At 35.0% G+C, this 72,089-nt stretch overlaps 3 protein-coding genes across 3 annotated transcripts in view; 2 read left to right on the forward strand and 1 right to left on the reverse strand.

Moving 5' to 3' along the window:
• LOC149840093 (uncharacterized) overlaps positions 1 to 768 on the forward strand; it is a 5,826-nt gene extending 5,058 nt beyond the window's left edge. The window contains exons 5-6 of the mRNA XM_090004992.1: positions 440 to 559; positions 706 to 768. Coding sequence (XP_089861118.1) covers positions 440 to 559; positions 706 to 768 — 183 coding nt within the window. The remainder of the gene's footprint in view (positions 1 to 439; positions 560 to 705) is intronic.
• Positions 769 to 16,423: 15,655 nt separating this feature from the next.
• Positions 16,424 to 31,182, reverse strand: LOC149840094 (disease resistance protein ADR1-like). The gene is made up of 2 exons (XM_090004993.1): positions 31,155 to 31,182; positions 16,424 to 16,944 (listed from the first exon to the last, which is right to left on the reverse strand). Exons 1-2 carry the CDS (start codon positions 31,180 to 31,182, stop codon positions 16,424 to 16,426), a joined length of 549 nt encoding a protein of 182 aa, XP_089861119.1.
• An 81-nt stretch (positions 31,183 to 31,263) lies between these two features.
• Positions 31,264 to 44,397, forward strand: LOC149840095 (beta-1,6-galactosyltransferase GALT31A-like). Its single transcript, XM_090004994.1, has 14 exons — positions 31,264 to 31,270; positions 32,661 to 32,737; positions 32,811 to 32,864; positions 39,581 to 39,633; positions 40,263 to 40,365; positions 40,486 to 40,550; positions 40,756 to 40,967; positions 41,065 to 41,128; positions 41,280 to 41,352; positions 41,461 to 41,581; positions 41,669 to 41,756; positions 41,864 to 41,989; positions 42,068 to 42,177; positions 44,246 to 44,397. Exons 1-14 carry the CDS (start codon positions 31,264 to 31,266, stop codon positions 44,395 to 44,397), a joined length of 1,305 nt encoding a protein of 434 aa, XP_089861120.1.
• Positions 44,398 to 72,089: the final 27,692 nt, after the last annotated feature.

Raw genomic sequence — 72,089 nt, forward strand, 5'->3', positions numbered from 1 at the left:
TGCCAAAAGCAACCAAGAGGCGTTCAATCTTCGTCCGCTCAAAGGATTTCAAATGCTTATGGATGAATCCGATCAGGAAGCCGAATTCAAGTGCTGGAAGAATCTCCGGTTGTTGGAATAAAATCGATAAGGATAACATGCAGTTATCTTTATCCTTATCGATTGATTGTAGATTAGTTTTCATCTCTATTAGAGATTAGTTTCCATCTTTATTAGTTTCTGTAATATACAACCCTAAAGTTGTGGGATCCTATCGCAAATCATGTATCAACCGTGTATATATATACCCTCTTGTATTGGATATGAAATACATACAGGAATTTTCAGTGTTTTCCTCCATTATCGCTTTTCATTCGATATTCATTTTAACATGGTATCAAAGCAGGGATTTGCGCTTGATATCGAGGTGTTGTGCCTTTGATTTTGCTGTTCTTCTCAGGGAGATTCCCTTGTTCCTTCCTCAGGCAGATTGCCCTGCTCCTGCCTTATCACGGTGACCCATGACTGCTCCTCTCCCGCTGCTGTGTTCCTTCTCTCGTCTAACCTGCTCATGCTCAAGGTGCATAAACATCCTACCCTCCTAACAGCAGGTCGTGCTCTCATCCAAAGTGGACGAGCCTCGTGTTTTCCATCAACAACGACACGTCTTGCTCAAGCATATCTAACATCAGGGTGTTTTATATCCCTGTGTGCTCTTATCTGCAGATCACCCTGATCCGTGTTCCTGAGGCAGGCTTTCTGTTTGCTCCCATCTGCAGATATTCGTGAAGGTCGATTTGATTGCTGATATTTGGGAGAAAGAGCTCTACAGAACATTTTTTTTTTCACGCTGTCAACATATCAGGAGACGTCCCTGCGGCATTGTGATCGTATTACATTCTTTGATCACCTTATTGCCGACGACATTTAGCTTACATGGCCTCTGAAATCCCGAAGGCATCAGGTCTAGGGGAAGACTCATCAACCGTCGATCCGTATTTCCTGCATCACTCGGATAACCCAGGTACAATATTGGTTTCTCCACTCTTAACTGGTGAGAATTACAAGGAAACGAACAATGTGCATGGGAGTGCCAAAATTCGAAGCCACTGTCTCCTTCATTCATTACTTGTTAATGGTTCAATGACAGTTTTTTAATGAATCTTAAATTCATCCACAAAGACCTCTCATCCAGTGTCATTCATTCAGATATTGCGTTCGACGTCCGGACTGAACATCATGATCATTTTTTGTATTTATCAGTTTGATATTATCAATCATAAACAGATTCAGTCATCTATAATTGTTTATTTCACAAAGCTTAAAGGCATGTCAGATGAACTTTCTTGCACTTGTGAAGCCATGAAAATAGTTCAAGGAATGCAGCAACGGGATAGGCCTCAATGACAACTGCAGTTCTATTCAAAGTCAAATTCTTCTTTTTGGATCCAATTCTTTCAGTTTCAAGGGCATACATTCTTGTCATTCAAGAAGAAAGACAGAGACGCATGTGCTCCCTTCATCGCCAAAGGAACATACCCTGACGGCTGCCAACAATTGAGTCAAAGAGCAGCAAAATCATGGCTCAACATGTGAACACGAGAGAATCTCCAATGAGGACACACTAAAAATATAAGAGGGCGAAGTATGATCACTGTAAAAAATTAGGTCATATTAAAGCCCGTTGTTACGGGCTGCACGGATATCCCAAATACATCAGAAAAAGCAAAGGCGGCCATTAGTTATACCGCATGCTGCCATGCATCAGATTATGCCTCAATGTAGATTTTCTTGACTCAAAATGTTGGACGAAGGAATATCTTGGGACCTGTGATAATTCATATGCCAATGTTGCCCACAATGACTTTATAATAAAATAATATATAAAAAAAGGTAGATATGCTTTTGACGGAAATGTCTTCCCGTAAAATAGATATGCGTTGGACGAAAATATCCGCTCACTCTCTGTATATAGATTTGCACGTTTTGCCTTTGTTTTTAGCTTGTGCTACAACACATGACCGCCTTCTCGTTCCTGCCTTGTGTTAGATAAAAAACTTTTCCTGGTTCATTCCTACCTCATGGAGATAACTATAAATTGAACAATTGGTTCGATCATTGGTGAGCGTCAAAGGGGGATTTGTCAGCTATCGCTTTTTACAATCTTCTCTTCTTCTTCATTTTCATTAGGCAGTATGGAAAAAAGCAATGAAGCACAAACATTCCAACAAGTGCCATTAAAGTGTCGTAAGTACCCTTCCATGTCATCGTGCTATTGTTGAAGAACGTATATAGTCGTGAGTGCCATTAAGGCATTGTTTTGTTATTTCAAGTAGATTTTATCGTTTCAACGGTTGGAAACTTGAAGACATTTGTAAGATGCTGGGACCTGTTGACAAGAATGCTTGGTTACATATGCAAGCAAGGGCCTCTACCCCATCCGGTATCGTCCATTCACTCAGTATATGCAATGTAACATAAATTATGGTTGTAGTAACATGTATATCGATTTGTGAGATATTATTTCATTTATAATATATTATACTGAATTGTCGTATATCGATTTGTAAGATATTATGTGTTTTCTAATGTCGATTTATGAAATATTATTTTGTTTGTTGATATCGATTTGTAATATTATGTTGAATTGTCGTATATCGATTTGTAAGCTATTATGTGTTTTATAGTGACGATTTGTGAGATATTGTTTTGTTTGTTAATATTGATCTGTAATATATTATGTTGAATTGTTGTATATCAATTTGTAAGATATTATGTATTTTTTATTATCGATTTGTGAGCTATTGTTTTGTTTGTTAATACCGATTTATAATATATTATGCTGAATTGTCGTATATCGATTTGTAAGATATTATGTATTTTCTATTATTGATTTATGAGATATTATTTTGTTTGTTAATATTGATTTGTAATATATTATGTTGAATTACCGTATATCGATTTATAAGATATTATATATTTTCTACTGTCGATTTGTGAGATATTGTTTTGTTTGTTACTATCAATTTGTAATATATTATGCTAAATTGTCGTATATCGATTTATAAGATATTATGTGTTTTCGAGTATCGATTTGTTAGATATGGTGTTGTTTGTTAATATCGATTTGTAAGCTATTATGCTTAACTAATCAATAGTCGTTATATGCATCTTGAATAAATCATAGTAAATGTATGCGCTGGCTAACGCAAATTGATATTTTGCACATGACAGTGTTGAGCATATCAGCTAGTTGCAGGAAAGATGATGTATCTCAATCATTGGAAAATCATGGAGCAACGAACATCTGTACTATCGACACACCTAAAGAATTGAATATGTGCATTAATGATGCATATGATAAGAAGGGTGCAGGCATTGGATTCACTCTTGACTTGAATATTCCAGCAAATGAAATGCAAGTCGATAATGAGGTAGACGATCATGACAGTGCACTTGACAAAGGTGCAGGCACCCCAAGTCTACATGATAGTACACTTGACTCTGTTCTCGTAGAAGGAATGCAGTTTAATAATGAGGAAGATGCATACAAATTTTACAATGATTATTCCTTAAAACTTAGCTTCAGTGTTAGAAGGTATTCTTGGGCAAAAAATGCACATGGTGTCGTGGTGAGAAAGACATATGTTTGTTCTAAGCAAGGTTGGAAGAAGTCAAGTGGAATTCTAACAAGGAGTAAGCCAGATTCAAGATGCAGTTGTCCAACGAGAATAGTGTTAAGAAGACTTCTGAATGGGAAATATGTAGTTCGTACTTTAATTAATGATTATAACAATGAATTAGCCGCTTCATTTGTGACTCCTATGTTAAGGTCACATCGTAAAGTAACTGAAGCATATGTTGCAATTGATGAAATAGTTGATATCATCGACATTGTACTAAGGAAGACATACAATTTTTGCACGCACGTAGATGGTGGTCGTGAGAATATACCATTCACACCTATGGATCTAAAAAACCACTTGAGAAGGAAGAGGTCAGAAAACATGAAGAATGAAGAAATATGTTCTTTGGTTGATTACCTACAGAAAAAATCAAACATTGACCTTAGTTTCTTTAGTGCAATGCAACTGGAAGAAGATGGGTATGTTGTGAATATGTTTTGGGCAGATTCATAGTTAAGAGTGAATTATGAATGCTTCAATAATGTACTTATTTTTTATATGAAAGTGAAGATTAATACAGAACAGTGGCCATTTGCGCAGTTTGTCAGAGTGAACCATCACTCACGAAGTTGCATATTAGGCAGTGTTTTTTTGTATAACCAAATCAAGAAAACCTTTGAGTGGTTGTTCAGAGTATTTACATAGGCAATGAATGGGAAGCACCCTGGAGCTATACTTACAGATGGTGATCATGCAATTGCACCTGCAGTGTCTCATGTATGGCCATATGCACATCATCGCCTATGTTTGTGGCATATCTTTCAAAATGTAGCAAAGAACATAGGACACATTTTTAATTAGAAGACAGGGTTTGATAAAAAGTTTAGACATTGTGTACTTGAGAGCATAGACGAAGTTACCTTTATGTCTAATTGGGAGAAAATGATTCAAATGTACGACCTTGAAGACTATGTGTGGCTACAACATTTATATGCGGACAAAGAGAAGTTGGCATTGACATATGAAAGACAATACTTTTGTGCATGTATGACAAATACACAAAGAGATGAATCTATGCTTGTCATACTAAAAAAACATTGTATTCATATTTAACAATATTTTGTTTCATGGAACAATATGAATTATTTGTAGATGATCTTAGACAGAATGAGCTTGAACAAGATGTGAAATGCTTCAACACCTGCCCTATAACTTTGGGCATGAAAACATTGACGCGACTTGCAGATCTGTATACACTAGCTGTATTTGAATGGACTAAGAAAGAGGTTATACAGGTCATGAATTGCAACATAGAAGGACATATGCAATATGGGAATATGCACAAATACCATGTTGTATGAGATGGTAAAGAGTATCCAAAAAAGCAAGAAGCACATGTTACGTATAATGGTGACAACATAATAGTTGAATGTACATGCAAAATGTTTGAATTCAAAGGTATTTTATGTCGTCATGCATTAAAGGCACTTAATGAAGAGAAGATACAAGAAATATCTGAGTCATATATAATGCGAAGATGGACGAGACAAGCAAAGATTGAACTGCTAGAGACAAATAAAGTGAGTCCATCTAGTGTTGATGAGAAGTGCCAGATAGCCTCCCATTACCAACAACTATGTAGGTCACTTATGCATATTGCAGATTTGGCATTGAAAAGCGAAGAAGCCTATGTATGTATGAGAAACATGTCAAGAGAATTACATAAAAAGTACAGTTAATTTATCATGAGTCTGTTGCAACTCGTGAAGACCAATCTAAGAAAATGGGATCGAACAACATAGGTGAAGATCATGCTTCCCCGGACCCTTGTGAGAAGTTGCACCAAAGCATAAACATCATCTTCAACAAGTTAGGAGTAAACATTGTAGATTATGATAGAAATATTCACCTAGCAAAGGGTATCAAAAGGAAACTTGCCTCTGATCGCAGCCGTCAAAGGACAAAGGGTGCACTGAAATTGGTTGGCAAGAAAATATCTAAAAAACAAACAACCCCTAAGCAACCAAGCCCTTCGCATAAACAGGTATGTAATACAATATATTATTTCCCATGCAAATTGTATTACCTGCAACCTATCAATATCTTACTTGTGTAATTTCTAACATGCAGCAATACCATATAGACGTGCACTACAATGTTGGAATCTGCAATCCACCCGACCTATTTGAGTGGAACAATGACATAAGTATGACAAGTCTTTTGGTATGTAACAATTTTGGGAGGATGTTAACATTTCTTGTTGAACTTAATGTAGTGTCTGATATTTTCCTGTTTCATGACAGACTCTATTCAATTCAAAAGCGAGCAACGCAAGACAGGATGCGTGTGTAGATTCTTCAGCTTTAAAATAGTTGTAGCATTTAACTTTCATATCTTACAAATCATTGTAATGTTAATCATTCTATAATTTTTTGTTGTAGTTCTATAATTCTTTGTTGTAAATTGATAATTCTTTGTTGTAATTCTATAAAGTTTTGTTGTAAATAGATAATTCTGTGTTGTAATGTTATAATTCTTTGTTGTAATTCTATAATAGAAATCATACTACAAATATAATAAAAATCGATAATAGAAAACACATAATATCTTACACATCGATATACAATAATTGAGCATAATATATTACAAATCGATATACAGAAATTCAACATAATAGCTTATAAATCGATATTAACAAACAAAACCATATCTCACAAATCGATACTCAAAAACACATAATATCTTACAAATCGCAAAAGGAATTAGCGATGTATGCAATGTACAAAGGCTTGTAATGTTCATCCTTCGTCAATGAAAATCTAATAAGCGATTAGAGACGTGTACTATTCATAAATCGTTGTGATGCACACCTACGTGAATGAAAATCGCAAAAGGGATTAGCGATGTATGCGGTGAACAAATGCTTGTAATGTTCGCCTTTCGTTGACATAGACATAGCCCATAAAAGCAATTAGAAAATATTGTTGCCATAGACATAGCCCGTAAAAGCAAATCGAGATAGCACGTAGCCTTCGTACGTCATTGTGTAAATTGCGATGGTATGAGTCATTCAATTAGACAAAGCTCATTATCTAAAAGACAGACGTCATTGTGTAAATCACAATGGTATAATGATTTACACAATGACATCTATGTCAACTATATCTGAATAAAAATTACACTGTGCATGAGTACAAATCATGGTAAAATTGCATGGTCAATGTTTGTGCAAATCGTTTTAGACTTTTATCAATCATTATGTAAATCGTGATAGGAACACAACTCGTAAAAGTAAACCAGTGGCATTTTCATGCTCTAAAATGCTAAACGCTTATTTGATTTTTTTTTTGAACGCCTATCATTACAAGGATTTGTTTAGTGGCATTTGTGTGCTACACTTATACATAAATCGATGTTAACAAAAATATCATATCTCATAAATTGACACTAGAAAACACATAATCTTACAAATCGATATACGACAATTCAGCATAATATATTATAAATCGGTATACTGCATTTCAGCATAATTTCTTACAAATCTATATACGACAATTCAACATAATATATTACAAATCGATATTAACAAAACAATATCTCACAAAAATCAATATAATATCTTAAATTGTTGCGAAATTTACATTATTGCGATTTGGGCACTTGAAGTGGTGATTTGCGTATTCAACACATGTTTGCCAGGTTCGTAATTTTGATTTATGGATCAATGTGAATTTTGTACATAGTCTTACAAAATTTGTTACAAATGTCTGTACACAAAAAAATTGGAAATTGAAAGTTGAACCAAAAATTGTTATCTCTCTCTCTCAGCAGTAGAACATAACCCTCTTCACGTTATCCTTGAGAATAGGTAGACGTTTAAAATGACTTCCTCTTACTTCTGGGGGCCTCGCAACCTTCGTAGCTTTCAAGGTAATCTTGCAGTCTGGATTTTTGTATCTTTCTCAACTAAAAAATCCTTCAATTCTTTGCATAGTTCTTTGCGGAATCCAGATATATCATCCTAAAAAAAAAAAAAAAATGAGAAGAATATAAAAATGTAGTCATCAATAATATAGGTTAATAAAACATGTTTAAGTGTACATCATACAACGATGAATTTTGGTGCTTATTCATAGTATATTACTTCATTACAAAGATGCCACAATTGGTGATATTATTTTGTAAAGGAGCATCATCTGTGACGTGAAGCCTCCACGGGCCAATGTCGACACCCAACATGTCTTTAAAAAATCCAACCTGTGGTTTATGCAAAAGCAAGTAAATTTCAGGCTACAGTACAAGATACGGTAATCTTAAAGATAGAAACTTACCAAATGCACAATGTCACAGTCTACACCAATGTCATAATCCAAGGAGTTGTATAACCATATTTTTTGTTCTCGTACACCCAACATGTATAAGACCCAATGATTTTCCGATTGCCACAATATAGGAATCAATATCTGCAAATCGATTATAAAATAACTTAAAAAATAGATATGAAAATGCATACTGATACCATAAAAAATGATGTTAAGAATCAGCATATAAATCAATATTAAGAATCAAACCAATATCTTAAATTGATATTAGGAATCAGCATAGAATCAAAACATCTTAAATCGCTATGGAAATTCCTATTGATAGCTTAAAAATAGACATTAAGAATCAACATAAAAATCAATATTAAGAATCAAAACAATATCTTAAATTGATATTAAGAATCAACATAGAAATCGATATTAAGATTCAGAGCAATATCTTAAATCGATTTAGAAATTTGTATTGATATCTTGAAAATTGATATTGAGAATCAAAACAATATCCTAAATCGATATTAAGAATCAACATAGAAATCGTTATTAAGAATGAGAACAATATCTTAAATCGATATTTAGAATCTGCATAAAAAACAATATTAAGAACCAAAACAATATCTTAAATCGATATTAATAATCTAAACAATATCTTAAAAATCGATGAGAAATAATCAGCATAGAAATCGATATTAAGAATCAAAACAATATCTTAAATCGATATGCAAATTCCTATTGATAGCTTAAAAATCAATATTAAGAATCAAAACAAGATCTTAAATAGATTTAATATCTTACAAATCGATATGGTCACAAACCTTTTCACTTGACAAAAAGTCTGTCATTTGGTCATCGTCACCCCAATATTGTATTTCGTCTAGAAATCCAGCCATGTATGGCATTCGGTGGACAATACTCTGTTGAACGAAACAGTAATAATAGTAAGTTTAAAACATGAAGGTATATTAGTAAATAAAATGACAAAATAAACATATAAGATAACTGATATACCATAAAATAAGGGGTGACGACGCGGACCGACATGGTTCTTCCCTTGCTTTGAATATACATGACAAAATCGTGTATAGTCTGTTTAAAACAAATGTGCATTTATTAATATACATACCCATGGCATACGTTAATGTATAACTGATAGTGGTTTTATACATACAAAATTACTGATAGTGTGTCCTGGAAATTCATCTCGCAGCCGGTCGATGTTCTCTTCGATCTCTTTGCTGAGTTTTCTAGCACCTTGTTTTGTAGATACTGCACTAAAATTAGCTAAATATTCATTAAACAAACTGTAAACGACGTAAAAAAGATGAAGCAGGTTATAGAAATAAAAGGTACCCTTTTTTGTGGACATTCGACTGAATCATAGCATCCTTTTTCGACATAGATACAACTTGCGCTTAGAAAGAGGTTAGAGGAAACATCAATTTTTCTGTTCGTTGCTCATGAAGCAGGTTATAAGAAAGACTCTTTTTCTTCTTTAAATAAAATGTCGCATGTTCCATGCTATTAAAGGAAACATCTTGTGTGCTTTCATGTCGTTTCACATCCTGCCAGTTTTCAAAAATCACGCAAAAAGAATATTAACAAATAAATAAATTATACTGCACATTAATTAAAAGACGTCATTTCATTTGCTAGTATCATCGACACGATGTTAGTATGTGTAAATGAATGACACATAGCATAACATCAGTAGCGTGTCAGATCCTAAACCATATACTAATGTTATGCGATGTTTCTTGCAACTAAAGGAATCACTATACATAAAAAACTCAAAACTAGTAATCGTTATACAATTTAGCAAACGTAAGTACAAATCGTGGTAATTGCATAATCACTATATCTATTAATCACTAAACTAAGTAATCGCTATCACAAGAAATGTTATAAATAATAAATCCTAAACCAGTAATCGCCATACAATTTAGCAAACGTAAGTACAAATAATGGTATCTTCAAAATCGCTATACTAAGTAATCGACATATTAAGTAATCGCTATCACAAGAAACGCTTAAAGTAATAAACCCTAAGCTAGTAATCACTATACGATTTAGCAAACGTAAGTATAAATTATGTTAACTTCCTAAACACTATACATATTAAGCGCTATACAGAGTAATCGCTATCAAAAGAATCGCGATACATAATAAACTCTAAGCCAGTAATCGCTATACGTAAGTACAAATAATGAAAGAGTTATCTAATTACAAACCTAAGTTTATGTAGTCTTGTCGATTTTTCAGTGGCACTTCTGTGTTACACTTATTAAGGAAAGAATTATATAATTACAAAAAAGAATGTTAGAATTACAACATAGAATTATTGGGATACACAAATTACATATGTTTATTCACTTGCGCTTGACGACTCAGATGGACATAGAACTTGCCTCTTTCTTGGACTTGGTCAAGTCTCTTTATTCGGTGGCCTCTTCATTCCCTTGATCTTATAAAACCCACTGGTAATCATCTCAACCAGTGACCTAATTTGTTTACTCAAATTTTGCACGTCCTTCTATAACTCTTTATTCTCACTCTCCAGCATCGCTAACCTTTGGTCGAACGATACCTTCTCCTTTGAGAGTTGTGTTTGCTCCTTATCGTGTACTGCAACAAATAGAATTGTAGTATCCGCCAAATGGACACGATGAACGTTACGTCTATGTTGGAGGACGACACGCTTGGGGACAAGAGTGACCTCACTTTCAGGTTGCTTCTCCTCAATCTATCGATTTTCATACATGGGTTGCCAATATTGTTTGAAACAGTTGGGGTCATATTGTCGTTCTTTATAATAATATGGTATGACACGAACACCTCCTTTGTTCCAGCTATCCAATTGTTTTCTGAAGCGTTCGTGCCAATTCATGTTTGTGGCCCCACCACTATTCATCTTTCTTTTCAATGCCATAGGCAATTTTGGTATCGACAGTCCCCAAGCCAGCTTGTAGGAATACTCGACTACCATGTTGTATCTCGGCTTCATATTTGCTAAAAAGCCAAATAACGCATACAGACAGTCTCGCAGCCTCGACAACAACCTCATCATCCTTGTCCTCCTCATCCCCATAAGGTCTCCACACAATATGTATAATCGAGATTGTGGTTTAGATATAGACATAATTATTTATGCAAAATATTGAATGCGATAATGATTTGTACAAAAGAAGACAAAATGTTGAATGCGATTATTAGTTAAGAATGCTAAACATTATAATGATTTACTGTAATGAAAGTTAGATGCAAATGCGATAACAATTTATACTAAAGAAAACAAAATACAGAATACGATGATTACTTGAGAATGCTAAACATTACAATAATTTACGATAATGAAAGTTAGATACAAATGTGATAACGATTTGTACTAAGAAAAATGAAATACTGAATGCAATGATTACTTGAGAATGCTAAATATTACAACGATTTACGGTAATGAAAGTTAGATGCAAATGTGATAATGATTTGTACTAAAAAAAATGAAATGCTGAATGCGATGATTACTTGAGAATGCTAAACATTACAACGATTTACAGTAATAACAGTTAGATGCAAATACGATAACGATTTGTACTAAGGAAAATAAAATGTTGAATGTGTGATTATTGAGAATGCTAAACATTACAACGATTTACGGTAATAAAAATTAGATGCAAAGACGATGGCGATTTGTACTAAGGAAGACAAAATCCTAAAGCGATGATTACTTAAGAATGCTAAACATTACAACAATTTACGACAATGAAAGTTAGATGCAAATGCGATAACGATTTGTACTAAAGAAAATGAAATGTCGAATGCGATGATTACTTGAGAATGCTAAACATTACAACGATTTATGGTAATGAAAGTTAGATGCAAATGCAATAACGATTTGTACTAAGGAAAATGAAATGCTGAATGCGATGATTACTTGAGAGTGCTAAACATTACAACGATTTACGGTAATGAAAATTAGATGCAAAGGCGATTACAATTTGTACTAAGGAAGACAAAATCCTAAAGCGATGATTACTTAAGAATGCTAAACATTACAAACAATTTACGCTAATGAAAGTTAGATGCAAATGCGATAATAATTTTTAATAAGGAAGACAAAATCCTAAAGCGTTAATTACTTAAGAATGCTAAATCATATAACATTTTACGCTAGTGAAAGTTAGATGCAAAGGAGATAACGATTTATACTAAGGAAGAAAAAATCATAAAGCGATGATTACTTAAGAATGCTAAACATTACAACAATTTTAAACCATTTACCTCATTTAATTGCAGTCCATCTAAAATAAATTGAGCATTTTCGCACTTAACATTTATTGAAGCCCACTCGCCGATCATGGAAAAACCACAAACCGCAGGGCTACATTGAGGATGCAAGGCGACAATATGCTCCCAAGCCCAGGCCTAAAAAAATAATATATTAGTATGACTACAACCTTCAACGAGCTTAGTCCACAAGCACTAAATATGTAATAAACAAATACCTGAACAAATGGCCAAAACCCCCTAACGGTTTTCGTACCCCTACTCGCACGGTAAAGTTGACTGTACAAGTGTGTGAGCATAGCAGCACCCCATGCCCAGTTGTCGACTTCATCTACGTTTTCCAAGAACTGCAGCCACAAGTAACTTATTCTCGAACCAGAACAATCAAAAAATAAAGTGAGTCCAAAAAAATAAAGAAGGAAGCTGCGCAACTCTTGGTCAACTGCTTCAGATGCACATGCAGCGGACCAACCTTCCCATTTATTATGAAAAAATTGAACTTTCATCGATGAGGAATTGTCTCCACCAGAAATACACTCACATCATTCCTTCATCGACATTCCTAGAAGGGTCGTGCAATTGTCCCTTGGGTTATAATTTGAATCTTGTGTTAGGAAAACACTTCCATGGCACTTCAGACTCGTAATTCGTGACATATCTTCTAGGGTCATGGTCATCTCAAAACCCCCAAACTGGAACGTTCATCTTATAGTTCCACTTATTGACCAGGTGGGTCATGGCGTTCCAGCAATTTTCAAAATAATGTTGGTCCAGAAGGTCGCCGAAGTGCATCTTTCATAATCGGTCCTAGTATTCACTCAACTTTCTAAACCATGACATAACTATAGGCCACTTACACCGCCCTCTCAGCTTTTCCCCTGCTGCTTTGCTTCTCTTCTGATTTGCCTATAATACAAAATATCAAATCACAGTTAATCGCTATACATAGTAATCGCTATCACAGTAATCGTTATATAAAGTAATCGCTATCGTATTAATCGTTATCGCAGTAATCGCTATACAGAGTAATCGTTATACATAATAATCGCTATACAGAATAATCACTATACAGAGTAATCACTATATATAATAATACCTACAATAGTACACCATGACATACAGTAGCGATTAACATACCTTGGTCACACTTTTCTTCTCTTCATCCCCTTCCTTCCTCTGCTTTTATACTTCTTCCTTCCTTCTGGACTTCACGACCATCATATGCTTTTTCCTTTCTTTTTTCTTCTCTTCTTCGTCCTCCTTCTCCTTTCTTTGTCTTTCCTTCTCTTTCTTGTCCTCCTTCTCCTTCCTTTGCCTTTCCCTCTCTTCATCGTCTTTATTCTCTTTCCTTTGTTTTTCCTTCTCTTTCTCGCCCGCCTTCTCCTTCCTTTGCCTTTCCTTCTCTTTCTCATCCTGATGCTTTTTCATTTGCCTTTTCTCTTTCATCTTCATCATTTGGCTTTCCTTCTCTTCTTCCTACTTCTTCTTCTTCAATTGTCATTCCCTCTCCTCCTTATTCTTTTTTTGCCTTTTGATGATGCATTAATTACTCATAAATATAATATATTATTATTGCATAAATGCATCATTTATAGGTTTAGAACCCTCATTTAGATGCATTTACATGTCATTGAGCTATGGTTCGAATTTTGTTTGAATCAAACTTAAAACGAGAGAGATATCACATTTATAGTGTAGCGGGTCAGATCTCGGGGCGAAATGGGTCAAATTAGATCCAAACAGCCCATTTGGGCCTTGGATTTGGGCAAAAACTCTAGGATCCAACCCACTCCAGCCCCAAATTCAAATTTGAAAAATATTTACAAAAGAGGTGCCTAGCCAATAAAAATATTTTAATCCGCTTTTTGGAAATACCAAAAAGAGGGCTTTTGGCTTTAAAATCATGAAAAAACCCTAATGTTTGGGCTCTTGCTTTGGGAAATGCGCCACCCAGCTGCTTCCTCTCCCTACCATCATCTTCCCCAACCCTCCACCATCTTCTCCATTGCTTTGCCTTGGAATTTCTACCTACTTCTTCATCATCGCCCCCTCCTTTACTCAATTTCCTCTTACTTTCTTTTCCATTTCCAATCCTTCCTCAATGCTGCTAACGTGTAATGAATGTTTGTTGTGTTGTGCAGAGTAGTAGTCGGCTGGAGTGCTTTGCCCAAGGTTGGTGTTGTCTGCTACACTTGGGTGGCCGGTTTCTTCTAACCGGTTTCCCCCTTTTCCCGTTTCGGCGTTTCTAGCGTGGATACCTCCCAACCAGCAGCAGCAACAGTTTGACCATGGCAGCAGACTCACCAGCAGTGTGGATGGTGCCACCACCATAGCTTGAGCCACCTCTTTTATGCCATTCCACTCCTTGGACTACCGGAATAGGCCACGATATGCCTCTCATCCCATCTCTTGTAGCGTAAAACCTAAATGCATGTGGTTTTTCTGTTTTTTTTATTGTCTACATTTTTATTTTGTTTTAGCCTTAGCAAAAGCTTGTTGGTGCATGAACCAGCACCTAAGTTGAGTTTAGATTGTAGGTTTTGCTTCAGTTTTTGCATTTTTGATATTTTTGTTGTCGCATGAATCAGATTCCCCTCCATCACTAAAACTGGCTAGATTTAATCTAGCTGGCTGAAGCATTTTTGTGTTAAAAAGTAGATGAGCTATTTACTGTTAACAGCAGATTTAAATACTTTAAATTTTGTAGAATAGTTGTGTTTCTTTAACTGCTGTTTTGATTTTTTGTAGATGTATGCAAATAAAACAAATCAAGAAGACTTTCTCTACCCGATTTGGGTGTTTTGATGCATATAGGTGTTATGCTTAATAACCTTGCATTTTCTGTTTAAGTAGTAGTTTATTTTCAGTTGTAGCAATAGATTATTATTGTTTTAGATGTTAATTTATGGGATTAATTCATAATAGGGTGGTTATTTGTTAGTTTTTGTTTAGATGCTAGATTAGTTTTAGTATGTGTGTGGTATTTGAAGTACGCTTACTGCACTCAGTTTAGGTAATTAGCAATAGTTTACATGTTGTTAATGTGTATTAGAATTCTGTGTTAGCAGTAGTTTTACAGTAGTTTATTTATTAATTAGTGCAGTAAGTAGTTTAAAAGTAATATTAACTTTGTTGAGTTCTGATGGAACTTGTTCTACTCTAGTATCGGCTTCACATAGATTTAGTTTCTTTTTAGCCGATGAAAGCATGATGATTTGATTAGATAGATGAGAGTAGTTATTAACTTTGGTTTCAGTTGTAGCTTTGTTAATGCAATTGCTAATTCATGAATGACTTTAGTCTTAGCTTAGGTTCCATTGCTGAATGATGTTCAGGCATGAGTTTTAATTGTTATGTTAGCATTGCTTAGGGTTGTTTTCTTAATTATTCGATGTTGGTGTTGTGTAAGTAGATTAGTTGTTGTTAGTACTTTACGTTTCCAGCATGTTTTAGATGATCATGAGTTGGATCATCATATGTTAGCACTACAAGAAAATTGTTAATTAGCGATGGAAATTTGCGACGGATTTTTTCCGTCGCTAATTAGCGACAGATTAGCTAGAGATACAATCTGTCGCTAATTCGCGACGGATTAGCGAGGAAACAACTTTTATCGATAATCTGTCGCTACTTAGCGACTGCAATTTTTTGTCGCTAATTCTTATTACAAGAACACCATTTTAGCGATGGATTTAGAGAGGGAACTCTGTCGTCGCTAATCCGTCACTAATTCGCGACGGCGTAGCGACAGAATATATTCCGTCGCTTTTTTGGTATTTTGATTTACGACGGCTTAGCGACGGAATTATTCCGTCGCTAAGCCGTCGCTAAATGTCGCGTAAATCCCTAATCCCATCCCTCTTTCTCTTTTTCCTGTTTCGCTGTCTTGCTCCCGCCCGCCGCCCGTCGGCTCTCGCCACCGCCCGGTCGCCGCCGCTTCCCGTCCACCGCTCGCCAGCCATCCACCGCTCGCCAGCTGCCGCTCCCCGTCAGCCTCCCGCCACCACCCGGCGACGCGCAGGTAATCTTCATTCTTCTTCTTCTTCTTCTTCCTGCGATTCCTCTTGTGATTTGCCTTTGAGCTGAGGTCCAACACCAGCAGAACGATCTACTTCATCATGAGCAAAGTTGTTCAGAGAGAAGTGAGGCTTTTGCTGTCTTGATATAGCCTCTGTTCCTCTGCCCCTTTTGCTTGGTCTATTCAGAACTGCTGCACCGTCATTTCCACCAGATGAGCCGAGCCCTTGTGGGCTTTTCTCTAATGCTAATTGCTAAACTAGATGGGATACGTACCTTCTCCACCAGCTCATCATCCAAGCCTAGATCTTTTGCTTTTGATAGAAGCTCGTCATTCAAGTCTTCAGGGTCTTCATGTTGGGAAAGGGCATGGCCAAGCAAGAGCAGCCTGGCGTCCTCCATCTTCAGTTCTTGCACTTGATAAATCCATTGGAACTTACGAAACTTTTTTCTAGAGGTGACCAGGGTTTTAATTAAGCCCCCTCTTTCGATGACGAGATTGGCGAGATCGGATTCGGACCAAACATCATCAAGAACTACCAGAACGCGTTTCTGGTTTGGTGTGCTGTCTTGTACAGCCTTTCTTAGCTGCTCAATTGCATCTTTCTCGCCAACAAAATTAGGCACGTCTTTTGCATGCACCAACTTCCGCCATAGTTTCCGAACCACTTCAACCAAATTGGGCGACTTGGAAATAGTCAAAACAACAATATCAAACTCTACTGCAAAAATGTAAGACGAAGAAGGTGGTCACTGGTCAGCAGTATATTCCGATGGCAAAAAACAAATATTTTGCTTTATGGATCATCTTTTATATGGATAGTAAGCAAAAATTTTTTAATCATGTGATTGCAAACTGTAATTATGTTTTCCAACAGCTGCAAAAGTCAATATTCTAAAATACACTAAAATTTCTCATATGACTTGATGCTGCTTAATAATGATTGACTGCTCATGCATTTTCACAAAACATATATGCACTTATTATTAACATGTTAATCTCAAATTTATGTGTCTAATAAACCTACAAATAACTTAGCAATTTATTTTTTAAATATAAACCTACAAATATCTTAGCAATTTTTTTTTTTTAAATAAATATTTTTGCAGTATGACTAATAAATATGTCATTTATTGTTTCCATAATTACAAGTAATTAAAGCTCATATATAGTCATGGGCTGTTCACCATGGTCATTTAGAGAGGAAGACTTGGCTGCAAGCATCGATGGTTTTGCTTATTTTCATTTATGGTTTTGCTTATTTTCTCCTGTATGGGTGATTGATTATTCTGCTAATTTTTGTTAATCTTTTAGTTTTTCATTCTTGTAAAAGTTTTGTTTAGTCTTTTTGCTTCCTTTGCATAAGTGTTTGTGTTTCCCTAATTAGCTTCAATATTCATTGCAGTACATTACTTGCACACTTTATTTCATCGCATTTCATCATTAGATATATCATCATCAGTTTAGTTGTTTTTTGCATTGCATAAGTGTTTGTGTTTCCCTAATTAGCTTCAATATTCATTTTAACACAGTGTTTTTTGCAGATTTCTCAACGGAACTCGCTTGTGCCCCGCCACCCGTGGTAAGTAAGTGACAAAAACAATGCAAATCGGGTAAATACCCGTGGTGAGTAAGTGATGCAAGCGCATCACATGTTATTTAATTTATTGAATGTAACACTTTATTGTTCACACACTCACTTAGTTGTTGATATCTAGGACTGCTTTGTTGGAGTTCGGAGATCATGCTGAGCATGATTTTAATGTATGAATATGGAAGTGTTCTTATTTTTGGAGTACGGAGTCCATGCTATGCATGGTAGTAGTTAGTGGGATATTGAAGTGTGTTTGCTGCAGGTACATATTTGACATTTGTTTGATATGAATTATTTCGATGTATTGCAATGTTTGATGTGATTGTATCCATGCTTATATGTAGTTACTTTCAATTTGATTATGTCTTCCATGTGAAATTGTATACTGAAAGCATGCTTCAAATGAATGTATCGTGTCATGAATAGTTTGCACATGAAAATATTAAGTTATCAATGCATGCATCATAATTCTTGTGATTGTATGACATCATATATTGCATGATAAATTTGATATTTTCTTCATCATAGCATTCTGATGGTTCTCTTTTAACTGGTTAGGATACTATTCGTAACATCATACGACAGAATGACTGCAAACCGTGAATGGATATACCGTAGGATAGTGGACAATGAGTTATCGCATGAATATATAGATGGTGTTGACAGTTTTATTGAATTTGCAAACCGTGAATGTAATACTTGATGTGAATGATTTCAATTATCTGAATGTATTATAATTTATGCAATTAACGAATGATTTGAATTAGTGCAATACTTGATGTCAATGATTTGAATTATTTGAATGCATTGCAATGCTTGATGTGAATGACTTGAATGCATTGTAATACTTGATGTGAATTATTTAAATGTATTGTATGACATATGTTATTTGTTAGAATATGGTTCGTGGAGGTTATAGTGGTTGCTCATCCAGTAGTAGCCAGGCTCAGCCTTCATCTTCACGGGCTCCTGTGATAGGTATATCATATAACTAATTAGATGCTTGATTAGTTCAAATGCACATTCTGAGAATTTCTAATGTATTTTTTTACAGATGATGTTGCGCCTGTACACGACCCACCTACACCAGTTGATCACACAAGTCAACAGCCAACACAGGAAACAAGGTCTTCTCAAGCTGGCATAAGAAGACTCATTCGAATAGTGTATATCGTTAATCGACCGTAAGTATTTTGTTTTCAATTATTGCATATCTTTTAAATATTTTATATTGATATTTACTGTGTAACAATTCATGTGCAGCACGAGGTTTGAGCCACAAGAAGTAGTACGGGAGATTAGGAATTCACTTCTTCAACATCTACCAGGACCAGTTGCTCAATGGAAAGAGTACCCAAAGGAGGTGTTAGACAGATTGTGGTCCCCATTCATGGTATACAGTTGTTCCTCATAGTTAATGTGTTTCATATTTAATTTATTTAAGCAATGTCTACTAACTTTCTGAAAATATTTGTAGGCTTCGAATCGCTTCGCAACTACGGTGGAAGAAAATGATGCAAGGAAGGTGTGGCAGAAGGTGGCTGCCAATCGATTTGCAGACATGCTGCACACTATGAAGACTGCAACAAAAAAAACATCTGGTGTAGTAAATGATCCATTACTGTGGAAGGGCCATGGTCCTATTACTATCAGAAGAGATTACTGGGATGAAATGTGCGATAAGTGGGCGGGAGATGCATTTAAAAATCGCTCTGCGAAGGCTTCACAAAATCGATCGAAGATGCTCGAAGCCCATCTACACACAGGTGGATCTAAGACATTTGGGAGCCACCTAAAGAAAATGGTAACTCATCAATATATAATATTAATTTTATAAGTATTGTTGCAAACTTGTGTACTAAATCTTTTGTCATTTAACTTCGCAGGAAGCAGAAAAAGGAGGCAGTGTACCATATAAGGATGTGTTTGTAGAAACACATAAACGGAAGACCACGGGAGTCTTCGTATCAGAGAAGGCGAGAACGACAACGATATGTATTAATTCTATTAATAATCATTGTAATATATATGTAAGTTATCATAATGTTATCATTAATTATTAATGAATACTTTAAACATTATTTTGTAGGAGGCATATGAGCAACAGATGGTAGAGCGATATGGCGATGACGCTACTCAGCATCCATCATTTGATCCTACAGCATGGGTGACTGCAGCAGGTGAACCCAAAAAAGGTCGCGTGTTCGGGTTTGGGAGTAATATGAATACTTCACCAGTTATTGGTTCTTCCAGTTACTGCTCACCGACTTCTTGCGCCGACATAAGCTCCAAGCAGCCGACTATTCTTTTTGGTGATGATGTACGCCAGATCATTAATGAATCACTGAATAACTACTTTCAATACACCGTCGCCCCCTTTCTTCGAAATGAGATCAAGGCCGCTGTTCAGGATAGGGGATCTTCGATTCCAGGTCCCTCTCAGGTATAATCACATATTCAGTTTTTTGACTGCCTTAGAGCACATATGAGCATGCTATAATAACATATAGAGTTTTTTTATTGTATTAGAGCACATATGAGCATGCTATAATCACATATAAAGTTTTTTTGTCTGCCTTAGAGTATATATGAGCATGATAGAATCACATATAAAGTTTTTTTGACTGCATTAGAGCACATATGAGCATGATGGAATCACATATAAAGTTTTTTTGACTGCATTAGAACACATATGAGCATGCTATAATCACATATTCAGTTTTTTGACTGCCTAAGAACACATATGAGCATATTATAATCACATATTCAGTTTTTTGACTGCCTTAGCACACATATGAGCATGCTATAATAACATATAGAGTTTTTTTACTGCCTTAGAACACATATGAACATGCTATATATCATTTATGATAGAATCACATATAAATTTTTTTGCTTTGCCTGCCTTAGAGCACATATGAGCATGCTATATTCACATATTCAATTTTTTGACTGCCTTAGCACACATACGAGCATGATCGAATCACATATATAGTTTTTTGCCTGCCTTAAAGCACATCTGAGCATGGTAGAATCACATATAGAGTTTTTTTAGATGCCTTAGAACACATATGAACATGCTATAATCACATATTCAATTTTTTGACTGCCTTAGCACACATATGAGCATGATAGAATCACATATATATATAACTTTTTGTCTGCCTTAGAGCACATATGAGCATGATAGAATCACATATAAAGTTTTTTTGACTGCATTAGAACACATATGAGCATGCTATAATCACATATTCAGTTTTTTGACTGCCTAAGAACACATATGAGCATATTATAATCACATATTCAGTTTTTTGACTGCCTTAGCACATATATGAGCATGCTATAATAACATATAGAGTTTTTTTACTGCCTTAGAACACATATGAACATGTTATATATCATTTATGATAGAATCACATATAAAATTTTTTGCTTTGCCTGCCTTAGAGCACATATGAGCATGCTATATTCACATATTCAATTTTTTGACTGCCTTAGCACACATACGAGCATGATCGAATCACATATATAGTTTTTTGCTTGCCTTAAAGCACATCTGAGCATGGTAGAATCACATATAGAGTTTTTCTAGATGCCTTAGAACACATATGAACATGCTATAATCACATATTCAATTTTTTGACTGCCTTAGCACACATATGAGCATGATAGAATCACATATATATATATATATATATATATATATATATATATATATATATATATATATATATATATATATATATATATATATATATAACTTTTTGTCTGCCTTAGAGCACATATGAGCATGATAGAATCACATATAGAGTTTTTTTATTGCCTTAGATCACACATGAGAACATGATAGAATCACATATAGTGTGTAATTTATTTCATTATATTTTGTTTATCAATACTGACTGTTCTTTTCTTGTGTAGGCTGCTAGCGATAATCAGGGTAGTGGAGCTGAAGGGACAGATAAAGACAATGAATAAGAAGACGCACAAAATCTTGGCGATGATTAGAGGACTGTGTTGAAGAAGTTCTATTTTTTTTATTTTTCTTAATTGTAATTGTTGAATTGTAAATAATTAAACTTCTTAATTTTAAGGTGGAACGATTAATTGTTGTAGATTCTTGTTATATGAATTTTTTTGTGTGGTTTGTTTTTTATTTACAGGAAATATAAATTGTACAGGAAATAGAAATTGTACAGTTCTCGGTATTTAATTTTCAAATAAATTTTTTTAAATTTGTTTTCGTGTTTGCGACGGATTAGCGACGGAACCATCCGTCGCTATTCATATTAATCTAGCGACGGAAGTAAATCCGTCGCCAAGCCGTGGTCGTCGTTTAGTACCGGCGGATTGGCGACGAAATATAGCGCTCGTTATTCCGTCGCAATTAGCGACGGACCTGGCGACAGAATAATTCCGTCGCCAGTTAGCGTCGAAATATTCACGACGTAAGCATACTGTCGCCTCGTTGTCGCTAATCCGTCGCTAACCATGCTAGCGACGGATTAGCGACGGAATGTGGTCGTCGCTAATCTACTGCTTTGTTGTAGTGTGGGGTGTTATTCACTAATTAGAATAATTTGGGTGCTAGCCTTTCTTCGGTGCATGTCACTTTTAGTTACATAGCGGGTTAACTTGCTTAGAGACTGTGGTTTCTTGGTGTCCAGAATGTTTCCTTAATGTAAGTAATCAGTAGATAGGGTGTCAATTAGCTTGAACAAATTAGATTAGTGGCTCTTAGTTTTAATTATTGTTCTTAAGTGTGAGTTTGTCCAAACACCATGAATCGACTAGATTCGCTCTAGTCGAGTAAGGGTTTCCTAAGTTTTGAAGTATAGTGTTAGATTTATGTTTTTAGTTAGTTTCAATTTCAGTTAATTAATATTCAGTGTAATACATGGTATAGTTCAGTTAGATTAGGATTTATTTTTGCGTATTGTTGCCCTTTGCATCTTTGGATTTTTTCGATAGGCTTATAGCGTATTCCTATCTGTTTTTGTGACGCTTATATCCAGAGTTCCCAGAGTGATATTAGAAATCCAAAACTTCAACTGAATTCCTGACTCTGTATCAGGAATTCAATGCAATAAAAATCACTCAAATTGGACTTTGATTGAGCCGTCTACGAAGCATTTTTCGATCGCCTATCATAAATTAGGGTTTCACGTAGCGCAGGGCAAAATAGTCATTTGCGATTTTACATAGTTTTTCTAATTATGATTTTTTGTATTTTATTAGGTTTCTAACATTAGTCCAGAGTTAATTGTAGTGGTAGGATAATTAGTTTAGGAAATTAGCTCTGGTAGTTTCTCGTTTTACATAGAATTAGATTAACGATTAATTTTAGAATTAATTTAGAAATAGTTATTTTGATTTCTTTAAATAGTTTTACTAACTTCATTTTTGTCATGCAGGTGACATTGAGTTGCAAGTTAAGAGCATCTTGTCCTAGTGATCGAGCATCACATCAAGTGAAATGATGAAAATGCCCTTGCATTTGCGGGCTTAAGTCACTGTGTGGCTTCTCATTGTTCTTGTTCAATTTTTGTTTCATTGTAATATTATGTATAATTGAACAAGTTCACCATCAATAAAGTGCAAATTTTTAGTTTTAATTGGAGTATATCATGTTCCCTGTGGATCGATCCGACTCACCACTTACGTGGGAAATCTGTATTATTACTTGGTTGGCGATTTTCTAAACGCTTTCAACGATAAAATAATGTTTTAAAAATACCCATTGCTAAAAGCACCACCACCTTTCCCTCTCCTTATTCTTTTTTTGCCTTTTCCACTCCTCCGCCTCCTTCTTCATTTGTCTTATCCTCCTTTGCTTTTCAAAAAATTTATGCTTCATCAGTTCTATTCCCTCCTCCTTCTTCTTCAATTGCCTTTCCCTCTCCTTCTCCTCCTGCTTCTTCCTTTGTCTTTCCTTCTCTTCCTCGTCCTCCTTCTCCTTCCTTTGTTTTTCCCTCTCCTCCTCCTCCTCCTTCTTTTGCATTCACTTCTCCTCCTTCTCTTTATTCTTCCTTTGTTTTTCCCTCTCCTCCTCCTCCTCCTTTTGCCTTCACTTCTCCTCCTTCTCCTTATTCTTCCTTTACTTTTCCCTCTCCTCCTCCTCCTCCTTTTGCCTTCGCTTCTCTTCCTCCTTCTCCTTATTATTCCTTTGCTTTTCCCTATCCTCCACCTCCTCCTTTCTTTGCCTTGGTTTCCTTTGCTTTTTTTCATTATCCTCCTCCTTCCTTTCATTTTGCTTGTCTTCATCATCCTTCTTCTTTTTCATCGTTGGATTATCATCTTCAATATCTGAGGGATTAGGCTCTGATCTATACTTTACCAACAATTGCTTCCTTTCTTTATCATTCTCAATCTTCATTATTCTGTAGTACGCTTCTATTTGCTCATGCAAAGCATACTCTTGGATGATTACGTCAAGAGTTTTCCCCGCTGACGACGAAGTGTTTCTTCTCTTAAGAATGTAAGCCATTGGAAACCTGCACAACACAAAAACTTACCGAGACGGCAAAGGATGCTCCGATGAAAAAAGATGAAGCGCTAATTTTTGTGAAACATTTAGGGGAAAATATTGCAAAGAACTCTTTTTATAGCCGAGGAGTTTAATGCTTATGGGACCCACCAAAGATTTTTTGTTGGTTCACATTTTTGGTAGTTCACGTCTTATAATAAAAGATTTTATAATGACATCATTGTCGACCACAAAGATCTGCCTTTGTTGCAAAAATATTGTCATAGTATAATGTAATCGGATATTCAAATATCATACAAATCGACATGAAAATTATTGTTGATAGCTTATAAATCGATATTAAGAATAAAACAATATCTTCAATCCATATTAAGAATCAGATAGAAATCGATATTAAGATTCAGAACAATATCTTAAATCGATTTGAAAATTCGTATTGATATCTTAAATATCGATATTTAGAATCAAAACAATATCTTAAATCAATATTAATAATCAAAATAATATCTTAAATTGATATACAAAATCACGATAGAAATCGATATTACAAATCAAAACAATATCTTAAATCGATATTAAAAATATTATGTTGAATTGTCGTATCGATGATTAATATATTATGCAATATGTATATCGATGTGTAAGATATTAAGTATTTCTAGTATCGATTTTTAAGATGTTATACCATGTATTGTCATATCGCGACCTACACAATGACGTCTATGTCTGCCACAACTGGATGGAAATCGCTATTGGCATGAGTACAAATCGCAATACAATTGCACAGACAAATCGTTGTCTCATCTAGCCTTCAAATTTACACCTCATTTAGGGTTTAGGTATAATGTTTAGGATTTAGGTTTAGGGTTTAGGGCTTAGTGTTAGGATTTAGTAAGATATGACACAATTTGTAAATCCCTTTCTTTATCATTCTCAATCCTCATTATATAAATCATAAACCATTGCTGCTTTAAATGTATAAATCATAAATCATTAAATATATAAATTGTTGTTGCTTTAAATGTATAAACGATTTGTACATATAGAGACTATGAACTATCGTGATTTGCCTTTAAGAGCTTTGTCTAAGCGAACGATATGTTCCATCGCGATTTACAAACTGACTGATTCATAAATGACAGAAAGAAAACTAAACAAAATGCGATTTGCTTTTACGAGCAATGTCTATGTGAACAATATGTCCTACCGCGATTTACACACTAACTGGCTCATAAAAGAAGGAAAAAAATAATAAACAAATCAATACGATGTTTATACTTAGTAAACTACAAATCCTGAGTTAGTAGCAAATCGATATCACTGTACGATAATTGATATAGCGATTTGCTTGATACTGATTGTCCTTTCGTGAATTAATTTTATGAGCTTTGTATATGTGAACATGTCCTACCACGATTTATACAATGACTGATTCATAAAAAGCGGAAATGAAAATACAATAAACAAATCAACATGATGTTTAGGCATAGTAAAGTATAAATCGAGTTAACTTCAACAATACATTACAACCACATTTATTACAAAATATATGAGTGTTGCACATTCTTTGTTTCTCATGCAAATATTCTCAGCTGAACATTATTTGCTTTCAGAGTGTTGCACATTCTTTGTTTTTAGAGATCCTCCAATGTTATCACTCCTAGCATAGAGTTCATATTCCAGCTAACAAGAGCTCTAGAGAGATATATATTCGATCGGCACATAGAATCACTTTGCAGAAGAAAATGAGCACACTCTTGAGAATATGCTTCATAAACTTCAGCTCAGGCACTCACCGCTAGAAGGAACCAATTCTATGTGCATATTTGTCATGAAGTATATCAAAGGTAGGCAGATATTTTTTCAACTACAAATTATGGTTTGTGAACAATGGAGGGTCCGACAGTAGGAATAGATCAAATAGATGAACATCAACATCACTCCTTGTCTATCATGCAAAATATATGTGCTTGCTTCGGTATGGCGGCAATGATTGAAGATGATTATGGTCGTTATATTCTGCGTAAGCTTCGATATACTTCACAACAAATACGCCATAGTCGTATGTGTCATGAATATATCGATGTATACACAAAAGATAACAACCATAATCATCATCGAAGATTATACAGATCTTTCCTCACGGCGTGAAACAACTACGTTATCAGCATCAAAACCCATCTATCAAGCACAGGTAGAAGGAACACAAAAGAACAAAGAAGAAAGAAAAATACAAGGGAGAAGAAGAAGAAGAAGGCGAAGGAGAAAAAAGAAGAAGAAGAAGCTGCGTTGCCACAGAAAAGAGGATAAATAGATTAGGGTTTTAGACATGGACAATGGGTCGGGTCGGGTAGGGTTTTACATAGATTAGGGTTTTACACAGATCTATATTAGGGTTTTACATAGAATAGGGTTTTACGCACGTGTACACAAATCGACACGACGTTTAGACTTAGTAAAGTACAAATCGATTTACAACTTGATAACTATTAAAAAGTTGCAAATCACTATCACTATTATATAGAAGAAGTATTCTATCACGATCTGTACAACAACAAACATTAAGTTAAAGTTGCAAATCGTTATCACTGTTTTATAGAAGAAGTGTTCTATCAAGATCTGTACAACAATAGACCTAAATTGGAAATTATTTATCCTATCGCGATTTGCGTTTACGAGCTTTGTCTATGTGAACGATATCCTATAATGATTTGATTTTATGAGCATTTTCTACGTGAACGATATGGCGTATCACGATGTACCTAATGACTGATTCATAAAAGGCGGAAAGGAAATAGCTGTAAACAAATCAACACAATGTTTAGACTTACTAAAGAACAAATCGACACGATGTTTAGGGTTTAGGATTTAGGGTTTGGGGGTTCAGAGTTATGGTCTAGATTTTAGGGTTTAGAGTTTAGTAATTTATTAAGGGTTTAGGGTTTAACATTAGGGTTTAATTAGATATTAAAGGTTTAGGGTTTAGGGTTTAGGTTTTAGGGTTTAGGTTAAGTATAGTAACAAATCGACACGACGTTTAGACTTAGTAAAGTACAAATCAATTTACAACTTTATAACTATCATGATTTACTTTTACGAGCATTTTCTACGTGAACAATATGTCGTATAGCGATTTACTTGATACTGATTCATAAAAGACGGAAAGGAAAAACAATAAACAAATCAACACGATGTTTAAACTTACTAAAGAACAAATCGACACGATGTTTAGGGTTTGGGGTTTAGGATCTAGGGTTTAGGGTTCATGGTTTAGGGTTTAGGAGTTATAGTTTAGGGTTAGTGTTTAGGGTTTAGGTTTTAGGGTTTAAGGCTTAGGGTTTAGTAATATATTAAGGGTTTAGTGTTTGTTATTAGGGTTTAGTAAGAGATTTAGAGTTTAGGGTTTAGGTTTAGGTTTAGGGTTTAGGGTTTAGGTTAGGGTTTACAGTGAGGGTATATGGTTTAGGTTTAGGGTTAGATATTTGTAGTATGTAATCAAAACCTTTGCGTGAGGAATAACAATTATAGCGATATGAGGTGGCCATTTGCATGTTTAAATCATTGCTCATTTAGGGTTAGTATAAATCACTATTACATCAAACGTATAAATCAATCCTACTTTAAACGTACAAATCGCTGCTTCAAACTTACAAATCAATGTAGAAATCACACCCTTCATAAGTACATATCATTGTAACGTTTGGGCTTCAACAGTAAACCTCGTTGTACAATTTAGCAAACTTACAAATCTTGATAACTTTATATATCATAAATCGCTACTGCGTTAAATGTATAAATCGTTGCTGCTTTAAGTGTATAAATCATAAATCATAAATCATAAACCATAAACCATAAATCATAAATCATAAATCATAAATCATAAATCATAAATCATAAATCATAAATCATAAATCATAAATCATAAATCATAAATCATAAATCATAAATCATAAATCATAAATCATAAATCATAAATCATAAATTGTTTCGATTTGGCTTTGTTACCAAAATATGTGTCATTCACTTATAAAAGAAACATCGTTTCACATCCCGCTCGTTGTCAAAAATCGATATGCCTTGTGAGACCTGTATTCCGGTTGACGATTTATGAGATTTACGCAGAGATGTCTATGTCGGCCATAACAATTTGCCTTTGTATAGAAAATATTGGAATAGTATAACGCAAATCGCGGTTGTAGTAATATACTATCGATTTGAGAGATATTGTTTTGTTTGTTAATATTGATTTGTAAGCTATTATGCTTACGTTTATCGTATCAATTTGTAATATGAATAAGCGATTATGCTGAATTGTCGTATCGATTTGTAGTATATTATGCGATATGTACATTGATTTGTGTGTTCAAATCGTTGCTCATTTAGCAATTTCTATTAAAATCACTACACATTATTTGAAGTATGAATCATTGTAAATAGATATTATGTGTTTGCTAGTGTCAATTATTACGATATTTGTCGTATGAATCACGTCAAAACATGCTAATACTATAAATCGTTAGTTTTATTGGCATGGTAAATAATAACTCGAAGATCATTACCAATAACTAAATGACATTGAATGTTGAACAAAGTTTACAAAGTTTGTATACTAAGTTAATAAACTTCAATTTATTACACTCCCCATGAGTGATACCTTATCATGCTTCCAACCACCTTATCATGCTTTGTCATGCTTCCAACCACCTTTCCTTTGGCAGGGTCAACCCATTCTTTGTAAAGATCTTCAATTATTTCTCTTCGATGAGTATGTACAACCATTACAAACAAGCTTGTTTGCTTGCAAAGGATATGTGGGATCTGACCCCTGATACAGAGTTGTCAAAACTTCTATAAAAGAACATGAAGCTACCAGCTGCAGAGTATACTTTTGAATTTTCTCTTGTTGATTTAATATCTGATAGATCCTTAGTTGCACGACAAAGGGTGGTCCGACAATAGACAACGGTAAAAGGTGGTCCGGCAGTACACGACGGTAAAAGGTGCTCCCATGGCAGCAGACGACGGCAAAGGGTGCTCCCATGGCAGCAGACGACAACAAAGGGTGCTCCTTCAGAGGTGTAAAGGTGATTCGGAATGGAAAGGGCGACATATTTCGAGGTTGAGACTCTTTAAGCAGAGGTGTTTATTGCTTAGGGAAAAAACAAAGGGTTATCCTCCATTTTTTGGCTGAAGAACATTTTGGTACATTACTCGAAACGTCATTTCATGGCGCTAATGGTGGGAAAGGATACTTAGGTCTTTGCAAACACATCGAACTTCGATGCTAAGTGATGCCGACACACACGGGGAAATGAGCTCCACATGCTTACATATGTGGCGCTCATTCAAACCCAAGAACATGCACCTGCGTGTTCTGGGGGGGGAACATATAAACTGCTTCGTATGTTTCATGTCCACCAGTAGGTCTACCCACTAGATTATCTGCACCAGACACCCACATTGGTAGTGTTAACTTAAATACAAAGTTGTGTCTATCCAATGTCTTGTGTGTGCTCAGTTTTAAATATATTTTGATTTCAATTAGTAATGTTACCTTCACCAATGATTATTGTATTTTTTAGGACCGACACTTGAAATAGGCGATTAGAGTGGATAAATTGCAAAATGGATTGTACATCTTTGAGATTGTGGGTGAAGTCGCTCTTTCTACTTTTATTTCTGCTCATATTTGGCATTGTCGCCTTGGTCATATTTTTCATTATTGTTTTCAAACTCTTGTCAAGTCTAATAAAATAAATTCTAGTAAATTTGATGGTGTATTCTCAGTCTGTCCTCTTGCTAAGCAAGCACATCTTTCATTTTTAAATAGTATCATTAGTTCCATGATACCTTTTCAACTCATACATATTGATTTGTGGGGTGGATATCGAACATTATCATTATCTAGTGCACATTATTTTTTGGATATTGTGGATGACTACACTCATTTTACTTGGGTTTACTTAATGCACTATAAATTCGAAACCTTTTCCTTAATTCAAGACTTCTTTGCCATGGTCAAAACCCAATTCTATCTCAAATTTAAAAAGTCAGAAGTGACAATGAGAGTGAATTCTTTTCCGATGATATGCAATCATACTTTCGTAAACAGGGAGTATTCCATCAATATAGTTACATTTCAACACCTCTAACATAATTGGGTAGTTAAACACAAACAACGAGTGCTCTTAAATATGGCCTACGCCTTGTGGCTGCCTACCTTATTAACCATGTCCCTATCAAGGCTCTAGCCAGGAAAACACCACATAAACTTTTGTTCTGCAAGAGCCCTAACTACAAACATCTCAAAGATTTTGGATGTTTATGTTATGCTCACAACATAAACCACTCTCATAAGTTAGATAGTAGAACCAAAAGATGCATTTTCATTGGTTATCCCTATGCTCAAGCTACTTATCGTTTGTAAGACCTTAAAACCTATACTACATTCACTGGTCAAGATATAGTTTTTTTATCAATACATTATTCCATTTTAGTCTACCATGTGCACCAAATAACAATAATATTGTTGTCTTACCTATACCCATCTTAGAGTCCACACCAACCGATTTCTTTCAAAAACCAATGGTAAACATTCATCTTACCATGACTCTACACCGGGTTCTGTTGTTGAACCAGAACAACCTAGTTCTGATGTCGAATCAGTGTAATCCAACACATCACCACCCAAACCCTCTCATCCTATCCTCACTAGATGTTTCAGTAGGGAACGGTCTCAACCCACTCATGTCAAAGATTATCAATGCTATGCTGCCTCTTGTTTACGCCCATCGAATGTCCAGAGTATCGTCCAAAAAGGTACACACTATCCTCTCACTCATTATCTCACCTATGACAACTTTTTCACCTCTCACCATGCCTTCCTTGCAGCTATTATTTAAAACCACGAACCTCAATCCTTTGTTCAGGCTATGAGATGTACACATTGGTAGGTAGCTATGGCAGGTAAAATTCAGGCTCTAAAAGATAATCACATCTAGACGATCACTCATCTTCCTCCAAGCAAACAACTCATTGGTTGTAAGTAAGTTTACAAAATCAAACATAAATCTGACAGTTCTAGTTATAAAGCCTAACTTATAGCAAAAAGATACACTCAAATTGAGGGCCTTGATTACCATGAAACATTTGCTCCCGTGGCCAAACTTGCCATTGTTTGTTGCCTCTTGGCCATAGCCGTGGTTAAAAACTGGGTGCTTCATCAGTTTGATGTCAATAATGCCTTTTTGCACGATGATCTCCATGAAAAAATTTACATGCCCTTACCTCCAGGGATTAGCCACAGGAGGAGCAGTGTGTTTGTCGGCTTAATAAATCCATTTACGGACTCAAGCAATCATCTTGCAACTAGTTTTCCAAATTCTCTAACTTTCTTAAAGGGATAGGCTTCACACAATCCAAAGTTGATTTCTTCTTATTTTCATGCATCACCAAGAAAGGATGTGTTTTCATCCCTGTATATGTAGATGACATTATAGTTGATGGGGATGATGTAATACGCATTGATCAACTGAAAGCACTCTTCAATATTGCGTTTTGCATCAAAGATTTAGGAGTGCTCAATTTTTTTCCTAAGAATTAAGGTAAAAATATCAAGAAATGGCATATTCTTGTCACAATACAAATACATATTAGACATTCTTAAAAATCATGATTATTTGAGAGAAGCCATTAGAGTTTCCTATGGAGTAGCATTGAAAACTGAATTAAGAAGAAGGAGAACTTTTGAAAGATCCAATTCACTATCATCGTCTAGTGCTAAGATTAATATACCTTATCATAACTCGGCCAAATATAGTATATTATGTATATATACTGAGCCAGTATATGCATGAACCAAGAAGGCCTCATTTGGATGTTGCTCTACGCCTTTTGCATTCACTACATGAAAAACGTGGATTAGCGACAGACATTTGCGATGGATTTTTCTGTCGCAAATGTGCGACAGATTAGCGAAAGAAAACTATCTGTCGCTAACATTTAAAATATTTGCAAAATTAGTGACGGAAATATCTCCCTCGTAATTCCGTTGCTAATGAGCGATGACTTAGCGACGAAATTTTTTTATCGCCAAAAATTACAAGAAAAATGCTAATTAGCGACGAAATTAGTGAGAGAATTATTCTGTAGCTAATCTGTCGCTAATTAGCGACGAAATTTTTCTCTTGCTAATTCCATCGCTAATTAGCGGTGGATTAGTGACGGAAAAATTCTCTCGGTAATTTCATCGCTAATTTTCGATTTAAACTGTCCCATCTAAGGTGCAAAATTTTTCCTCTCTCCTCGTTCGAAATTTAAACCGATGACTTCTCAAACGATGACAACTTCGTGACAGAGGAACACGAGGAAGAAGAGGAGTCGGAGTCGCCCACCGGCGCTGGAGGACCAGGCCAGCCCGACCTCTTCGGTCCGGTAAGTCATTTTCTTTTTCGAGCGTGGCTTTTCGTTCCTGGCCTAACAATTATGTTGGGGGTTATGGTTTCAGGTCGATGGGCAAGCGAGGGAACCAGGTCGCACCGGAGAGCGCGCTGATTCAGAGGTGCAACCACTGCGTTATGCATAACACCCCACAGTGGCGGACTGGGTCGGAGGTCGAGAGGGCACCGGAGAGCGCGCATGAGAGTGCACCAGTTCAGAGGTGCACTCTTCTGCGTTGTGCATAAGACCCCGCAATGGCAGGCCGAGACGGAAAAGCAGGGAACCAGGTAGGGAGGGCGTTGTAGAGTGCGCCGGAGAGCATGTCGGTTCTGTGCAAAAGACCCCGCAATGGCGGGCTGGACCGCTCGGGTGCAACACATGTGTGGTGTGGTACAAGTCCAGCCTATTGCTGCTGAAATACCGCCCGATAGGGAGCAATTTTTTTTAAATTTTTTTTTTAAAATTTAGCGACGAATAATATCCGTCACTAATTTAAAATAGCGACAGACTCTTGTTGGTATTATCTGTCGCTAATTTAAAATAGTGACGTACTCGCGACAGATCATGTCTGTCGCTAATCTGTCACAAATTAGCGATGGAAGTAGCGACTAATAAGTTCTATCGCTAATTAGCAATCAAGATTATGTGACGGACGCTATCCATCATTAATCCGTCGCTAAACTGTTTAGCGACGGATTAGAGACGGATTAGCGATGGATAGCATCAGTCGCTAATCCATGTTTTTCTTGTAGTGGTTATCTAAAATCCATGTCTGGGAAAGGTATTTTGTTATCATCAATCAGTCAGCTACAATTATCAGGGTATTGTGATTCAAATTGTGCATTATGTTTAGAGACCCAAAAATCTACTTCAAGGTATTGCACTATGTTGAGAATGAGTTTCATATCTTGGAAAACCAAGAAGCAGACAATGATGTTAATTAAGATCATCGGCTGAAGCATAATATAGGTCAATGGCTCTTGCCAGTTGAGTTAACATTGTTGAAATATTTGTTAACAGGCCCAAGAATTGAGCATCCTCAAGCATGAGATAACCAGGCAACCCTTCACATTGCTACAAATCTAGTTTTTCACAAACATACCAGACATAGAAATCGATTGCCACGCCATAAGGGAGAAAATTCAAAGCGGCTTGATCAAAACACATTTCATCCCCACTTCAATGCTCATTGGGACATAACAAATGCATACTAACTCAAAAACAAGTTAGGTGTCGTTAATCATCATGCTCCAACTTGAAGGGGATATGTAAGGTTAACATGCGTTTATCTTTATCCTTATCGATTGAAATATGCTAAATGAGTTTTTTAGGTTTATTTTATTTTATTTTTAAATTCTGAACGTATAAATGTGATCTATTTTCTTTATTTTATAGGGATCAGCTTGAAGTGTTTGATTACGACACATGGGTGGGTTTTTATAACATTCTAAAAATCAACAGTAACAAAATCTTTGTAATTTTTTCAGGCTCCAAATATTATTTTTTCATCAAAAACACATGATCCAGGTATGGATTCTTCGTAAATAGACCATGCCCAACACATTTATGGGGTCAGAATTGCTAAAAAAATAATGGAAGAGCAGAAAAACTCATTTAGCATGTTTCGTTTAGCACATATCCATCTCTCTCTCTATCTATATATATATATATATATATATAGATGATCACTAACCCTTGACAAAGCATGGAAAACCCTATGTAGGCCCCATAACCACCCCGCCTTATGTGGTCCACCTGCAAAAGCTACAGACACACCTGTGCACCATCGAGGTTTGATTCAGTGCTTTCATCTCAGCACCCTCTCAATAACCCTGCTGGCCACACAGGTGTCCCCTTCATGGTATGTCCTCTTATATATTAAAGACTGAGTAATGTAACGCGTCATGTCTTGAAAATGTAACTCAGAAAATCTAACTTCGTGTATGTTGGGGGTGTTAACGGGTCGGGTTTGATTCGGACCCAGGTGGTATCAGACTTGGACCCAGTTTTTGGGTATGGTATCAGGCTGAACTCGGGTCTAATCGGGTCCACTATAAGAAAAACCATACATCGACACGATAAGAACCACGTGAATCAGTCCATGTTTTTTTATCATTTTTACATTGAAAAATCATGGGTCTTAATCAAAACGATCGGGTCAGGTCTGGGTCTGGTATAAAATTTCACAAACTATACCCAGGTCCATGTATTAATCAGACCTTAGGGTCTACACCCCGGTCTTATTATTTATCACCATACCCGGACCCTATAGGTTTGGTTTGGATGGGGTCCAGGTAAACCAACCCTATGACACCCCTACCTGTACGGCCCCTTTATAAAATTTCAGCATATTTTAGCAATTTTTTAAATGAACCATGATCTTGCAACCAAGAGTCTGAAAAGTTTAAAAAAAGGATTCGGCTTACCTAGGTGCCATAGGACCTTAAAAGATGTCCATGCAGTTTCAGAAAAATTCACATGATTTTGCATTCAAGAAGTTGAATTTAACAATTTATTAATTGTCATCCTATCAATTTCCACATGGTCGGTAGGGTTGGTAAACCAGCCAAACAAACTGAACAGAGGGTATTCAAGCTCGACTCATTCTTGTGATCAGTTGAGCCGTGCTCATGGTGAGCCTGAGGTAAACAAGTCGAGCTAATTAAGCAAGCCAAACTCGAGCCGACTCATTAACCAAAAATATATCTTTTAAAATTAAGAATACCAAAAATTATGTTCTAAGCCTCAGAGCTTCAACTAACTCATTAACAGATGTACGTGTAAGCAGGAAACAAAAAAAAAATCTATTCTAGTTCTATCATCAGCTATAGCTATGGGTTTTAGTCTAACAGAAATTCTAAACAATGTTTGCTACCCTGAAATTTTCTTGTATTTCCCAAACGAGAAGGAGAAAAAAAAGATTGGTTCAAAGGAAAATGCCATTTTAGAGTTTTATAAAAAATTTGCTTGTGTTGGCCGGGAACCGGTGTTTTCTGAGTCCTTATGTAAAGAATTACAAAAGAATTTTTTTCAACAAAGATGTTTTAAACTCTAATGTTATTAATTGCAAGTCAAAGGCTTCAACCATCTACACTTTATGATACAAAATACATATAAAATATATTTATCGCCAGTAAATAAGTCTCATGCAAGCCAAGCTGAGCCTGATTCACAAGTTTGATGAGCTCTTTAATAGCCAAACACGAGCCGAGCCACAAACTGCTCATGTTTTTAGCCCTAAGGGCACCATCTTGGTTGGCTTAATTTTATATTTAAAAAAAAAATTGAGACTGATGGTTGTCGAGGACATAACACTATAAGATAGGATATTCCAACAGTTGAATAATCACCAACTTAGCCCATAAGGGTTAGCGTAGTTGGAACGGGCCTCGATCAGGGTTTGATTCCTGCAGGTGTTATCCCCTTTGCGTAAGCCGAAGCCGGTGGCTCCCCTGGGGTGGAGGTGTGCTGGGTTTACACCCCTTCCAGGGTAGTTTTCCCGTTCTTATGGAAAAAAAACTTAGCCAAAAAAATAAAAAGAATTATTTAGTTTATCATTTTCTGAAGGAGGCATCATGCTCGGTCCCATACATTATTAAAAAAGGGAAGCACGTTGAATTATGGGAGTAAAGTACACGGACATTTTGTAGATGACTAAAACGTCCTCCAATTTCAAATTCTTAAACTTGAAAAGCTTTTTCCTGTTTGTCTTAGGGTTCATTTGTTTCATGGAAGAACCAACCATTTTCCTATGAAAATGGTTTTTTTCTTGGGGTGGCTGAAGCAAGCACCTTTAGCTAGAAAACATAAGGGTCATTACCAGTCCCACAGAATTTTCATATGAAAACCTTTCATAAGCCTCCCTTCCCTTGAGAAGTGTTATTTCTGTGAGAAAACATGGGATCTACAAGGGGCTCCTTGTTTCTCAATGGATGTGATCGTGTGACTTATATGAAAGGCACTTCACTCCTCAACCTGAAGGCAAATGGCACCCTAGGCTTTTAAGGGTATGTCTGTTTCATGCAATTTTTATGAAAAAAATAATGAGCTGAGCTGGCATCTCTTTTCCCTTCTTATCATGAGTTAAACAAACATCAAATCATCATGGTAGGAAAGTGCCATTCTGAAATAAACAAGCTCCATTTTTTTTCACTACTTGGCATTTTTAGTGTGTAAATCATGTCATACATCCTCTTCTGTAAAAGCATTCTCATGAAAATGTTGAGTTTAAAGGATTTTTAAGAAATCCGCATTCATTCCCATGAAAAGCCTTTCCCTTTAATGGGAACTGAACTAACAAGCCTAAGATGGAGCAATTGTGCTAGACCTTTACCACCGAGGTGGTATCCCATGTGGTAAGCGGGGTCCTGTGCCAAGCTGAAGGCCCAGGTTTGAATCACTCTGACATATGGGGCTTAAAAGTTACCCGGTAGGGGTCTGCCTAACCCCAGCTGATGGGACGTTGTGGGTTCAAAACCCAATAATAACTGGTTGGGGTCTGCCCAACCCCAGCTTGACTTTCATAAAAATAAAAAAGATGCGTGCGAGTATCGAGATTGTGAAATCTGGTGGACTTGGTGATGTTGATACAAAGCTACATTTGTGGAGTGGAAATGTTGATTCCACCAACTCATGAATGTGGTGAAAGCCATGGAAAAGGCATTCAAGATATAATGAATTAATTTTCTCCAGAACTCGGTTTTCCAACGTATCCAAACACAAACTGCCCTCCAACCCCAAACGGTCTTTTTATCTCTATACAGTAATGGTCGTTCAGCGAAGAGGGTGTACTTCAGTCATTGAGGAAGTTGCTGCGTCCTTTTCCTCCATCCATCCTTCGAAAGCGAGCAGCCTCGAGCGCGCTACTGGCGCAATAGTGTAAATGATGGTGGTTGGCGTTTGGAGTGCCCCATTTTCATACCAAACACCGCAAAGGCATTGCCTTGAATTGTTCCTCCTTGATGTCAAGAATGTGAAGATCGACAACCAATAAGCTGGGACGGAACCGAGAACGGAGGAATCTATTGTTTCTTAACTTTTGATGGGGCTGGATCTTGGAGGGAAGCATCAAAGGGGAGGAGGTGGTGGTGGTGGTGTGGGCTTTGTTGGTAGGATCAACATCAGACGCCTCTCTCTTTTATGCATTGCGAGCTTCTGCTTTGGTGCTCTCATCCCCAATAGGTCTCTCTCTCTCTCTCTCCCTAAATAGTATGTTGGTGCTGTTTCTATTGTTGGGTAATGTTCTTTTCGCCTTTTTTTGTTGCCATTTGTCTGGTTGTTGTCTTTGTATTGAAGGTGAAGTGTTTTGAATAGGAGTGGGTGGTATGTTTGTTTCCTTTTTGATCGACTATTTGGAGGTTAATGTGAATCTCAATAGATGTTGTTTCTGTTATGAGATGATGGCGTGTTTGTTGCTTTTGCTTACCGAGTATTTGGAGGTCAATGTGAATTCTAATAGATGTTATTTCTGTCGTTTGAACCATTTGCTGAAACTCTGTTTGGCTGTCTTGCTGAATGATGGCACTCTAAAGAACCAACCTTGTGGTTATTTGGTTCTGGTTTTGATTTTGGTTTTCTGATTGAACTAATATGAACCAAGGAATATCAAATTTATAAGCATGGCTGGAGCAGAGAGATGATTCAGTTTCTTGATAGCAGCTGGAATTGGAGGCTTAATTGCCCTTCACAATGGCGATATACTGCAAAACATATTTTTCAAATATATTTTGATGAGAAAACCCGTATCTTCGAACGTGTTTATCTTGGAACGCGGGGCGTAATGCCGCGAGTCCAAAAAAAAATTTGAAAACGGGCATTTTAGCCACTAAAGCCCGGGTTTCCGCCGAGGGCTTTAGCGCCTAGGCGCGTTAAAAAAAAAGTGCGCTGCTGATTGCGCCAATTTTTTTGGACACTTTAGCTGTTTGAAGTTAAGGGTTTCTCTATTTTGATGCTAAGACAGTAATATATGGTTATGTTAAGCTACATTGTCTCTTGGATTACGTCAGTCTAGTCAGAGTTTTAAGTCTGGGTGGCAGTAGTGATCCCAAGAGATGCCTTTAGTTAGAGTATCGAGTTTATTGTTATGTATTTTCTCCCTTATCACATTTTGTGGAATGGAAATCCATGTTGGTGTGATTGATCTAGTTATGCGTATCGGATTAAGACTTGGGTCTAACTTGTCTTGCATTTCCGCTATGTTCATTTAGTAACTTAGGTTTTCACTGTAAAAGTCGGGCGGGGGAACCATATATCTGATGATATGAACATGTGGCTAATATTCCTCTGATCCAGAGTTGGCCATGGTCTGTTTTCATTTTTTACTCTTCCAATTACAAGAGAGAAAACTGAGAACAATGCAGACATGAAATTAGGGTACAATCATATATTCTAACTTTATTTTTGACTTTGAGTTAAAGTAAGCAGTGACCTGAAGAGAGAAACAAAATGTATGGTATGGTAACATGCGTATTGGCTGGTGAACTGGGTGTATAAATATACAGCTAACAGAGTTAATACAAACTACATATGGGCATGGAGAAAATGTGTCACAGGTCATCATCATGCAAGTAAACAAACCCCAATGTGGTTTTGTATATTCTGTAGGTTGAAGGAATCAATATCCATGATTGAAACCTTGTTTCAAGCTCAACTCAAGATGCAACCCTAGCTGTTGTAGTACAATCAGGTCTAAAGTTTCAACCTTTTCTTTTGGGATGAAAGTCGGTGAATGGTCCAAAGCATAGCATATTTATGAAGGTTGTATTACTCTCAGGTATAAGGGTTCCACATAAGTCATGCTGCAGTGTTGTGTCAAGCTGGTGCTTGCTTTGCCTGCAGGCACGGATCAGTAACAAGAAATCTGTTGGGCAAGAAGGGACCTCTGGATTCAGGTTGTTTGAGCAAAGTCCTGGTTAAGTTGGTGATCTAGTTTTGTAATTTTCCCTTTTGTGCCAGCTAGGGTTTTATGCCCTTTGTCATATATATATATAGCCGCCTCCTTTTCAGAGTTTGGGTGTATTGGGGATTAGAGTTTTTTTTTTTTTGAGAGCTCTGTATCTCATATCCGTATTTTCTTGCTAGTGAATTTTTGCTCCTTCTCCTGTGGGTGTAGGCCTGAGTGCCGAACCACATAAATCTTTTGTCTTCTCTTCTTTGCTCCTCTTTATTTTGTGGTCTGCTTCGTGGTCCTTCGTGGTTTCCTTAACAGTAACCGATGTGCGGATCTTTTGCTGATCTGGCAAGGATCAAAGAATATCAATAAAGAGAGCTCCTTAAAACCCTTTGATTAGGACAACTGTTTTTTCAAGCATCCAACTAGGCTCTTTGTCACAGATTTTGGAAACGGAGTACTTACCAGGTCATGTGACAGAATGAAAATAACCAATATGATAATTACATTTGTGTGAGCTTCCATTTAGAGATTGTCATCCCATGTTTTTTATCCTTTATTTCCCATTATTGCAATTGTTTAGAATGTAAACTCAGTCTTGATGTTAACACAGGTTGTTATTTCCTATAGGATTTGGAGTTTTCTTGATCCGGTCAAGATACACAAGAAGGCTGAATCTCTGAAGGATTATCAAGGGGACCTGAAAATTGTTGCTGATTGTGTAAATAAGATTGTAAGTTGCTTTTTAAAGGTTAAAAGAAGCATTCCACATATATTACTTCTCACTTCTACAATTTGACCTTGAAAGCATGATTGCTTGACAAGCGGATGTATCTATTTCCTAATGTTTCAGAAGAGGACTTCTATCCGTGATGGTGTTATTCTTAATCAGGTTTCCAAGACACATGATGTAATCATGTAATTGTCCACATTGCTCATAATAACTTGATTCTTTCATCATATTCACTTTGCTAAGTACCTTGTGCCATTACTGTTTCAAGGAACAAGCTCCGTTCCAATTGTTTCGTACTGAACTCTTATCACAATACCTTATCTTATATGCTAGACATTGAACAGAACTTATCGCTAGTTGATTGATGCATATGCAATTTTGCACTTTCAGGACTTTAGATAAAACAATTTCCAGTTTGGAGATGCAATTAGCTGCAGCTAGGGCTGCACAATTGAGCACTCTAAATGGATCTCCTGCAGTTACAAACAAAGGAGCTGAAACTCCAAGAAAACGTCTAAAGGCTTTCTTTGTGATGGGGATCTTCACTGCATTTAGCGGTAGGAAGCGTCGGGACTCTGTCAGAAACACATGGATGCCACAAGGTATGTATCAACACCATAGAAGACTGACTATTATGCACCAACATGAATTTGGAAGGCCTGTCCTTATTTCCTTTTCTTCTTCATATGATTTTCACAGGGATGAAACTTAAACAACTAGAGAAAGAAAAAGGAATTGTCATACGGTTTGTTATTGGCCACAGGTATATCTTATGTTCTAGCAAAGCCATATCGATGTCTTAAAAAGTACCAACTTATGAATCAGTCTGATTTACCTTCTTCTGTACTTTGATGTTCCACCTCTTTATTAATTTTCTTGTGTTTTTTACTCTGTTGAACTTTTTTGCACTGTAGTGCTACTCCTGGGGGTGTTCTGGATCTTGCTATTGATGCAGAGGATGAGCAGCACCATGATTTCTTGAGATTGGTGCGTGACGCATCCAAAGATTAAACAGCCATGACTGTAATTATGAGCTTTACTGAATTAATTGGACTACATGGCTATTTCTTCATACTGTCATCATTTCTTTTGCAGAACCATGTAGAAGGTTACCATGAGCTATCTTCCAAGACTCAAACATACTTTTCAACAGCAGTAGCAAAATGGGATGCTGATTTCTTCATCAAAGTTGATGATGATGTGCATGTCAATCCAGGTTGTTTTTTCTCCTTCCTGTTTTATTCTTTTCTTTCAAGTATGTTGGCTTTGACAAAAGAACTTAAATTTCTTTGTGGTGACTCAGGTATGATAGCCTCTACCCTGATGCATCATCAGTCCAAACCACATGTTTATATAGGCTGCATGAAGTCTGGACCGGTCATTTCACAAGAGTAAGATGTGGTTTATTCTTCTTAGAAAAGCTAATATATCTGAATATTGGAGATGCATTTATTCTTCCTTCTGTGAACTAAAATTGAAGGAACATGATGTAACATAGGGGAGTTAAGCATCATGAACCAGAACACTGGAAATTTGGGCAGGAGGGAAACAAATATTTTAGGCATGCAACTGGACAGTTGTATGCAATCTCTAAAGATTTGGCAACATACATATCTATCAACCAGTAAGTGCCTTTGCTGCACTTTTTATCCTATGGTTGAAATTAAAAATATGTCAATAATATCATGCATGCATTTTGCAGGCCCATATTGCATAAATATGCAAACGAAGATGTGTCTCTTGGTTCTTGGTTTATTGGCCTGGATGTGAAGCAAATTGATGATCAAAACTTCTGCTGTGGAACACCACCAGGTCATTGGTCTCTTGAAAATTCAATATTTATATTTAACTCATATAATGGTGGATAGTCTGTTGGTCTTTGTTTTCAAGATGGGAGCGTTAGTTCATCATCTCATTCTTTGTAGCTGACAGCATCTTTTCTGCTTTTACATTTCGGTCAGAATGATTCTGTTTATCATGCAGAACATTCATTTAGTTTGATGGGATGTTTTTTATCTAATTTCACTGATAAGTGGTTTCTTTTCCATTTTTTATGTAAAAAAGAAAAGAACCTGAGTGAAAACATTTCTAACAGAGAGCGCGGACAATAAAAAATGAAAGCAAACAGTAAACAGTCAATCAAATTGAAGCCTCAAAATTTCCAGGTTGCCACTGAGGAAAGAATCCTAGTCTGTCATACCACATTTTTGGTGTCTTTGCCTAGGCCATTTCAGCAATGTGTGTGTGGGCCTAAATCTCTTTATTGATAGAATTAGAAATGAGTAAGTTTTAATTCACTACCTTTGCTCTAAATGTCTTGTCGTATTTTCTTTGTGCTGAACTCTATACCCACCATGTCACAATATCTTGTATCAATCTTTCAATTTACCTGCTTTTTCCAATATGAGTTCTCTACAGGATTAGATTTTTATTATGTTATCCAAATGGGAGCATTGAGTAAATATGGTGCGACTCCTTACTGGCATGGTTCCTCTGCCTGGGTCATGTTCCCTCTCCAGATTCATGGCCTTGTGAATCAGGAAATAAGTCTCACTCCTGTGGCACTCCCAACTGAATGGTAAATTACTCCACTAATTATATGTTCACAGTCAATAAAGAAACATCTTGTCCTGTCTCTTAACATTTATGGAACTACAGTACAATTCTAGATTATACTGGTTTTTGAGGCATTAGTAACATGTCAAATTTTAAGTATACTTTCATGTATTAAGTAAAACCTCTATAATATTTTGTATCCTATAAATGCACAGCTTCAAAATCAACAAACCAAAACAAATCAATGCATGAAAATTAATTTGCATATATAAAATGCTACATCACATGGAGGCATTAGTAACATGTCAAATTTTAAATATACTTTCATGTATTAAGTAAAACCTCTATAATATTTTGTATCCTATAAATGCACAGCTTCAAAATCAACAAACCAAAACAAATAAATGCATGAAAATTAATTTGTATGTATAAAATGCTACATCACATGGATACTGGTATGGGTACATGGCAACATGACAATAGTGTATGACGCATGTTTTTCAAAAGAAGGGTGCAGATTATGTGTGTGTTTGTATGCAAGCTACCTACATATCCTATTCTTGTCCTTGTGCTTTGGCACTTCCTCTCCGAATCGCCATGATCTGCTCATCAAATGTATATACCTAGCATGAACTGTGTCCATTATTAATGACTTTATAGATCAGGAGCCATGTGAACAAATTGGCTTTTGGAGGATACCTTCCTAGTCTTTAATATTCTTTTCATCAAATTCTTTACTTGCGGTTCCAAAGGATTCATGTAACGCTACTTTGACAAAGTAGCATCTGCCAATTATCCCTTTTCAACTATATGGAAACCTCTCTCAAGTGGGTTCTTTACCTCAGCAAATGTCATGACTGTCAATGTGCAATTTCATATTCCTTTGAAGCTCTTTTATAATGGAAGGGTCTATTTCAGCTGCATATATGGCACATCTGGAGAGGAGAGACAAGGTCTCCTGAAAATGTTACCTACCTCTCAGCTTCTTTAACTGACATCGAGTGGATAATGGGTCTTTCAGAATATTGTATCTTTGATAATTCATATTTAAGCCTGAGTACCTCGATAGGAAGTGTACTGTTTCACAGATCCCTTCCATGGAGGTAACCATCTTTTCTATTCAGAACTTTCTAAAGATCATATAGTCCAAGCCCATATTTTGTTTCAATGGCCTTCAGTTGACATCTCTGTTCCTCTGCAAGAAACTGCCACATAGTTAAATCAGATCTTTGCTTATGTTGTTGACTATTCTGCAGTGCAAGAATGAGATGACTTTCCGTGCAGTTACTATGAACTAACTGAAAATCTTGTGGAATTTATGTAGATTGTGAATGGAAGGTCAAATCTGGTAACCCTTGTGTTGCTTCATTTGACTGGAGGTGCAAGGGCATTTGCAAGTCCGTTGAGAGGATGCAAAAGGTGCATGAACGGTGTGGTGAAGGTGAAAGAGCTATTTGGAATGCCACCATTTTCTGAAATCAATTTGACATATTGGTTTTTGTATATATAGCATGTTCAAAGATAAAAACCATGACCAGTGACAGTTTTGGGAAAGTTGGGCCTCCTTGAGGCTCTACAAGGTTACCACATATCCTTCTCTGCCAGTCTTTTCACCACCTTTGTTTATTCATCTTTTTTTGTGGTGATTGCTGTAAAATAGTTTTAGACAGGAGTTGAAGTGTTAACTTTCGTTTGGTGCCTTTAGAGTTGGTTGTTTGTGTCCAACAATTTTTCTAATATCAAGTTGATTGATAATTGGTATTTTTTTTTCATTTAATAAATTCAAACTTTTGAGCAAATAATGCCTTGATGTAGTATTTAACCATGGGAGTGGACCTCTTCCTTTTTCACTTGTTAATAAAAACGAACCTTTTTATCTTGTTCAGAAGGTAACTATTGGTATTATGTTAGAATTGAAAAGCTTTTGAGAGAAGTTGATGGACTTGCTCCAACTTAATTCTGTCGGCCAATTAGGGCCCATTTAGATGTGCTGTAATTCATTCTGCATTTGGTTATTGGAATATATAATGCTGACATTTTGTAAAGTAAAATAGAAGTGGAATAACAGTGTGATAACCCTTTTCTGAAAGAGTCTTGATATTTAGAAGTCTAAAAAGTATTGTCATGAGTCCACATTTAGCCCAAATATGAATTTTACTCAAACAAAGCTGGATCCAAAATGGCAGGTTTTTAGATGGTCAGTCATGGCATGAAACTTTTTAAGGAGAAAAAGTCCAAATAATTGTAACAGGAAAAAACAAAAAAGTTTTAGGTTTGCTTCTAATTCAGCCTAGACATAATCATACCAACTCAAATCTATTGTTGCCCTTGAGCGATCCAACTAGATAGATTCAAGCTTGAGTCAGATATTCATAAAGAGCTCACCTTTTAGTCTATATCCAAAATGGTTGTCAAATTCATGTAGAAGGTTTGGTTGGACCGACCTAGTTTAATCCTGCTCTAGTCATCTTCAATGGGGCAGTTGGTATGGATACTTATTGGCTCATTAAATTCTAAAACAATTTTTCTTAATTTTGGTATAATTATGACAGATACCTTCTTCATCATTCACAAAAAAATAGGCTAAGTTACTCCATCAGAAAGTAATCCAAGGTTTATGATGGCTTATGATGCTATGCAAACAGCCACTTGGGGTGTGACTGCATCTATCAAAGTTGGAAAAGCAGACAGTCGTGAATTGAGAATTGCTTTACCGAGGGGTAAGGAAAAAAGAACATCCACAGGAAATTTTTCTCAGCTGAGAGAGAGAGAGAGCTCCCAAGTGCCGAAAAGGGATTGGTGGTCCACGGTATGGCGACCCGCCATAACATTGCTCTTTTAGCATTTTGAAAGCAGATCCAGTATTCGGTCCCACTGGGTGCTGCCATGTGTCCTGGGGTCCACCTTCTCTAAGACGGTGGTTAGCTCCTAGGGCCCACTTTTTTAGACACCTCGGGTTTCAAATATTTAAGATAAACGTCTAACCTTTCAATAAACTGCTCAGATCACCGCCAAAGTTGTTTTTATCTAAAGTAGAGAGCTACAAAAGTCACATTCAATAATTAAAAAAGGGTTAAATATGTCATTTGCATGAGTTAGCTAGAGTTAGATGATTTGAGCAATTTTCTAAGGGTATGTTTGGACGCCAGAAAAACTCTCTAGGAAAGAAAAGTTTTGCCTACCAGAGTTTTTGATATGAGAAGTTTTCCAAAAGAAAGTTTTTGCTTGTTTGTGTAGCATGAGAAAAATGAGCTGAAAACGAACTAGAAATTTTTTCGCTTGTTTGTTTGTGGCTAACAATAAAAAGTCAAATCAGATCAAGTAGGATAATAGGGGGACTATATAGCAACTAGATAACAGCTATTTCTTGATTATTGAAGTCAATAGAAGGAAGGACTATATCCATTTTTCACAGCAGAACTATGAATATGATATATTAAAGAAGCCTATCTTGCATAAACGCAAACCCACTGACACACAACCATGAATAAAGAAGCAATTCAAAGATGAAGGCAAATTGAAGCAAAAGAACCACAATGCCATAGAACAATGTACAAGACACAATTGAACCCTTTTTTTATTGTCTTGAGAAAGTAACAATATATGAAGTTCAACAAAATACTTCCACCACTTTCATCTTCTTGCTGGCATGATGCCCATGTGGCTCGTTGGCACAAAATTGCAGAAACTGTCAATACAACTATGTAAATAGCTTTTGACCATTCATGAAGTTCATTACATAGGGATTGCAGAATGTACACACCAATAAGAAGAGCAACAAACTAACATTGAACCTGCTTACCTGCAATGGCAATCTTTGAAATTGTTCAATTTGCAATAAATAAAATAATACAACAGCCCAGGAGTTCAGTAAAGACATCAAAGTAAGCTCTTTGTGTTCAATGTTAAAAACAGAACATCAGTTGCTTAACCTGAGGAGAGGTCAATATAAGTCATTTGTATTTTTCAAATTCTTAGGCAAATTTCTAATACAGAATGGACTTCTCATGTCCAACACAGAAAAAGTCACTCAACAATAGACAGACTTGGAAAGCAAATTTCAACCATACCTGCATATATTAAGTGTGGCATCAATCAAATCAGATCAAGTATTAGGATTGACTTGATGGAGGAATCAAAAATCATTTCCTAAGCATCCTCCGTCTCTTTTCTACTGAGTACAAAGAGGAAACAAATATGTTTTTCACTACATAGAACTCATCAGTTGTCTCATTTCCCCTTATACAAATTATCGGAAGATCAGAAATCATGAAAAATCTTGAGAAAACCATAAAATACATTATCAAAAGATCAAAAATCACTAAACAGTAAAAGGGAAAACAAAAAGAGGAGAGGGGAGATGATGATTGGAAACCCTAGGGTTGTACGAACACGCCTCTCTGCTTCTGTTCGCATTCTCTGGAGGAGCAGGAGGAGAGGAGGGGTGAGGCCACGAGAGAGGAGGCGCTCAGAAAAACTCTGATAGGAAAGACTCCATCCCCTAGAGGAGTCTTTCCTAACAAAAGTTGTACTTTTTTTCAAAAGGTTTCTCAGTGAAACATTTTCGCTTGTTTGGAAAGGTCAGAAAAATAGTACTAGCTTCCAAACTTGCCCTAAAAGTTAATGTCTATCTTAAATGGTAGAAACCTAAGGGCAGTCAAACACAAATTTCTCATACATTAGGTGCTTATATATAGGGTTACTAGAATATGTTAACTGAAAATATGTGAACTAGAGTGCCAACTAGGCATTTTTGACACTTTTTTTGCAAATCCAACCCAGCAAATGCATTTGACCCTATGTCACACGGATTCAGCCAAACAGGTGCCGCACCCGCATCGATGCAATGCGGGTGCGGGTGCGGCACCCGGTGCGGTCAACCCGACCTTGGGTGCGATCAACCCGACCCTGGGTGTGGTCAACACACCCAGGGTCATTTTGGTCTATTTTTTGGATTTTTTTTTAAAAAAAAAATTTACCCTATGAAACCTCGTGGAAGCGTGGAAGGAGACGACATGGAGCCCTTGACTCGATGACTGTCATGGAGCCCTCACCTTCATCTTCTTCTTTGTCGTTTTACCTTACTGGTTGAACGCCACCGTTGATCGTCGGTCCAGCTAGACTCGACCTCGCCAAGGAGGTGTGGTTCACGAGGGGCCACCATCATTGGATGGGGCGATTCGCTATTCCCAACGTGGTGCCATTGGCTGGAGCTACCCAGGAGATTATCATGCCCTCTCAACTTCCTTTTTTGAGAGCCAATGAGAGGCAAAGTAACCCCTTAAATAGAGGAGTCATTATTGAATATTATGTGAATACTCTCAATATTATTGGCAACAAGGTTGGGCCAATCAATGATCTCTTTTTTGATAACGTGTGAGACTGCCCTTTATTGCTCTCTCCCTATCACCAACGGTTAAGGCATTTAAATGGCCTCTCACGCATGATTGGTTGGATCTTCACATGGCCCCACTATTACTATTGTTGATTCAAACCCATAATGTGTAACGGTTCTAGACCCTCTTTATGAAGTTCATCCGGACCCAGAACCTGAAGTGGGCCCAGACCCAATACTTGAAGCGAGATCGGACCCAGTACCTAAAGTGGATCCTAACCCGGTTTCTCAAACTGGACATGACAGGCCAGATTTGCCCAACTCTTTTGGGTCGATCGGAGCTAACCTGCCCCATGACTTGGATGCTCACCACCACCTTCTTCAAGGTGGCATTGAAGGTGTGCCTCCTCCCTGTACGTTTGACCCGCACCGGGGGGAACCCCCGGACCCTCTCTCTCTCTCTCTCTCTCTCTCTCTCTCTATATATATATATATATATATATATATATATATATATATATATATATATATATATATATATATATATATATATATATATATATATATATATTTGCCGCACCCCGCACCCAAGGTTTTGAAAGTGCCGCACCCGCACCCATGTGACGTAGATTTGACCTGGTCCATTTGCTAGGAATTGACTGTTGGATCATGTATTTTCAATGAAAAAATGTGATTTTTGGATGCTTGAATATTTATGAAATTTGTGAGCCATTGATTTTCAAGTCTTAAAAGATCATTTTTATGCATCATAATCAAATGATCCAAGAGTCTATTTTTATAAAACCAAGCATCTAGATCACATTCGTATAGTAAATCTTAAGAAAAAAAATAATAAGACTATGAAAATCATGGTTTATACTCCGGTTCACATATTTCTAGTTAACATATTCTAGTAGCCCTAGAATATGAGAACCGAAAATATGGGCATTTTCCATGTTTTTTTTGCAAATCCAACTACGTATAAGTGTTTGACATGGTAAATTTGCTAGGAATCAACAGTTGGATTGTATATTTTTTAAGAACAATATGATTTTTGAATGCTTGAATATTTATGAAGATTCTAAGCCATTGATTTTAAAGCCATAAAAAATGTCTTGTTTATGCATCATAATCAGATGATTCAAGAGCATGTCCTTACAAAACCATGCATGTAGATCATATATGTACGGTGAGATTTAAGACAAAAGAACAAAAAAAACTCATGAAAATAGCAGTTCACACGGTAGTTTTCATATTCTAGTGACTATATATATATATATATATATATATATATATATATATATATATATATATATATATATAGAGAGAGAGAGAGAGAGAGAGAGAGAGAGAAATGTACCGTCATAGACCCCTTTAAAAAATATATTTACATGTGTTTTCTACTTAATCTAAATGCTAGATGTAATTTCTATGCTTTATTTAGAAGAAAATATGAATTAGTTTAAACATTTTTCATGTTTAGATGTGTTTTTAGCTGCACAAAAGGATCATCGTGTCATATTATACCAAAAATGTGATTAACTAAAAGTCAAGAATTCTTGTTAAATTGATTCAATCAAAAGTATGGCCCTTAGTGAATAAGCAATGATAACCATATTTAGAGTTTTGGATTAAACATTAAACACATGCAAGTACAATTTTAAAGGAGATTTGAGATAGTTTCAGAGTTAAATGGTTTGAAACCTACACATTACTCTCTCTCTCTCTCTCTCTCTCTCTCTATATATATATATATATATATATATATATAGATAGAGAGAGAGAGAGAGAGAGAGAGAGAAACTGAAATATGTTTACCAAAAAAACATGTTTGCTCGTAGGAACTATGCATTTTTTATGTTTTTTTTTTTTGCAAATATAACCCTACATATGCATTTAGCATGGTCCATTTGCTAGGAACGGTTGGATCATCATAATCAGATCAAGAAATGTAAATTTTTATGCTTGAATATTTATGAAAATTCCAAGTCATGATTTTTAAGCCTTAAAATATCCTTTTTATACATCATAATCGGATGATCCAAGAGTCTGACCAAGCATCTAGTTCAAATTTATAAGGTAAAATTTTAGAAAAAATAGAAATATGTGAATTGGAGTATGAACCGAGATTTTCATAGGTTTTTTTATCTTAAATTTCACCGTATCTATGTGATCTAGATGCTTGGTTTTATAGAAACAGACTCTTGGATCATCTGATTATGATGCATAAGAAGGATCTTTTAAGGCTTGAAAATCAATGACTCAAATTTTTTAAAAATATTTAAGCATCCAAAAAACACATTTTTTTAAATCAAAATACATGATCTAACAGTCAATTCCTAACAAATGGACCACGCTGAATGCATCTTTAGGGTTGGATTAGCAAAAAAAAGTGTAAAAAATGCCTAGTTCATACTCCGGTTCACATATTTTAGTTAACATGATCTAACAATTGATTCCTAACAATTTGTTATTTGTAAATATTCTGCTATGTTTTGGATTTGTCCAGGTTCATTCCAACCAAATTCAATCTAGAACTAAAACTCCTCCCTGCCTTTCACGGTGAGCCTGCCACTTATTTGGTTTAGAATATATTGGTCGGCCATAACTTGTTGGCCAAAAAATCTGATGCTCGTGACCATTCTCTAGTGGAGGAAAGTGAGTGGCCTTTCCTCGAAAAGAGGCTTAATCCAGTATCCCAGTTAAATACTTGACAAAGTACCTACCAAAATCAGTGTGCTACCATGTGTCCTAGGTACACTATAAGGATGCATGTCAATAGCGATGATATATCTTGCCGCTATTGCCCTATTTCTCACCGCTATAGGCTTATAATGATGAGAATTTTTGCAGACAAGTTGTCAAAAAAAATTGCCTTTGTTGAGTTATAACATTGGCTCATCGTTAAACATTGAACCAGCACCAGCGAAGAATCTTGTCAGAACTGGAAACACCAATAAAGATGTGACAATCTTTAACGACGAGATATGATATAATGGCGAGATACTTGGATCGATGTTATATGCAATCCTATTATAACAATGAGGTACTATTCTCATCGTTATAGGCTATAACGACAATATTCCTACTCGTCGTTATAGGCTACAATGACGAGACAACGATCTTTCCTATAACGGCGAGACAATGATCTCGCCTATAACAACAAGACAGCGATCTCGCCTATAACGACGAGACATGGATCTCACCATTATAAGCCATAAACCTGCAATCAAAAAACTAAAATTTAGTTTTCAATTTTTTTTACATTCAAAAGATGACTTGATGTATGTTTTCAAAAGTTGTTTTCTAAAGAGTTCTTTGCAAACCATACTGATGATAGATTCCACAAGAAGGCACCACCAAAGTGTTACAATAAATAAAAAAAGAAAAGTTTGCTCAACTAATTTGAAGGTAATCCATTTTTTTTAACAAACTGAGATACCTTTTGGTGGTTGTCACTGCTACAAGGCATCATCGTTGTATTAAATTTAAGAAATATTCAGTTGTTATCTTACACTAAACCATCTAAGTTAATTATTCCAAACCATCAAGTAGCAAGAGTAATAACTAAAAGAGCAAAAAACACAATTAAAAAGGTCAAAAATATATCTACCTTTGTCTGGAGTACAATATTAGTTTCACCTAGTCTTGCAATCATTTCCTTTGATAACATTTGCAAAATTTCAAAAAAATCAATGAAAAATATGAAGTGCCAAAGAGATTTTCACCCACACAAGTACCAAACAACCTGTCTTAATGAAACAAGCCCATGCACCAGCTAAGGAGAACAAAAGAGAATAAACCTTCAAGTTACACCATGGTGCAATACTTAACAGAATAAGCCTCACAGAAAGAAGTGCAAGTTATCACAATCAAGAATAATGATCAATGTAATCAACAAGTGTATCATTTAATAGAGATTCTTTAAGTCATTCATAGAGAACTACATATTCTATGCCTTTTATCAGTTGACTTATTCCCTAAGGATGTAAAAAATTGGTTTACTTAATTTAGAAAGAAAAGACAAAATTTTCACTTTATTTTAGATGAAAAATTAATGAAAATAAACCAAGAAGAAAGGCAACAATGATGGGCAATCATCTGACCCAAGAATACATCATGTTGAAAACTAGCAACCAGATGCCATAAAATCTGACCCAACAACAAAAGTTCCTGACAAATAGATTGTGACCATAGAGGTTCTCGCTCTATCTAGAATGATCTTCCTTATCGGTAGCACAAAATCATACACATCTAAAGTCACGTCATTAGTACATTCATAACATATTTGTAAGATTGCAATCTTTTTCCTAGTCCTTTCTCTATTTAAGAATTGTATGCAACATTTTACTTTCTTTCAAAAAAAAATAGGAAAGTGAAAAGTATATTTTTCAGTACCAAATCTAAAACAAAAGAGTTTCATACTAAGAAATGTTCCCATTCCCATAAGTGTTCGAGAGAGAGTGTGTAAACTCTCACTGTCACACCCATGACTTCCCTCATTCCTAGTCTTTACAGTGTGATTTTGAAAAAGACTACAATAAGAGACACAATACGAATAGACTGCAGATGACACAAAATATCTAGCATTCAAGCAGAGTTTGTGAACTATTGCAATCATGTGCAACAAGCAACACTAAAAACATTAATTATAACATAAAAATATGTAAAATCCTTTAAAATATAACAATAAATATCCAAAACAAAGTTCTTGTTTAGCACCATGAAGTAAAAAAGATTACAATAAATATCCAAAACAAAGTTCTTGTTTAGCACCATAAAGCAAAAAAGATTACCTCTTACACAGTTAAGGATTTCTTTTCATTTTCTAATCTTTTGATTTTTTCTTCTAGGCAGGCCAGAAAATTATTAAGCAACAAGTTTTTTTCAATCATATGCACATGGATTATTTTTGTCCTTTTCTTTTGAAGAATAAAAAAGAAATGTACGAGGATTGTATGTTTGTGAGGAAGAAGTAGAGAGAAGTCAGTAACAAGGATTTATAACATTGCTTAATATTATGACTAGTTGACCACAATAAATAACAAATATAGATATGGATTGTCTTATAAACTCAATCCGTAATCAAACACCACATTATGGCACAACCCAAGCCTTCTTTTTCAACCACATTATGACACAACTCAGTCTGTAATCAAATACTTGTCAAGTTTCTTACTTAGATGCTACATAACCCTGAAAGTGTATACATTCATCACAGAAGAATCAAAACAATTAGATCATAACAAGTAAACAAAGAGTTTAGAAATTGTAGCAAGATAACAAAATTATAATTAAACAAAGAGAATTTAGAAATTTTGAATTCAGGATGAGAGGTTCTATCTATGTACATCCATGAAGGCCTACATCTCCTCTGTGAACTTCCTAGTTGTTTCTCTCTCTCTCTCTCGCTCCATTTTTTGCCTTTCTTGCTCATTTTCTGCTCTTTCTCGCTCCCATTCTTTTTTATTCATCCTTTGTTCTTCTCTCAATTGTTGGAGTTCTGTCTGCATCGCCTCCAACTAAGAAGATAACTCTAAAACTCTAACCTAACTGTAGAATGATGGTTTGAATAAAATGATAAATGCACCCATCCCCCTCACATGTCTGTAACGCTCCTCAAGGACCTTGACAAAAATGTCTCACTGCATCATCAATGGGTCTCCTTGTGAAGAAGATGTTAAACTTTCAATCTCCACAGATTGTAGCTTTTTATGCATGTTATTAATAATTGGTTATCAATAACTAATGGTAATATACAAAATAGAATGAATAAATGTAGCGCTATAAAGTGTGAGTTACTTACAAAGGTGTTTTCTGTTTCGCTGTAGATGAATATTTTGTGATTTTAATGAGTGTGTCTCTTTATAGAATACACTCGTCGTCAATTTTTGCCCATTAATTTAGTTTGCAAATAATAAATTAAGAATTTATTAGATCAAACATATTTAGTACTATACTATATAAAAAAAATAAGCTTAGAGAATAAAAAATGTACCTTCGTATAATACCTCTAGAGGTACGAAGATGATCTACTAGTATCTAGGATCGTCTATTTTGGTCTATTTGCCAAATTTTTCTTCGATGCCCACTGTTAACCAAAGAAATATCAATTAGTAGACAAAAATCTAAAAATTTGAACATTTATTTACTTATAAATATATATCCAATACTTATCGTCCAGTAGTCTTCGGTGAAAAACTTACAAATCAGCTTTCACACCCCAGAGTCACATCCCTTGGGAGGATGTTGTTATGCTATGTCGTAGTTTCCAAACTTCTAGTAATATTTGTGGAAACCTTTTTGAACTCTTGAGTATGATAATGCAAGTTGCTTCTCTATGCATGCCTGATGTTTAGGTATATCTTTATATAAATCAAACTCGTTATGCACCAAATTCTCAAAATATAGTTAGTAACACTTTTTCTATGGATTAATATGTTTATTAAAATATAGTTAGGCATATACTTACATAAATTGCCTCATATAACACCATTTTTTCATCATCTGGGACCTTCATCCATGAGTTGTGAGTGAGTATGGCCCGCTCCCTAATAATGCACAAAAGCCTTCTAAAGAATGTGGAGGAGCTCTCACCCACGACTTCTTGCATCCCAGACTTGATAGTTACTGAAGTCTTTCGTTGCTTGATTTGCTTATGGTGGTCTACACATTTGTTCTTCTCACATTTGCGCTGGAAAGATTCTGCAGTTGCTAATTTATAGTAATACATAAATATTAATATGAATAAAAATAATAAATTATTAATTATACTAAAGAATTACTGTAATATTTACTTAAGGCTGTCGTGGACCACTTTGGAGTTGCAGTGGACTGTAGTGTATAGGGGGTACCTTTTCCTCCCTTGAAGTATCACCCACTATGATATGAAGTCGATCACATCTAGGTGTTCACATTGACTGGCAGGTGGTGAACTGATCGTGCGGGAGGAAGAACACTCATGTCCTCGTTGTGAATATGTCGACATCTGTTAATTTCATGCAAATAATATTATATCAAACTCCACTATAGAATTGAATCATATAAGAATATTTACTATTTAGGTTAACATACAAGAATATTCACTATAAAACCTTTTTAATACAAAATACAATTTAGGTAAACATATTGTGTAAGTTTTATGAAATAGATTTTTAAAAGATATTTTTGATAAAAATGATTTTGTGCAAGCCAAACACCAAATAATAAAAAACGGCTCACACTAAGGTGAGATCCGAGTCAAACTTAGAGAACGGGAGAAGAAAATTTGTATTTCATAGAATGACAAGCTTTATTGCCTTTAAAAATAAATAAGTAAAAGTAACTAGCTATTACAATGAATTACCTTCTTGCAGAGGGCTCAAAAAGAATAATAAATGGCCTTATACAAACTTAAATTAATGAATTAAATAAACCTAATCTAAAAGAAAAAGTGGTCTTAAGATGCTTGAGCTTTAGTCCCTTTGATCTTCACTACATCACTTTAAACCTTAGAGTACTATCATGTAATCTTTAAGCTCGTTTACTCCTTGCTCATTTGATGAAACATTCCTTGAGGGGCCTTTTAAGAGCCTTCAGGGGACCTTTTGGGGCCCTCTGAGGGTGCTTTTGAGGGCTCGAAGGACCTTTTGAGGGGACCTCATAGAGCTCTTTGGGGGGTACTTTTGAGGGCTTATCGCATGTTCAACCTTTTTCCTGCAAAACAAAAACACAAACCAAGCATAACAATGCAAAGAAACAATACCAAAATCTAATATTTCAATCAAGAAAAGCAAGAAACTAATCTAACAAATTATAACAAACTAATTAACTAAATAACACTAAAGAAACTAACTAATGTAACAAACTACTAACAAATTATGAAACTAACTACAAACTAACTTAATAACAACTATGAATTAATTTAACTAAATTGAAAACAAACTAAACAAACTATTAAACAAACTCATTAACAAATTATGTAACAAATTAACTAATTAGAAACAATAAAGAAAATAACATGCAACAACTAACTAACCACAAGTAGACCAAATATGCTAACCGTATACAAGAATTGAACAAACTAACAACTAAATGACAATATTAAATAACAAACTAACTACTTAACTTATGAACTAACTAACTAGAAGACAAAAGCATATGCTAACCGACTATTGAACTTAAATAACTAAATCAAATAACAAACTAACTAAAAAAATCAATACTAACTACTTGTTGTACGGTATCTAACGATTTAACAAATAAAGAAAACTGACAATAGTATCTAAGCTAACTAAAGTATTCAATGAATTAAAACAAGTACCAAAAATCGGCTAATGCTAATTTTTGCTAACTAATTTATCTTATGCAATATAAAATTAAGATATGAACTAAACAATTAACTAACTTGACATGAATTAAACTAATACCATCTACAACAAACATGAATTAAGAAATTAATGTAAACTATTCTAATAAAACCGATAATTGAAATAAAGAAATAAAAATCGGCTAAATTGATTTAACTAAACTAATTTATCTAATTAATTTCTAATTACTCTAATGACGTAAAACTAAATATACACCAATCTAATTACTGAAAGGCAAGATTTAACATGAAACTAAAATTGACAAACTAAAAAAAAATCACAACTATCTAAATCGGCTAGAATAACAAGGTTCTAATTAAAATGATAATTAATAATTTAAATACCTAATTTCTAATCTAAGTACTGAAATTAACAAATTCTGGAACTAAATATTAAGTATAACTACTGACAAATACGGAAATTAATTCTAATCTACTCAACTTTATTAAAAGAATTAAAACCACTAATTATTTATTCTACTAATTTTTGATTTAACTATTTAATTGACAAAACTAACTAAATCAATTAACGAATATCAAGAATATGAATTAAACGCTAACCAAACTATTCTAATACTGAAAATAAATAGAAAATATTTAGATCTAATTGACAAAAATTAAAAAGATTATAAAAACCTTAAATCGGCTAATTTATTCTAATCTAAATAATTAATATAATAAATATTGAAAATAAAGAACCTATCCTAAATTAATTCTACACTAAATCTGAACCTAAACTAAATAACATATGAGGTGATTAAGGGAAAACATCTAACTACATGCATCTATCCAATTAAAATAATATGATTATGTATGAAAATCGACTAAAACTAAATTAATCTATTTTATTTTTTATTTTTATTTTGCAGTTTATAAAAACAAAACTCATCTAAACTATATGCAGCGATTAAACTATGGTATATGAAATGATAAAATATTATTCATGTATTCTACGAAATAAAAAAAAACTAATCTAAATAATAAACTATGGAGAGACGGGTGAGAAGAAGCAAACCTCATGATTTGCCTCCTATTGAGGGGTTGAGAAGAAGAAATGATCTTTCTTCTGAGTTGCATGTGCCTCCGATGATGAGGACAAGAAGAACCGACGCCAGAAAAGATTAGAATCAAGAAGAGAAAGGGGAAGAAAGGAAGCGAAAAAGGGAGAACCGGTTGGGAACGAAAAGGAGGAGGAAGAGAAGAGAGGGAGGGAGAAGGAGAACACGTTTTTTCTCAAGGGGGAGACACCCCCTATGGCTGGAAAATACGTTTTTATACTAAAAAATTAGGTCAAAAACAAATTTTCTAAAAACCTCAATTAATTTTCAGAAATTCTAAAACGCCCTCCTAAAAAACGTATTTCATAAAAATGACACTTCTAAATAAAATATTATTTAAAAACTCCTAAACTAATTAGACTAATAATTAAAAAGTCCTAAACTAATCAAAACACTGAAAAACACAGGAAAAAGTTTAAAAATGTGATTTTACCTTGATTTTGAATTTCAAAGCAGTTTCTTGAAAACACAGATAAGAATGAGTTTTTAATGCAACTTTTTGCTGGATCATGCATAAAAATATATGTATAAGATGCAAAATATATGCATGATCAACATACAAGAATATTCACTATCAAGGTTAACATACATTACTATCATTCATATCAAAATATTTATCAATCATCCTTTAAATTATCTCAGTATAACGACATGTGATCTTCGTCGATAGTGTGGTCAAGTAATGAATCAAATCATCCGCAATTGACCTCCTAATACACATCATTGTCTTGTTCTTTGTTTCGTTCATGTGAAGATGATAGAATCTCGTACACATTTCTTAGTATTAGCTTTTGTGCTATATGCGTTTCACTATTTGTGGGATCTCTAATATAAAATACTTGCATAGCTTGAGAAGCTAAAATAAATAGATCTTCTTGGTATGCTGTGTGAGATATGTTGACACATGTAAAATATTTGTCCTTATACATGTGCCTATTATCAAATCAATCACATATAAACATATACACCCAATTTTGTCCTATATATTTAAATTCAATAATATCTTTTAAAACACCATAATAGTTTACATTAGGCTTTCCTACATCACCTGCACAAGTAACCATTACCCCACTGCCCAGGGACGAGTAGAGAAAGCTTTATGAAATGATCTTTCATACACATCTATGCAGGCAGATTATACGACAATGATATTATGAGCCAAATGTTGTATGACTAACTCATATTTCTGAATGGATTGAAACCGTCGCTTGCCAAGCTAAGATAAAAATTGTAACATTTCACCATGAACGGTATATATTTTTGGTCAAACTCCTTTCACACTACAGAATCTGATGGATGAATTAGTATGTTCTTATCGATTGCATGTCGAGTCTTATGTCACCTCATATTTGCTATTGTTTTCATTGTCATAAACAAGCGCTGCAACCTTGGCTTTATGAAAAAATATCGTAACACCTTTTGATAAACTTTTTTCATTTTCCTTTGTGTGGTTTTCATCTTGAAGCATTGCACTTTGGACACGTTTTGTTCTTCTCATGCTCCTCCCAGAAAAGCATGTAGTCATTCATGCATGCATTTATCTTCACGTAATCAAAGCTGATGCGATTCACAAATTTATTCGCCTCGTAGTAAGAGTTTGACAATCTTTTTTACTCGGGCAATACCTTCTTCAACAAATCAATCAGCATGTCGAATGATCTGTTACTCCAATTGTTCATTATTTTGATATGTAACAACTTGAGAATGAAAGCTAATTTTGTTAACTTTATACAACCTAGATATAGATTGCTTCAGGCATCACTCATTAAATCTTGAAGGGGTCTGTGTTCACCATCATAATTTGGAGCTGGATCCAATGTTGTTCCCATAATAACGTCGTCCAACATTTCTTTGACCTGATTATGAAGTTGTGTCGTATCCTCGCTCTCATCATGATGTACATGCACTGCATCTACGTGAGTTTCGGCTATACTCATAATAAGACTGAATATATTTTAGACTGAAACCACATCCAATCAAGTATAGTTTGATCAATCATAGAACTTTAAATTTTTTATTATTGCAGTCTCGACTTGGGCAAAACTTCTAAATACAAAATTTTCTCTAAAACTGAATCACATAGTCAGTTCATATTCCTCAATACAAAACTTTTCTCACAAACTAACTCATATATGCATTTTGTATTCTTCCATATAGATTTTTTTTCAAAACTCACTTACCTATGCAGTTCATAAAACTCACTTTCAAAAACTAACTCACATATGCAGTTCGTATACCATACACAAATTTTTTTCTAAACTAATCACATAGGCAGTTTATATTCCTTAATACAGAATTTTTTTCAAGAAATGAATCACATAAGTTGTTCATATACTCTATATAATGTTTTTTTTTCTAAACTAACACATAGGCAATTCATTTCCTCAATACAAAAAAATTTTCAAACATTGAATCACATAAACAATTCAGAATTTTTTTTTCTAAGAACTAAACACAGAAAAATAATTCATTAGTGACAGTAAATATGAGTAAATGAAGGTACAAAATCCTATTGCGGATCATTGAGAGAAAAGGGGAGACTGGTGTTAGGTAAGGCATTACTATAGGGATTAGGGAATGAGCTGAATGAGTGTTACATAAGAAACGTGGCATTGGAACCTTTTTAAGCAATTGAGCATAATTAATGCATGTCCGATTTGAATGCTTGATTTTATTTTCACAAAAAGATGCTTAACATGGTACATTTTCCCTTTTCCTTGCTTTGGACACTTATGTCACATGGGTGCGAGTGCGGGGGTGCGGCACTTTCAAAAACCTTGGGTGCGGGGGTGCGGCAAAATAAATAAATAAATAAATAAATAAATATATATATATATATATATTATAATTTTTAAGTTTTAAGTTTTATCAGTTAAAAAAAATATGATTTAATGAGCCATTCACAGTTTCACAATCTAAATTAGTTCATACTTACACATGCATGGCTTAATCTTTGAGACAAGCATATGACTACTGGCAGGATCAACCAGATAGCATCCCTCGTAAACGTCGAAGCACTGGCCCGAAGGCCGCGCAACTGTGAAGCGTCATCCATTGATTCCAACATTGAAAATATCAGTGCAAGAAGGAAAGTTGTTTAGACTCCCCACCTAAGCCAACACATACTGAACATCCGAAAGCTCACATAGCGGCAAGGGAACCAACAACGACAGAATGTTGTAGTGTGGCCTGCCAAACCGCATGTCCAAGCCCTCTGACAAGATGCACAAGGAACCTTGCAGTTGAGCCGTTAGCACTGAGTAGGGACACGATTCCGCTGCGGCAAAGGGAAAGCAAACACAAAGACCCAAAAAAGCACAAGCTATGCGCATAGAGACCCCGACGTTCTAAGAGGAAGAGAGGGAAGATGAAGAGGAGAGGGAGATGGAGAGGAGAGGGAGACAGAGAGGAGAGGAGAGGAGAGGAGAGGAGAAGAGTAGAGGGAGTCGGGGGTATACCTGAAGCGGTCGGCGGCGGAGTGGTTGGCAGCGGCGAAGCAGTCGACAGTGGAAAAGCAGTCGACGTCGATCGAGAGCAAAAAAATTTGCCCTAATCCTCCCCTCCGCACCCCATTTCATTGGGCAGATTTTTTTTTAAATTCAAAAATTGGACCAAAATGACCCTGGGTGCGTTGACCGCACCCAAGGTCAGGTTGACCGCACCGGGTGCCGCACCCACACGCGCATCCGCATCGCGTCGACGCGGGTGCGGCACCTAGTTGGCTGAATCTCTGTGACATAGTCAGACACTCTACTCTACGCTTGCTTCTCTTTTGTTTGTTATGATTTAAATATATGGACTTTGTGGTCTCTTTAACTTTTTTTGGCTATTCTATATTATTTTGTGTCTCTCTATTCATTTTTTATCAAATAATATGATTTTCATTTTGTTAATTTGTCCCTTTTGAGATATGCTTAGTAAAATAAGCTATAATTATATTCATTGATTTCTATGTTTTACTACAGTTTCTTCTCTTTCAAATACAAACATTTAACACAATGGTAGCAGCAACAACATGCAATATATCCTATGGACTATGGAGTTTCCCTTCTGTCTTCACTTGTGCCATTTCCATTGCAGTACAAGCTTTGGCAGTATCCACATGTGCTTTGGTGTTCACTACAGTGATCCCATAGATATTTCAGCGAGTATGCACTGTTGATTCTTGTAGAACTATCAAGTACTAGATGTTTGAGGAACACTACGATTTGGAAAAGTTACTACGAGATTGGAGTCTACCAACCTAAATGTTGATAGAGTAGAGATAATTTTGTTGTGGCCCACCATGATATTGCTGGTTCTAATGGTGTGTCATCAATGTGTGCCATCAATGTAGTTCTTTTGGTGGCAACAGCGTAAAAGATTAAAGCTCATTGAATCTGCAAGTGCATTTGTTTAAGTGAATAAGAACTATAATTATCTCTAATGAAAAATACATGACACATGCCTTATCCTAATCCTTGCACTCGATCTAATTCTATTTTGGTAAGTTTTAACCATATCCTATACAAGATGTTATTAATCAAATGACATCTAATCCATCGTCCAGTTTTTGTAAAACAATCTAGGTATGTGAACAATATGTCCTAACATAATTTACATAATGATTGATTCATAAAAGGCAGAAATGAAAAACAATAAACAAATCGACACAATATTTAGACTTAGTAAAGTATAAATTGAGGTAACTTCAATGATACATCATGACCAATGGTTTGGCTTAGATATAATACATGACCATCATCATTAAAGAAAACAGACATCAACATCAGCATCACCCCCACGTCCAAATAGTGATGTGCTTTGAATGCAATCCAGATGCACCTGAAATCCAGCTTGCTAGTGCAGAAAGCTTCGAGGCAGAGCTGATGAAGCTGCATATGGTATAGATTCCAACAAACAAAGAAGATGGAGCCTGCACAACTATAGCATATTTGTCATAAAGTATATCGAAGATTAAGCGAATATTTTTTCAACTACGAAGGATGGTTTGTGAATGATGGAGGGTCCGACAGTAGGAATAGATCAAATAGATGGTCATCAGCATCACCCTATGTCTATCATGCAGAATATATGTGTTTGCTCCGGTATGACAACAATGATTGATGATGATTATGGTCGTTATATTATGTGTAAGCTTCGATATACTTCACGATAAATATGCCACAGTTGTATGTGTCATGAATACATCGATGTATACACAGAAGATAACCACCATAATCATCATCAAAGATTATACAGATCTTTCCTCATGAAGTGAAACAATTACGGTATCAGCATCAAACCCCATCTATCAAGCACAGGTAGAAGAAATATAGAAGAACAAAGAAGAAAGAAAAATACAAGGAAGAAGAAGAAGAAGAAGAAGAAGAAGGAGAAGAAGACGAAGGCGGAGGATAAAAAAGAAGAAGAAGAAGTTGTGCTGCCACAGAAAAGAGAGAGGAAGATGAGTTAAATAGATTAGGGTTTTAGACCTGGACAACGGGTCGGGTCAGGTCAGGTAGGGTTTTGCATAGAATAGGGTTTTACACAGATTTATATTAGGGTTTTACAAACATATCAATATCATTCACAAAGACAAACAAAGTCATATTGTTGTCACGGTAATTTCATAAATACAAATCGATGTCCTGATAATTATTTATTGGGATTCTATAATTTTTTATTGTAATTCTATAATTCTTTTCTATAACGTGACATTCAATAAGTGTTAAATCTATTTTAATAAGTATAGCACACAAATGCCACTGAACAAATCATTGTAATGATCGGCCTTCGTAAATAAAAATCGAACAAGCGTTTAGCATTGTGTACAGTGAAAATTATAATTTGCTTTTACAAGTTGTCTTCCTATCGCAATTTACATAATGATTGATAAAAGGCTAAAATGATTTGCACAAACATTGATAAAAGGCTAAAATGATTTGTACATATAAAGGCTACGTGCTATCACAATTTGCTTGATACAGTTTGACTTGCAACCAGTTCTATAAGAGATCTCGATTTGTTTTTTATAGAAGGTGTTCTATCACGACCTATACACTCATTTTTTATAGAATTTAAGGTTTAGGGTTTTAGAATTTAGGGTTTAGGGTTTAAGGTTTAGGATTTAGGGTTTAGGATTTAGGGTTTAGGGTTTAGGTTTTTGGGTTTAGGTTTTAGGTTTAGGGATTTAAGGTTTAGGATGTAGGTTTTGGTGTTTAGTGTTTAGTGTTTAGGGTTTAGGGTTTTAGGGGGTTAGGGTTTTATGTTGTAAGGTTTAGGGTTTAGGTTTTGGGGTTTGGGGTTTGGGGTTTAGGTTTTAGGTTTTTGGGCATTACGGGTTTAGGGTTTAGGGATTTAGATTTTAGATTTTAGATTTTAGGGTTTAGGGTTTAGTGTTTAGTGTTTAGTGTTTAGGTTTTAGGGTTTTAGGGTTTAGGATGTAGGTTTTGGTGTTTAGGGTTTAGGGTTTAGGGTTTAGGGTTTTAGGTTATAGGGCTTAGGGTTAAAGGTTTTAGGGTTTAGGTTTTGGGGTTTAGATTTTAGGTTTAAGGTTTTTAGGTTTTATGGGTTTAGGGATTTAGAATTTAGGGTTTAGAGTTTTAGGGTTTAGGGTTTCATGTTGTAGGGTTTAGGCTTTAGGGTTTTAAGGTTAAGGTTTTGGGGTTTAGGTTTGAAGTTTTGGATCTATCTAAATTCCAAATGGATCCTCTTAAATAAATAGAATTTGGGTTCATTTGATAACCAAATAAATTTAATTAAAAATATATATGTAGATATGTATCTCTATATATATAATAGTTTAGATTAAGTTTGGATTTCATGAGAGCTAAATGGGTCTCACAACCAACCCAATCCAATCACTCCCCCACCTAAACTCATCACACAATCGAATACATCCCATCCCACCAAATCTGTTTGAATATCCTATTACGATTTGCCTTTATGAGCTTTGTCTAAGTGAACGATACGTCCTATCGCGATTTACATAATGACTAATTCATAAAAGGAGGAAAAGAAAAACAATAAACAAATTGAGACGATGTTTAGACTAGATAAAGTAAAAATCAAGGTAACTTCATAAATACAAATCGATTTACAACTTGATGTCAATTTAAGTAACAGTTGCAAATCGATTTCACTGTAAAGCAAAAAACATTTGTCCTATCGCGATTTGCGTTGACAAGCTTTGTCTATGTGAATGATATGTCCTATCATGATTTACACAATGACTGATAAAAAACAAAAAAAATATAGAAAAAATAAATCGACACGATATTTAGGAAAACTACAAATCTAGGTATCTTGATAAATACAAATTGACTTACAACCAAAATTCTTTAAGTTTTATAGAATAATAATTTTTGTCCTATCACGATTTGCTTTTACGAGCTTTGTCTATGTGAACGATATATCCTATCGTGATTTACATAATGACTAATAAAAGATGAAAAAATATAGAAAAAATAAATTGACATAATATTTATTGCTAAACTACAAATCTAGGTATCTTGATAAATACAAATCGACTTACAACCAAAATTCTGTAAGTTTCATAGAATAACAATTTTTGTCCTATCGTGATTTGGTTTTACGAGATTTGTCTATGTGAATGATATGTCCTATCACGATTTACACAATGACTAATAAAAGATGAAAAAATATAGAAAAAATAAATCGACACGATGTTTATTGGTAAACTATAAATCTAGGTATCTTGATAAATATAAATCGACTTACAACCAAAACTCTTTAAGTTTCATAGAATAACAGTTTTTGTCCTATCGCTATTTGCTTTTATGAGCTTTGTCTATAAGAACGATATGTCCTATCGCGATTTACATAATGAATGATAAAAGATGAAAAATATAAAAAAATAAATCGACACGATGTTTATTGGTAAACTACAAATCTAGGTATCTTGATAAATATAAATCGACTTACAACCAAAATTCTTTAAGTTTCATAGAATAACAGTTTTTGTCCTATCGTGATTTGCTTTTATGAGCTTTGTCTATGTGAACGATATGTCCTATCGCGATTTACACAATGACTGATAAAAAAAGAAAAAATATAGAAAAAACAAATTGACACAATATTTATTGATAAACTACAAATCTAGGTATCTTGATAAATACAAATTGACTTACAACCAAAATTCTTTAAGTTTTATAGAATAACAGTTTTTGTCCTATCGTGATTTGCTTTTACGAGCTTTGTCTATTTGAGCAAATCATTATAATGTTTGCCCTTCGTAAATAAAAATTGAGACTTAGTTATCAAGTTTTGTAAAAGGCCGATGAAATGATATTTTTTAATTTAATTAATGCACAATGCAATTTATTTGTGTGTGATTTTTGAAAATGAGCGGTATGTGAAACGACGTTTCCTTTATAAATGAATTACATGTCGCACAAGTTCTAGAGGGTGTCATTTTGCTTTGCTTCGTGAGTAAGAAACAGATGAACCAATGTTTCCTTTATAAATGACATGTTCGTGGGTCAAACATATAACCTGCTTCGTCTAAACCTCCTGAAGTTGTGCGAGGAAGGAGACAACGACAGCTACACGACTAGTGATGGTGAATCAGATGTATATTGTCTAAACCTCATGACGAGTTTCTTCAAAATTTATCTCTTTTATGACGTATATTCGATTTGTGTTGTGTACTATAGAAAGGAAGTTCAATATCGTTTATTGAATATTCTGCTAATGTCAGTGGAACATCCACAAAAAAAGGTGCCCAAAAACTCAGCAAAGAGTTCCAAGATAACATCAATCGGCTGCAAGATGAATTTGTAGAAAAAAACACTATTAGTAATTTTGTACGTATGCAACCACTATCAGTTATATATTTATGTATGTCATGGGTATGTATGTTAACACGTGCATATTTGTTCCAAACAGACTATATATGATTTTGTCATGTATATTCAAAGCAACGCAACAACCAATACTAGACGCGTCGTCACCCCCTATTTTATGGTATATCGATTCTCTTATATATTTATTTTCTTTTTTTATTTACTCTTGTTGCTTCGTGTTTTAACCTTACTATTATCACTATTTCGTTCAACAGAGTTTTGTCCGTCGAATGCCATACTCCATTGGATTTCAAGATGGACTACCATGCTAGGGTAACGATGATCACTACGAAGACTTTTGGTCAAGTAAAAAGGTAAATGAAGAAACCTCTTATCCAAGGTTTAGGCATAACAGTCCTAACACGATTTGTACTATCGATTTGTGAGATATTATATCAATTTACAGATATTGATTCCTAAACTCTGGCAAACTTATGAGCATTGGGTCTTATACGTGATGGATTTGCGGAAAAAACAACTATGGTGCTACAACTCATTAGACTTTCACACTGGTGTACAACGTGACATAATGCATTTGATAAGTTTCTATCTATAAGTGTATCATATCTTGTACGGTGGCCCAAATTTTACTTGCTTCTGCATTAACCACAAGAGGGATTCATTAAAGACGTTTTGGATGTAGACATTGGCGAGTGGAGGTTTCACTCAGCACACGATGCTCCTTTACAAAATAATGGCGTTGATTGTGGCGTATTTATAATGAAGTATATTGAAGCAATATATAATGGACGAGAACCTGATTTTGACGTTGTATGGTCTATACTTAAACATGTTTTATTATCCTCTATTATCGGGGACTCAATTTATATATTGGTGTCACATTACATTTTTGTTGCTGGATGATATACCAAGATTCCGCATAGAACTATGCAAAAAATTGATGGAATTTCTAATTACGAAAGAAAAAAAAACTCAACTGGCAAGAATACCTAGAAGGCAATGAACGACACGACCCTCCTAGGAGTAATATGATGTACAAAGATTTCTAACAGATTTTGTAGACTGTATATACAAATTTTGTATACAAATTTTGTAAGACTGTGTATACAAATTAGGTAAATCTCTCTGGGTTGAAATAAAATTTCAAATTTACTAAACACGCCAATAAGTTGGACTGTTATTTGTAGCAAAGGCAAATCGTTGTCTCCGACATAGACATCATTTTGTAAATCGCTATAGGACATTGTCTTGTATAACGATTCAAATACAATACATGTACAAGAATTTGTCTTATCACGATTTATACAATGATTGATAAAAGGCGAAAAAGATAAAGAAAAACTAATCAACACGATGTTTATTAGTGAACTACAAATCTAGGTAACTTGATAAATACAAATCGACTTACAACGAATATTCTTTAAGTTTCATAGAATAACAATATTTGTCCTATCATGATTTGCTTTTACGAGCTTTGTCTATGTGAACAAATCATTGTTATGTTCGCCCTTCATAAATAAAAATCATAAAAGTGATTAGTGTTGTGTATAGTGGAAATTATGATTTGCTTTTACGGTCTTCCTGTCGCGATTTGCACAAAAATTGATAAAAGGCTAAAACGATTTATACGTATGAAGGCTACGTGTCATAGCAATTTGTATGATATGTTCTATAGCGATTTACACAATGACTGATTCAACGATATAAATCGATGTCCCGTTTAGAATTAGTAAAGTACAAATCGAGATAACTTCAACTATACAAATCAAGTTAACTTCTTAAATACAAATCAATTTCGTTCACAAAGATATATCGTTGTCGCAGTAACTTCCTAACTACAAATCCACACGATTTACAACCACATTCATTTACAAAAAATATTAGTATTTAGTTACAATACATCATGACTAATGGTTTGGCTTAGATATAATACATGACCATCATCATCAAAGAAGACATATATAATCACCAGTATGAAACCCACGTCCAAATAGTGATGTGATTCTAATGCAATCCAGGTGTGGAAAGTTATTTACGGGAGGACATTTCCGTCAAATGCATATCTATCTTTTAGAGACTCTCATTTTTACAAAAGAGATCACCAAAACATCCATATCGTTCATCGTCGAGTTCATTTCCTTCTGCAAAGCGATTCTATGTGTAATTGAGGATACATTCTCTCCAAGCAAATGAGTTCATTAGTAATGGCAGTCCACTGCACCATTTGACAAATAGTTTTCCAACTATGAACTATGGTTTGCGAATGATAGAGTATATCAAAAATTATTGTGCACTACTTTAGAGAGAAGTATGGAGCCCTCACCACTTTAGCATACATGTCTTGAAGTATATCGAAGATTAGGCAGTAGGAATAGATCAAATTGATGGTCATCAACATCACCCCCTGTCTATCATGCAGAATATTTGTGTTTGCTCTGGTATGACGGCAACGATTGAGGATGGTTATGGTCGTTATATTCTGCGTAAGCTTCAAACCCCATCTATCAAGCACAGGTAGAAGAAACAAAGAAGAACAAAAGAAATAAGAAAAATACAAGAAAGAAGAAGAAGGAGAAGAAGACGAAGGCGAAGGAGAAAAAAGAAGAAGAAGAATAAGTTGCGCTGCCGCAGAGGTTAAATAGATTAGGGTTTTAGACCTGGACAATGGGTCGGGTAGGGTTTTACATAGAATAAGGTTTTACACAGATCTATATTAGGGTTTTACAAACATATCGATATCGTTGTCGTGGTAACTTCATAAATATAAATCGACGTCCTGATAATTATTTCTTGGGATTCTATAATTCTTTGTTGTAATTCTATAATTCTTTTCTGTAACGTGACATTCTATAAGTATATAAATCTATTTTAATAAGTGTAGCACACAAATGCCACTGAACAAATCATTATAATGATCGACCTTCGTAAATAAAAATTGAACAAGCGTTTAGTGTTGTGTACTGTGAAAATTATGATTTGCTTTTACGAGCTGTCTTCCTATCGTGATTTACACAATGATTGATAAATAATTGAAATGGTTTGCACAAACATTGATAAAAGGCTGAAATGATTTGTATGTATAAGGACTATATGCTATCGCGATTTACTTGATACCGATTGGCTTGCAACCAGTACTATAAGAGATCACAATTTGTTTTTTATAGAAGGTGTTCTATCACGATCTGTACAACCATCCCACCTAAACCCATCCAACAATCAAACAAAATCCGTTTGAATATCCTATTGCGATTTGCCTTTACGAGCTTTGTCTAAGTGAACGATATGTACCATCGTGATTTACACAATGACTGATTCATAAAAGGAGGAAAAGAAAAATTATAAATAAATCGAGACGATGTTTAAACTTAGTAAAGTACAAATCGATGGTAAGGAAAGAGACTTTGACAACTACATGGCCAACGATGGTGAATCAGGCATATATTTTCTAAACACTAGTGCCAATAAACAAATTGTTGTAATGTTCGACCTTCGTTAATGAAAATCGTAAAAGTAATTAGCGTTGTGTATAGTAGAAATTATGATTTGCTTTTACGGTATTTCTATCATGATTTACACAATGATTTATAGTGAAAATTATGATTTGTACGTATGAAGGCTACGTGCTATCGTGATTTGTTTGACACTGTTTGGCTTGCAACCAATTATAATTCATTATGTAACGTAACATTCTATGATTATATAATTCTTTCTATAACATATCATGAATTATTTTTCATAGAGGAAGTATCCGATCACGACATATACAACCACAGACATAAAGCAGAAAAGATTTATCCTATCGCGATTTGCTTTTACGGGCTTTGTCTATGTCAACAATATATTCTATAGCAATTTACAAATCGATTTAAGTAACAGTTGTAAACCAATATGAGTAAATCATGATATTACATATCGATATCGTTCACAAAGACAAACAAAGACATATCATTATCGCAGTTACTTCATAAATATAATTAGACATCCTGATAATTACCTACTAGTGATGATATTTATTTTCTTTGATGATGATGGTCATGTATTTTATTTAAGCCAAACCATTGTGGTCATATAAAAAAAGACTAGGTTTTTTCATAAATGATTGCGGTTGTAAATCACATCGATTATTTTTCTTTCTAGCCATTTATTAATCAGTCATTGTGTAAATCGTTTCATGGCCAAACCATTGGTCATGATGTATTGTAACTAAATACTCATATTTTTGGTAAATGAATGTGGTTGTAAATAATGTCAATTTGTATTTAAGAAGCCACCGTGACAATGACATATCTTTGTTTATCTTTGTGAACGATATCGATATGTAATATCGTAATTTATTCATATCGATTTGCAACTGTTACTAAAATATTATTTTTGTATAAAACGTAAATCGGTATCATGCTGTAAATCGATATGTATCGTTGAATTAAGAAATATATATAATTTAATTAAATTTATTTGGTATATTTAATAGTGATTATTTACAGAATAACTTTTTGCGCAATGATTCAACTACAATATATATACAATGATGTGTATATGTGAAGGCTAGATGAGATAACACTTTATTCATGCACTTTTACCACGATTTGTACTCATGCATAATTCGATTTTCATCCATTTATGACCGACATAGACGTCATTGTGTAAATCGCGATAGGACACTACATAGTATAACAATTTATATACCAAATAAATCACCATAGAAGCAATTTACTAATGGTGTAAAAATTAAGCTACAACGATCATGCACTAGTAAATGTAACAACTTTTTACTTTTAAGACAGTTTATTTATAGAATAACTTTTTGCGCAATGATTCAACTACAGTATATGTATAACAATTTGTATATGTGAAGGCTAGATGAGACAACAATTTTTACTAATGGTATAAGCATTGAAGAACGATGATTTACCTACGACATCAAAATTGTAGCTCTGTAGGCTAGATGAGACAATGATTTATACATGTGAAATATACATATTACAATGATTTATACATATGAATGATATATTATTAAATAGAATTCACACGTGATTCCTATGTTTCATAGCTCACTTTCGAATGAAACTAAGTTTGTCATGAAACAGAATAATATAAGACACTACATTAAGTTTCACAAGAAATGCAAACATCCTCTCAACATTGATTACATACCAAAAGACTTGTAAAACTGAAGCTATCATTCCAGAACAACTGGTCAGGAGGATTGAAGGTTTTAATGTTGTAGTACACGTTTGTAGGGTATTGCTGCATATTGGAAATTATACAAGTTAGATATTGATAAGCTACACATAATGCAATTTATATGAAAAGCAATATAATGTATTACCTACCTGTTCATGCGAAGGACTTGGTTGCTTTTGCTTAGAGGTTGGTTGTTTTTTAGACCTTTTCTTGCCAACCAATTCTAGTGCACCCTTTGTTCTCCAACGACTGTGATCAGAGGCAGGTTTCCTTTTGATACCCTTCACTAGGTAAAATTTTCTATCATAATCTACAATGTTGACTCCTGACTTGTTAAAGATGATGTTTACGCTTCAGCGCAACTTCTCATGTTGGTCAAGAGAAGCATGATTTTTACCTCTGTTGTTCGCTTCCATTTTCTTGGAATGGTCTTCATG

Source organism: Nuphar pumila, chromosome 4 (genome assembly GCF_984573655.1).
Source record: "Nuphar pumila chromosome 4, dmNupPumi1.hap1.1, whole genome shotgun sequence".
NCBI classification, from domain to species: domain Eukaryota; kingdom Viridiplantae; phylum Streptophyta; class Magnoliopsida; order Nymphaeales; family Nymphaeaceae; genus Nuphar; species Nuphar pumila.

What these genes read in the sequence shown, in the direction of transcription:
- LOC149840094 (XM_090004993.1), bottom strand. Translation starts at nt 31,182, where the DNA reads ATGGTGAGAGGTGAAAAAGTTGTCATAG. An exon ending in AGGTGAAAAAGTTGTCATAG is followed by an intron (nt 16,945 to 31,154) that starts GTGAGATAATGA and finishes ACATTTTTGCAG; the next exon opens with TAGAGTTTGATATTGTTGTT.
- LOC149840095 (XM_090004994.1), top strand. An exon ending in TGATGTGCATGTCAATCCAG is followed by an intron (nt 41,582 to 41,668) that starts GTTGTTTTTTCT and finishes GTGGTGACTCAG; the next exon opens with GTATGATAGCCTCTACCCTG. An exon ending in ACATACATATCTATCAACCA is followed by an intron (nt 41,990 to 42,067) that starts GTAAGTGCCTTT and finishes TGCATTTTGCAG; the next exon opens with GCCCATATTGCATAAATATG.